The sequence below is a fragment of the Musca autumnalis genome, unplaced genomic scaffold (genome assembly GCF_047663935.1).
Source record: "Musca autumnalis isolate F117 unplaced genomic scaffold, ASM4766393v1 scaffold_4, whole genome shotgun sequence".
Classification (NCBI taxonomy): Eukaryota; Metazoa; Arthropoda; class Insecta; order Diptera; family Muscidae; genus Musca; species Musca autumnalis.
In genome coordinates, this window is record NW_027411977.1 from 55,647,339 (window position 1) to 55,719,427 (window position 72,089).

Consider the following 72,089-nt stretch of genomic DNA (forward strand, 5'->3'; position numbering starts at 1 on the left):
TCAGAGTTATTCGACGAAGACATTTTGTATACATCATAATTATTTAAGTTTTTCAATATAGACGTGTTAATACAATTTTCTTTCTTAATTTGGAGTAGTAATCAAAAATTATTTTTTTTTAATTTTCGTATTTTCTTTAATTGTAAAAATATTTGTTAAGAAAATCCCGCGATTGTGTTTAAAAATATTTTCGCCTGCGTCGCTATTTGCTTTTCAAAAAGTATTTGCTCATTTTTACAAAAACTTTTTTCTTAAATAGTGAAAATATTTTTGTAAAAAATCGCGGGATTTTTTCAAAAATATTTTCGCCTGCGGCTCTTTTGATTTTCCAGAAATTAATTTGAATATTTTTACAAAAACTTTTTATCTTCAAAAAAAATCGCGCGATTTTTTACAAAAATATTTTCGCCTGCGGCGCTTTTGATTTTCCAGAAAGTAATTTGAATAATTTTACAAAAACTTTTTTCTTAAATAGTGAAAATATTTTTGTAAAAATCGCACGATTTTGTCAAAAATATTTTCGACTGCGGCGCTTTTGATTTTCCAGAAAGTAATTTGAATATTTTTACAAAAACTTTTTATCTTCATAAATTGTGAAATATTTTTGTAAAAAATCGCGCGATTTTTTCAAAAATATTTTCGCCTGCGGCGCTTTTGATTTTCCAGAAAGTAATTTGAATATTTTTACAAAAACTTTTTATCTTCTTAAATTGTGAAAATATTTTTGTAAAAAATCGCGCGATTTTTTCAAAAATATTTTCGCCTGCGGTGCTTTTGGTTTTCCAAAAAGTAATTTGAATATTTTTACAAAAACTTTTTATCTTCTTAAATTGTGAAAATATTTTTGTAAAAAATCGCGCGATTTCTTCAAAAATATTTTCGAATGCACCGCCTGCGGTGCTTTTGTTTTTCCAAAAAAAAATTTAATATTTTTACAAAAATTTTTATCTTCTTAAATTGTGAAAATATTTTTGTAAAAATCGCGTGACTTTTTTAAAAATATTTTCGTCTGCGGCGCTTTTCGTTTTCCAGAAAGTATTTTGATCTTCATAAATTGTGAAAATATTTTTGTAAAAAATAGCGCCATTTTTTCAAAATATTTTCGCCTGCGGCGCTTTTGGTTTTCCAGAAAGTAATGTGAAAATTTTTACAAAAACTTTTTATGATCTTAAATTGTCAAAATATTTTTGTAAAAAATCGCGCGATTTTAAATTGTGAAATATTTTTGTAAAAAATCGCGCGATTTTTTCAAAAATATTTTCGCCTGCGGCGCTTTTGATTTTCCAGAAAGTAATTTGAATATTATTACAAAAACTTTTTATCTTCTTAAATTGTGAAAATATTTTTGTAAAAAATCGCGCGATTTTTTCAAAAATATTTTCGCCTGCGGTGCTTTTGGTTTTCCAAAAAGTAATTTGAATATTTTTACAAAAACTTTTTATCTTCTTAAATTGTGAAAATATTTTTGTAAAAAATCGCGCGATTTCTTCAAAAATATTTTCGAATGCGGTGCTTTTGTTTTTCCAAAAAAAAAATTTAATATTTTTACAAAAATTTTTATCTTCTTAAATTGTGAAAATATTTTTGTAAAAATCGCGTGACTTTTTTAAAAATATTTTCGTCTGCGGCGCTTTTCGTTTTCCAGAAAGTATTTTGATCTTCATAAATTGTGAAAATATTTTTGTAAAAAATAGCGCCATTTTTTCAAAATATTTTCGCCTGCGGCGCTTTTGGTTTTCCAGAAAGTAATGTGAAAATTTTTACAAAAACTTTTTATGATCTTAAATTGTCAAAATATTTTTGTAAAAAATCGCGCGATTTTTTCAAAAATATTTTCGACTGCGGTGCTTTTTGTTTTTCTGAAAGTATTTAAACAGTATTACAAAAACTTTTATTTTCTTAAATTGTGAAAAAATCGCTCGATTTTTTCAAAAATATTTTCGCCTGTGGCGCTTTTTGTTTTTCAGAAAGAATTTGCTAATTAAAAAAAAAAAAACTTTTTTATTTTCTTACTTTATATTTTCCTGCAGGCAGAATTTTTTATTTTAAATAGGTTTGAAGGCAAATTTTGAATATAGTTCGATTTGTATTGGCTAATACTTATTTTGTACTTAATTTTCCTAAAAAAACTAAATCAATTATAAATTATATTATGAAATGAAAAATAAAATAAATAAAAATCATTCAAATTTTAAAAACGGACATAACTCCCATTGGGACTTATGTCCGCTAAGGGGGGTAGGACATAGGTCCCAAAATCGTTTTGGGAGTTATGTCCGTTGGGAGTTATGTCAGGGCACCGATTTTGATATAAATCGCTTAATTTTTGATAAATAGCCTTCAAATTTAACATAGGATTCCTCAGGCCCCTGTTCAGTTTTACCGTTGACCTGGGTTGATGAATCTTTGCACAAGTACTTATGAGGGCATAGGCCTAAGAAAACATCCCATGTTAAATTTTGATGTTATTTTTCAAAAATTTACCGATCTATAGCAAAATCGGTGAAAGATATATATGGAGGCTATATCCAAATTTGTACCGATTTTTGCTAAATCAAATCAAAATCGGCAAAACTGAACAGGGGCCTGGGGAAACGTCCCATGTTAAATTTGAAGACTATTCATCAAAAGTTGAGCCAATTATAGCTAAATCGGGGAAAGATATATATAGGGGCTATATCCAAATCTGAGCCGATTTTTGCTAAAATCGGTGAAACTACTCAGGAGCCTGTGAAAATATCAAATATTAAATTTGAAGGCTATTCGATTAAAATTGACCGAGTTATAGCAAAATCGGTGAAAGATATATATGGGGGCTATATGCAAATCTGAACCGATTTTTGCGAAATCAAATCAAAATCGGTAAAACTGAAAGGGGGCCTGGGGAAACGTCCCATGTTAAATTTGAAGACTATTCATCAAAAATTGAGCGATTTATAGCAAAATCGGGGAAAGATATATGTATATTGGAGCTACATATATCCAAACTTGAACCGATTTTTACATAAATCATTGAAACTACTCAGGAGCCTAAGAAAATATCACATATTAAATTTGAAGGCTATTCTATTAAAATTGACAGAGTTATAGCTAAATGGGGAAAATATATATGTGGGGGCTATATAAAATCTGAAGCGATATATCTCAGAAGGTCGCAGGGATGGGCAGAATGTTTTTACACATTTTGATTTGGAAGAGATGTCCAATTAACGGAAAATAGGAGCCAAGGTGGCAATCAAAAGATCTGCTCTACTAAATATTAAGAATTTTGAATTTTTTTTATCAAATTTAATTTTTGATTTCTTGATAACGGTACATTGCCCGTGTGCAGTTAATGTCAACTTTTTGTACTAAAACGGTATATTTATAGCCCACGCATCAAATTCCTATCCAAAACTTTTAGTATTATCAACAAATTTTTCAGAAAATTTTATTTTAAATGTCGTCTAATTTTCATATGATTATCGCCTTAGATTACCTGGGAAACATTTTTCATATTTAAAGAGCTATAACTTCATTATGGATGCACATATCGACAAAATTCATTCAGATTCCTTGTATCGGATGTGTTTACTGTAAGAAAAATACATAAACATATGTAAAAGTTAACATCACATTTTTTGATTTTTGTCCACGCGGCAACACTGTGCGGTGCCGTTCTATGGGAGCTATATGAAGACGTTGACCTATCCCGACTAATTTCAGGTAGAAAGTTTTATACCCACAACTAAGACTACATATGTACCAAATTTTAGCCATTTCGATGTGATAATGGGGCTAAACCCTTCAAAATACCTGAAATTGGGATGTACCTTTCCATGGGTGTACATCAAAAAGTGAACCGATACCGATAAATTTCTGGGAGAAAGTTTTGCATCCCAAAGGAGGACGAAATATCAAATTTCAGCCATTTTTGTAGGATAATATAGCTAAAACCTTAAAAAAATACCGAAAATTGGGAGATATCGTACTATGGGGACTATATGAGGGCGTGGACCTATACCGACAAATTTCAAATGGAATGTTTTATACCCCAAATGAAAACTAAACACCAAATTTCAGACATTTCGGTGGAATATTAAGGCCACAACCTTCAAAATACCGAAAATCGGGAGTACCGTTCTATGGGTGCTATATGAAGGCGTGGACCTATACTGACAAATTTCATATGGAATGTTTTATACCACAAATGAAGACTAAGCACCAAATTTTAGCCATTTCGGTGGAATATTGAGGCCACAACCTTCAAAATACCCAAAATCGGGAGATATAGTCCTATGGGGGCTATACCAAAACGTGGAACTATGTAAACATTTTATGGTAGATATGTTTCTTAGCCACTTGAAACGAAAATGCAAAGTTACAACCGATTCTGTGGTCAAATGGGACTAATACATTCAAAATAGCTTAAAGTGACGCGTACTATATATGGGGCCTTATATGGGGGCTATTCCAAAACGTGGACCTATATAAACACAATTTGGTAGAAATATTTTTTAGCCTCTGGAAACACAAAATACCAAATTACAACCAATTCGGTGGTCAAATGGGACAAATATCTTAAAATTTCCTTAAAACGACGACGCGTCACTCGTCACTTTGTATGGGGGCTATACGAAAACGTGGACCTACATAGCCCGCTTTCAATACCAAAAGTCCTACATACATATACAAGATTTTACCGAAATTTCATCCACCTACTTCAATAAGTTCGGACGCTAGAGTGATTTCCACAGACGGACAGACGGACGGACATGGCTATATCGATGTAGAATTGCACGCTGATCAAGAATATATATAGTTTGTGGGGTCTACAATAATTATTTCGAGTAGTTACAAACGGTATGACAAACATAATGTACCGCTGACTGAACTGGGTTGTAACGTTAGTGTCAAATTTCATATGACATTTTATACATTTATTTCTATTTCGATGTACATTAGGGACATATATTTTTTGAGAAAAAATATATCATTCGGAAAAAAAACATTTCCCAGAAAGACTTCTTCATATCAATGATATGTAACTTCCTCCAAGTTCGAACGATAAGCCGCGCAGTAAAACCCCGCTTGTAGAGGCGATACAACGTTTGTTAATATGCGAGGTATTTTGTTAAAATTTAAAAAAATAAAGCCCTAATAAACATGTGCTTCTTTGATTTCTAAAGCAAAACATTGAAACAGCTTCTACTTTTTCTATGAATTTCCAGCGACCCCAAACTTTTCTGCAAGAATTCTACTTTCTGCGAGAATTTATGCATTTAGTGGAATGATGTGGAAACATAAAAATTGAAAATGTGACGAATTTTCATTCATGTTTTCCAAAATATTCAAACAAATGTGAAAAATTATTAGTTTTTTAAATTCCAATAATTTATAGACATTTCCTTGTTTTGTTTACAAATACAACTGGCAGTAACGTTACAAACAAAAACAAATTCCTTTGTGGTTGTTGTTCGAGTTGTATTTGTTGTAGTATTAACTTTACCTTATATTTGTTCTACCATGATTAGTAGTAGAATTCTATAACTCATTTTTCGAGTTACCGACAAATATCGGTAAAATTAATTTCGGTAATTAAGGAAATTTTTCGGTAAGTTAACAACCAAAATAAAGCTGTTGCTAAATCCTACCGATAGCAACAGTGCTGTCAACTTTTATTATTACTTTTCATTCAAAATTTTGCATTTCAATGTTACCGATTTGTGTCGGTAATTCAAAAAATAAGTTACAGAATTCCACTACAGATCAAAATTTAATGTCGCCAACCATTTTACTTGATTTAACCTCTCTATAACTTCCCCATTGTGAATACTTCTCCAAAACGATTTATTTAGACACAAGTAGATATTCTCTCCGTATAACGATTTTTTAAGAAAGAATTTTCCTTGAACTTAATGATAAACAAAATGCATCACTACTTCTCAGAAAATAAGAATTGCGGAAAAATATTATATTGTTGTTGTAGGCATAGTATATAGTCATTGACTTTGCCTAGTCAACAATGCTGTATTTTTGCAACACAAAAACAAAGAAAACGGTATTTTATGTGGAAAAATACATATAAGATGAAAATAATGTTTGCGGCAATCGGACTACTGACTAAAATATTTCATGACGTAAATATTTATTTATTGAATATAAGTATGATTCATGCGCCTGAGTATTAAGATGTTGACGATAACATGTTAAGTTGAAAGAAGCAGAAATACATACATATATGGTCGAAATATATGTCTAAAAAATTTGGTGTAGACATTTTATGACTTCTAGGAAAACTAAATGCCAATAACAGCCAATTAAAATAGAAAATGTAAATAAAAACGTCAAATTATTGTTATCGGGCGGTACCGCTAGTACCTTTATATGAGGACTATACCAAAACGTAGATCTATTTAGAATATCTATTTTTATGAAAAAAAAATACATTTTGTAATCTCTTTAAACATAAAACCCCAAATTATAATTAATTCGGCCGATACATATGTATGTATACGAGTATAAGCCAAAAACTCGTTTTATTGGAAACCAAAAATTCATCGGCTCCATCGAACAAGACAAAGTTTGGAAACTGGAAACCAATGTTTGTTTTTTATAATTTTATTTCATTAAAATTAATTAACAATTAAATTAAAATACTAAATTATGAAATATCAAAATGACAAGTTAAAAATTCGCTAAAGGTATTAAGGAGCCACACATGTAGGTATGTATGTGTGTACAGAATACAATTCCAACAAAAAATATGAGTATAAAAATTGTTTTGAAATAAAATGCAAAATAGCATTATATATGTACATAAATAGTATGTAAATTAGAAATACTTAAAAACTAAATTAAGCATCGAATCTGCTTTGCAGTTCATTTGCGACACTTCACAACGATACTCCCCAGCATGAAGAGGCGTGCCTTTTAAAACAAACTAACATGGCGTACAAATTCAACAAAACCAGCAAATGTCTCCTTGCAAATGTGTATGATATCACCGGAGGCAACTTGGAAGTTTTCGCCGGGCAATTCCAGAGTAAAGGACATGGGTATGCCCAAATTGCCATAAGCATAGTCATCAAGACCACCGGAAGCTTCATACAAAATATTTGCCGATGTACCGACAGTGTAAACGGTGCCACGATATTTGGCAATCTGGCTGCCGGCACGCAACGCCACCTGATGCAAGAAGTTACGTGTGGGAGCAAAGGCGTTTCTGGAACGAGAGGAAATAATGGTTTAATTGGCATTTTCCGGTTTTAAAATGGATCTGCCGCCGCCGCTACCTACCTGGCATAGCCGTAAGGATAGAAAATGAATTTGCCAAACGAATGGACATCCAAACTTAGCTTGACACGATGGCGATTATATTCCAAATAACGTGTAATTGCTGCTGTTTCCGGTTCCGAAGCAGGTGATGTACCCGAAAAGACTTCAGAGCAAAGCTGAAATAAAAGCAAAAACAAAATCCGAACGCAGATTAGTTCTGTTTTCCTTGCAATTCATTTATCTTTTTCAATTACATTTTGACTGGCACCACGAGCATTCCAATTATTAGCAAAATTACGATTAATATCAACACCAACACATGAACGACCGGGATAACGATGTCTGTTTTTGCGCCAGAATCGATCCTGAAAAAGGAAACAGTAAAATAATAATTATTTTTGTAGATTAAAAGTAAAAGTTAGTCAACATACCGTAGTAAATGAGTATTCATAACCATCAGGATTAGCCAAGGGCAGCAAATACAGCTCCACATCGCTGAGTACCTTTTGGAAGGCACGAATATTGGACAACATCTCATTGGCGAAATATAGCACCGACAATGGTGTAATCCATTCACGACCATGAACACCAGCCTGAATATAGGCAACACGACGTGGACGCACACGGCTGTTCAACGAAATGGACAAGGCAGCCAAGTGACGACCCTCAGAGGAACGGCCCAAAGATTCATAGCGACAATACTGGGGGTAACGAGCAGCCAAAGCATTCATAAAACTTAAAACCTATAAAGAAAAAGAAATAAAATAAATAAGTGTATTTCTCCTCAATTTTTATCAAGGTAAGATGCAGTGGAAATTTGAAATAAGAAGGGCAATTTGGAAATTGGGCCAAAATGGATACGAAAATTGCTGAAAGTACTCATAGCATGTCAATGTACAGTCGAAATCGCTTATAACGTCGTCGTTTATAACGTCATATCGGTTATAACGACGATATCCAAAAGTCCCTAATCTCTGGGGCCCTTAATAGCCCTATCGCTTATAGCGACAAATTCCGTCGGTCCCTTGACCGACGTTATAAGCGATTTCGACTGTAATTGGTTGAGCTAGAAAAATAAAATACGAAAATCCCGAAAAAAAAGGTCTTGCGCTCATTAACCAAGGAAGTAGACAGAATTTAATTGCCGGGGAGGCCCATCAGTTACTGTTGCTATTGTTGCCCATTGTTGAAGTAAATCATTCGCAAAAAAATCTATGCAATACTATCGTTTGTTATTGGTTAGATTTTAAAGGACAAAAACCGCATTTGGAGGCTTGGAAAACAAACGAAGAAAACTGTCGGTTATGCTATCATATTAATACCCTCAGCCCATGACTGCGATAAAAACAACAAGTAAGAACGGCGTTAAGTTCGGCCGGACCGAACTTGTTATGCCCTCCACCACAAGTTGTATTGAAGTAAAATGGAATAATTAGTTTCCTTTCGTGTATGAAGAAGACTTAATACTAAATTTCAGCAATTTCGGTAAAACAATGTGAGGCCCCATTCTATGGGGGCTATTTCAAAACGTCGATCTATACCGACAAATTTTTGACGGAAAGTTTTTAGGCTCAAAGAAGACTAAATACCAAACTTCCTATATTTCGGTAAGAGAATGTGGCTAAAACTAAAAAAATACCGAAAATCAAGAAGTAAGCTTCTATGGGGATATAGGAAGACGTGGACCTATACTGATAATACTCTTCTGGAATATTTTATAACTCTTGGAAGACGAAATAACGAATTTCAGCCATTTCGGTTGGATATTGACGTCACAATCTTCAGTATTACGAAAATCCGGAGGTACCGTTCTATGGGGGCTATATCGAAACGTGGACCTATACCGACGAATTTTAGTCAGAAATGGGGCAATATGAAAGCGTGGACCTGTACAGACATATTTCTGGCGAACAGTTTTATATCACATTAAAGACAAAATACCAAATTTCAGCCATTTTGGTGGAATATTGAAGATACAACCTTCAAAATACGAAAAATCGGGAGGTACTTTTCCATGGGGGCTATATGAAGGCGTGGACCGATACCGACAAAGTTCTGGGGGAAAGTTTTATACCACCAACGTAGACTAAGTACCAAATTTCAGCCATTGCGGTGTGAAAATGAAGCTAAAACCTTCAAAATACCGAAAATCGGGAGGTACCGTTCTATGGGGGCTATATGAAGGTGTGGACCGATACCGACAAAGTTGTGGGGGAAAGTTTTGTACCACCAACGTAGACTAAGTACCAAATTTCAGCCATTTCGGTGTGATAATGAAGCTAAAACCTACAAAATACCGAAAATCGGGAGGTACCGTTCTATGGGGGCTATATGAAGGTGTGGACCGATACCGACAAAATTCTGGGGGAAAGTTTTGTACCCCTAAAGAAGACTACGTACCAAATTTCAGCCATTTTGGTAGGATAATGAAGCTAAAACCTTAAAAATACCGAAAATCGGGAGGTACCGTTCTATGGGGGCTATATCAAAACGTGGACCGATATGTCCCATTTTCAATACCAACCTTCCTGCAAGTAATAAAAACTTCTGTACCAAATTTTGACTCTCTATCTTTAAAATTGCGAGCTGTATCTTGATTTCAACAGACAGACGGACGGACGGATAGACGGACATGGTCAAATCGACATAGAATTTTATGCTGATCAATAATATATATACTTTATAGGGTCTCCGACGAATATTTCGATGTGTTACAAACGGAATGACAAATTTAATTATACCCTCCATATGGTGGAGGGTATAAAAACAGAGGAGGCCGGATATTTGGAATTTTTGGGCCAAAGAAATATTACGATGTGCAAAGTTTGGAGCAAATCGGTTAGTCCATTCGATAGTTAACATGCGCACCAATTTAGTGAAAAAGTGTATTCATTTGTCGGGAAGGTAAACGATATCGCCTATCTTCGCACTTAAACTAAGGGAAAAAATCACAAGATCCAAAGTTGGGACCAAATCGGCTGAACCGTTCGAGAGTTGACATGTACTTCAACCACTACACATGGTGCCCATAGGGGTTTTTAACAGCTTTCGGGCCATTTTCTCGGAAAGCATGGGCTTGTTCCTGACAAATTTAAACCGGCGTAAAAGAGACAGGAGCGAGCATAACCTGCTGCAAAAAAATCAAAGCGATTTGAGAGCAGGTCTTTAGCTGGACATTTTCGGAAAATTTTGAAATGTTATATGGGAGGAACTCGAAGAAGTGGACTGATATAGTACATATTCTAACCTGATCTATACCTGACAGAAATATTACGACCTGCAAAGTATGGACCAGGTCGGTTACTCCTTTCGAGACTTATCTTGTGGATAATTTTAGCGAAAATTTTTGAACTTTTGTGAAAATGGTACCAAAAAGAGTGTACCGATATGGTCCACCTTTGAACATAAACTAAGTTTCGACCGAATGTTGCAAGACCTAAGTTTTGGACCACCGTTTGAGAGTTATCGTGCTCTTTATCTAGACAAACTGACTAACATAGGTAAAAGTACTTGCCTGAAACGGATATATGGATGAGACACATTTTGGTAGTATGAAACTGTATACACCCTCGTTAGCCTAAAGCCTAAGTAACAGCAGCACCTGTTACACAAGATAGATATCGAGAGAGATAGTAGTCTTCTTCAGAAAAAGACAAAACGGAAAATTGAGTCAGAATGTAGTCGAAAATTCAACCAAAGAATGGCGTTACGTTCGTCGAACTTGTTATAACCTCCACCATGAGATGTATCGATATAAAAGGCCTTTACCGACAAATTTCGGGTGGAAAGTTCTACATCCCTAACGAAGACTTAATACCAAATGTAAGCCATTTCAGTAGAATATTGAGGCCACAACCTTCAAAATACGGAAAATGTGGTGGTACCATTCTTAAGGGGGCTATATGAAGACGTGGACCAATGTATATCGACAAATTGCGGCTGGAAATTTTTATACCCCCAACAAAGACTAAATAACAAATTTCAGACATTTTGGTAAGATATTGAGACCACAATTTTCGAAATACTGAACATCGGGAGGGACCGTTCTGTTGGGGCTATATGAAGACGTGGAATTATACCGACAAATTTCAGGTGGAAAGTTGTATATCCCTAAAGAAGACAACGTACCAAATTTCAGCAATTACGGTGGGGTATTTAGGCCACAACCTTCAAAATACCGAAAATCGGGAGGTACCGTTCTATGGGGGCTATTTGAAGGCGTGGAGCTATACCGACAAATTTAGAAGGGAAAGGTGAATACCTCCAACTAAGCCCAAATATCAATATTCAGCCATTTCGGTGGGATATTGAGGCCACAACCTTCAAAATATCAAAAATCGGGAGGTACCGTCCTATCGAAGCTATACGAAGACTTGGACCTAAACGGACAAATTTCGAATACCCTCAGCAAAGTCTAAATACCAAATTTCAGCCATTTCCGGGAGATATGCGTTCTATGGGGGCTATAATAAGGCATGGACCGACAAATTTCTGGGGTAAAGTTTTATACCCCCAGCAAAGACTAAATACCAAATTGCAGCCATTTCGGTGGAATATTGAGGAATATTGAACCTTCAAAATACCGAAAATCGGGAGGTACTGTTCTATGGGGGTTATATGTAGACGTGGACATATACCGGAAAATTTCTGGGGGAATTTTATGCCCCCCAACGAATACTAAGTACCCAATTTCAGCCACTTCTGTGTGATAATGAAGCTAAAACGTTGACATTATCAAAAATCGGGGGTACCGTTCTATGGGGGCTATATCAAAACGTGGACCGGTATAGCCCATTTGCAACACCAATCATCCTAGGAGTAATATAAACTTCTATACCAAATTACAAAGCTCTATCTTAAAAATTGCGAGATGTATCTTTATTTCAACAGACGGACGGACAGATGGACTTGGTTATATCGACTTAGAATTTTATCCTGATCAAGAATATATATACTTCATAGGGTCTCCGATGAATATTTCGATGAGTTACAAACGAACAATGTATTTATACCCTCCATATCATTATAGAGGGCATAAAAAATTTCAGGAGAGAATGCTGAAGCTTCGCTTGGTGAAGCACTTCGAGGGGAAGTAACCTCAAATTAAGAAGCATTTGCAATCTACCAAACGAATTCCGTTCACTAGCCCCGATGTATTCACCAGTCCATTAACCTGGTCGAATCAAGTCCAGAAGCGGGTGGTTCCAAGCTTTCCGGCTGGGACAGCCATCGTGCCAAACCCACCTCCATCGGCCCCAACGACACGATCGGACTCCACTAAGGTGACTTTCGCTCCAAAGTCGAAGAAGCCGAGGGGCAACCGCAAACGAAACAGCCACACAAGGCCTCAGCTAGTGTGACAGCTTACCCTGCGGCTACCGCTAAAGTGGCTGGGGGAAACATGAGTTGAAAGGGTTATGGAACTACCAATTTGCTGAAATCACATAAACAGATCGATGCAAACTTGGCGGCACCAAAAAGTCCAGCCCTTCCGGGAAGAATGAAGCTATTTGAACTATGCGACGCACAGTCCATGAACCTCAAAGCAGGCTAATGCTCCGAAAACAGCCACTTAACAACAGACAGAGTGCGTTCTTTTGAGGATCTACAGCCAAGTGCTAAGATAACGGTGGAACGTTCGTCGGTCAATCACTCAACTACGTACGCAATAGTGGCCGCTCGTTATATATTTAAAGTAGTTCGACCTGGGAAGGTATGCTAAGGTTGGCCAGGGAAAAAACCCCAAAACCTTCTAGTAAGAAGCGATCTGCGATAATTATCACCCAACACTCATCTTGGTACGCGATGGTGGCCGCTCGTTAGATATGTAAAGGAGTTCGACCTGGGAAGGTCTGAAAAGGTTGCCTATAGAAAACTCCCCAAACATTCTGGTAAGAAGCCATCTGCGATAATTATCGCCACCAGAGGGCCTTCTAGTAGCAATAATAGACAAGTCTGATCGTAAAAACGGAATCTGTTAGCATCTTTGGTTGCCGGTGGAAATCGTCTGAAGAAGGTCATAACTTCTGACGACGTGGATGACAGGTTTCTAGGGTTTCAAAGTCAATAATTGTCAGGAGAAGGATCTAAAGATTTTCTTATCCAGATAAAAATTGCGCTTGCGCACAACGAGTATTGCCGAAATCCCTTGCAAAGCTGCAACCACAACATAGGTGTCACCTCTTAACTCGCATGTGACAGAGGTATAGAAACTGATCCACAAACAGAATAGAGGACTCCAGGTCGACCGCTATAAGTTAGTCAACTCATTCCAGAAAGAGGGTCCCATTTTGAAGTTCATGAGCAACAACGAGGGCATGAAATACATTGTGGCTAGGGTGGTTTCGGTTCCGCATCTCGGGGTCACCGAAAAGAATTAAAGAAACATGGTCTTTGCCTGGTGCAAATAAACCTTCATCACTGCAAAGTGGCGACAGCAAAACTTTTACTCTCCCTTACTAGAACTTTGGTTCAGAAAATATCTTTACACAAATACAAGTTTTCTGAACAAAACGATGGCCGTTGCTCCCTATTCACGTGTACAATGGGGACATGTGTTGTAGCTAAGAAAAGTCTAGATCTTATTCAACTCTATAATTACAGTGACAGTAGTGAGGCTGTAAGTAGGCTTTTAAAGTCTTGGTGCTTACTCCCGTCTACATGTCGTATGAAGTACCCGGCCACCAAATCAATTTGTGTGCAAAGGAGTGGACAAGACATCGGGCAGTTGCAGTATAGTAATGAACTGCGGTGCAAATGCTCACCACTTCACTTTATTTCAATTATTAATCAGCTAGAATGCAATAGTGAAATACGCCCACCTTCCAGAATAAGGTTAGGGAAGAGGAAATAGGCCTCACTCTTACAAACATGGAAAATACGTCTATACTGAACCGAAGAGAATAGCAGGAACGTTCCTTTTCGGATCACGGAGCGATACACTGCCAAAGCTCGCATAGAAGTAAAAAGTATCGGCCATACAGGAACCCCTGGAAGACCAACTGGGTGAAATTCAACTCTCTAGCTTCTTCAAGGCTTAAGTCTACAATCAAGTAGAAGCTTACCCATTAAGTTTGCTGAAATGATGAACTGGTCAACCTCGGGTAGGTCAGCAGGAGGGGTATTAACAAGGCTAGCAGATTGGGAGGTACCATGAGGAGGCAACCTGTTGCAGTTTACCGGGCGGCATTCTGGGTTGTTTAAATGTTTTTTTACTGCGAAGCATGGACCGGCTGTGGTAAGCTGCGCGATGCCATTGTGGTATGCAAATGTTAGTGTGTGAAAGAATATTCAATCCTGCCGGAATGCCGCCCAGAGGACTGAACAGGGTGCATCTTCATTATACCAGTCGACCGTCTCCATGAGGAGACGAAGATTTTACATAACAAGATGTTGCCTATGTTGTACATGCTTGGGTGTTACCGCCATGAACATGCCTGCCACGATCTAATCCACTGGCTTCAACCACCCAGGCACGTCAGGAGAGATCTTCATGACCTGGAGAGAGAGAGAGGTCCAAAGGTATAAACGAGAACCTCTAAATCAACGAGCATAGCAGGCAGGCTTAAATAACATTCCTACTGATGCAGTTGCGCAGGTAGCACAAAGGTACAATGTGAATGCCGCACGCGCATCCATCGCGGCAGAAGAACTCCAGCTGCCAAGACAAACACGGGTGGATTGGAATTGATGCCATGATATACAATACATGCCCTACATGTGGATGGGGACCACACGACATGCTGCATTTATTTAGAGCTCAGCTAACCCCACTGACCTGTCTCTCTCTCCTGTCTCTCTCCTGATTCTTTATGGTTGCAGAATTTTTGAATCTGGATACAGAGCAACGGATATATTTGCGTTGCTACAACAACAACCTAATCTACCCTCCGCCATAAGATGGATAATAACATTGTCATTCCGTTCGCAATATTTAATATAGAGATACATCTAGGATGTTTTGTATTTAACCCATTTTCAATGTAGGTCCACGTATTGATATAGCTCTATATTTTGAAGGATTTATTGCACACTACCGAGCCGGTACTACACCGAAATGGCATAACGTTTGGATATAGTCTTCACTAGGGTATACAACATTCATTCAGAGAATTGTATAGGTCCAGGATTTAATGTAGCAGGTCAAGTTCGAAGATGGGCTATATCGGTCCATGCTTTGGTATAGCTCCTATACAACGGTACCTCCCGATTTTCGGTATTTTTTTGAGGGTTTTAGCCAAATTACAGCTAGCATTTGGCATTTAGGGTTCTTGGGGGTCAGAACACTGCTCCACTAAAAACTGTTAACACAGGTCTATGTTTAGGTGTAGCCCCATATTACGGTCGATTTTCGGTATTTGAGGGTTTTAGCTACAATTTTTAACCGAACTAGCTGTAATTTGACATGCAAGGCTCCTAGGGGCCACAACTCCCCCAAAAACTGCTAACATAGGTCTATGGTTAGGTATAGCCCCCATAAAACGGTGCCTCGCGATATTCCGTATTTTGAGGGTTTTAGCAACAATTTATAACCGAACTAGCTGTAATTTGACATGAAAGGCTCCTAGGGGCCACAACACTTCTCCCCCAAAAACTGCTAACATAGGTCCATGGTTAGGTATAGCCCCCATATAACGTACCTCCTGATTTTCGTTATTTTGAGGGTTTTAGCTACAACTAGCTGTAATTTGACACTTAAGGTTCTTAGGGTTCACAACACTACTCCACAAAAAACTGTAAACATGGGTCAATGCGTAGGTATAGACCTTTGACATTTGAGGTCCTCAGTGGTCAAGAAAGTTCTCCATCAAAATTGTTAACATAGGTCCATGTTTAGGTATAGCCCCCATATAACGGTACCACCCGATTTTCGGTATTTTGAGGGTTTAAGCTACAATTTTTAAACAAACTAGCTGTAATTTGACATGAAAGGCTCCTAGGGGCCAGAACACTACTCCCTCAAAAACAGTTAACATAGGTCCATGCTAAGGTATAGCCCCATATAACCGTACCTCCCGATTTTCGGTATTTTGAGGGTTTTAGCCACAATTTTTAACGGAACTAGCTAAATTTGAAATTTAAGGTTCTTATGGTTCACAATACTACTCCACCAAAAACTGTCAACATAGGTCCATGTTTAGGTATAGCCCCCATATAACGTTACCTCCCGATTTCCGGTATTTTGAGGGTTTTTAGCTAAAATTTTTAAACAAACTAGCTGTAATTCGACATGAAAGGTTCCTAGGGGCCACAACACCACTCCACCAAAAACTATCAACATACTCGTATATTCATGTTTAGGTATAGGCCCCATATAACGGTACATCCCGATTTTCGTTATTTTAAGGTTCTTAGCTACAATTTATAACCGAACTAGCTGTAATTTGACATATAACCGCCACAATTTTATCGGAACTAGCTGTAATTTGACATTCAAGGTTCTTAGGGGTCACAACACCACTCCACCAAAAACTATCAACATAGGTCTATGGTTATGTATGGTTAGGGTTTTAGCCACATTTTTTAACGGAACTAGCTAAAATTTGAAATTTTAGGTTCATAGGGGTCACAACACCACTCCACCAAAAACTATGAACATAAGTCCATGTTTAGGTATAGGCCCCATATAACGGTACCTCCCGATTTTCTTTATACCGAGGTTTTTAGCTACAATTTATAACCGAACTAGCTGTAATTTGGCACTTAAGGTTCTTATGGTTCACAACACTACTCCACCAAAAACTGCCAACATTGGTCAATGTTTAGGTATAGGCCTCATATCACGGTACCTCCCGATTTACGGTATTTGGAGGGTTTTGGCTACAATTTGTTTACCGAACTAGCTGCAATTTGACATTTAAGGTTCTCAGTGTACAAGAAAGTTCTCCATCAAAAATTGTCAAAATAGAGCCATGTTTTGGTATAGCCCCCGTATAAAGATTCCTTCCGATTTTCGGTACTTTGTGGGTTTTAGCTACAATTTTTAAACAAACTAGCTGCAATTTGACATTTGAGGTTTCCAGTGGTCACGAACATTCTCCATCAAAAAACGTCAACATAGGAGCATGTTTTGGTGCAGCCCCCGTATAGAGGTTTCTTCCGAATTTCATTATTTCGAGGATTTAAACAACGATTTTTAACCGAACTAGCTGTAATTTGACAATTAAATGTCCCAGTGGCCACGAACCTTCTCTACCAAAAATCGTCAACATAGGTCCATGTTTTGGTATAGCCTCTATATAAAGGTACCTCCCGATTTTCGGTATTTTGAGGATTTATGCTACAATTTTTAACCAAGTGCTTATGAACTTCTCTATCAAAAATCGTCAACATAGTAGTCACGAAACCTCTCTACCAAAAATCAACATAGGTGCATGTTTCGGTATGGCCCCCATATAACTTTACCTCCCGATTTTCTGTATTTTGATGGTAGTCACAAAACGTTCTCACCAAAAATGTGTAATTTAGGTCCACTTTTTGGTATAGGCTCCACTTAACCTGCCGCTTTTAGGGTTTTGGCAACATTTTTTGCCGGAACTACCCGAAATTTGACATTTTTCAATTTTAATTAGGAATATTTTATGGTGGAGGTATTTTAAGAGCCGCTATAAAAGAACCACAAGATGAAATTTTTCAGCTTCAAAATGTTCTGCAAAAATGTCGCTCAGAAAATTTTAGGTACGGCTCTTATTGACAACTAATCGATTTTGTCGCGTTTCGTGGTCGTTTTGTTCAGAAAAAGACTATATATATTTTTTTTTGTATATTCGTTACAGAACATACAAAAACACAAAACATATTTTTTTCTGATCAAATTGGGGTAAATATCAAAAATGAATGAATGAAAACGCCACAAAATCGATTAGTTGTGAATGAGGGCCGTACCTACCTACCGAAGCTGAAAAACGCCATCTTGTGGTACTTTTATAGCGGCTCTTAAAATAAAGGACGAAAAGGACATTGAAGGAAGCGAGTTAGAAGGTCGAAGTGCTCTACGAAAATAATCCTCATTCGATTTAACTGAAGACATGTCATCTCAAAAATAAACTCAAACAACAAAGATATAACGCAAATTCCTATGGAATTCCGCCATAACGCGGAAGTTCGACTCACGGCGGATCTGTCGTTCGGGATTCTTAATATACTCACCAAGGCCTTTCTTTCCCAAGAGGAATTTTTTTCCCCAGACTTTCACCTCCATTTTGTTGCACAGTCTAATTGATACTTACCTCTGAGTATCTGGGAAAACGTGTAAAGAAACCACGTGCCTGCCTTCTTGTGCGGCTATGTTCACACTCACTGCCTTCGCAGGAGCTTAGAGTTTCATTTAAGGCTCTCATTTCCTCCATCAGCGGTTTAGCTTGATACGATACACCCAATTCGTTGAGTCGTTGTTCGAATATCGGTTGCATAACTGGACTAACCGACACAATGGACATATTTCGAGACAATAACCAGAAATCCAAATCAACATCTTGTGTCTGTAGCTCGACCATATATTGGAAAGCTCCATCCTTGTCATGGAATACTGTATATTTGTTATAGCTGAAAATGTAGAAAAAATAGAAAAAAATCAATTTTATGTCTTTTGGTGGATGTTATTCGACTCTTTGGTTATTTAATTCCTAAATACAATAAAACAATAAATTCTACCAACTTCGGACCTTGTCAACCAAAGACGAAATGACCGTTAAAAATAATATAAATATTTAACAACATTTAATCTGTAGAATTTAGTGGTGTACAATAAAATCTAAAACACCATACTAATTCTATAAATTCTATACGAATTTTGTAAATCCAAGGGCAGAGATATGCTAAAAAATGATGATATGATCCATAAATAATAGACTCAAAATAAATTAACATCACATCACACTGTATGCGTATTTATTTTGCAAATTAACACGTTAAATTCATTAATTAATGTATTGTTTAACACTTAGTTAACCTTAGATGTGACTAGAACGTCACAACCCTGAGAAATTCTTTCAAGAGCACATCCACCTATCTTTGGTCTATATACTACCCCAACCCACCAATAACAAGGTCCCTAATTAACGTATATTATAATAAAAATAAACAAAAAAAACGTGCATATCAATATCATATGGAATCAAATAATATGACTTAACTGTCATTTAAATGTCATTATAATAATGATGTAAACAATACACGGTTAGGGAGTACAACAAAAAAGATGTTCAATATTTTTTTCGGGTTCATTTTAAAACAACAACAAAAATAATAAACATCTTCATAGTCATTATCAGCAGGGCATTAGTCTGAAGCAAAAACCGAGATTGACTAGACAGACAGACATAAACCACAACAACAAATAACAATAATTTATTTATCATCATTTACGATATGCATGCGGTTTGTTTTTTGTGGTTGTTGGCCATTTACTGACTGTCATCAATGGCCATTACCAGAGTTATACATAAACTTATTAACATATTTGTTTTTATTTCATTTTGTTAAATATGTTAATGTTACTTTTTTGAAAAACAATAAACAATTATAAATCTTTGTAACACTTTCAAAAAATCATTAATCAATAATGCAATATAAACATCATTATTTTTGCATATACATATAAATATTTTCAACATATTGATCGGATTGGCAGTGTGGAGTGCATTTTCCGATAACAAGTGAAGTTTTACACCTTAATTTATGAAGTTAAATATTTTGAATACATTTTTAATGCTATTTAAAATAAGATTTGCTCAATAAATATTCATGGATTTTTTTTAATTTCTATAATGGGATGAATCATGTGATAACCTATGGTTCGTTCAAATGAATCTTAATATCAATCTTTGTTTCAACATAATAAATAATGCTGCAGTCTTCGGTATGTTTTTAGGTATGCATAATAAAAATGGAAATTAGTTACAAAGTTTTTATTATAGCCTCCACCATAAGATGAAGGAATGTATGCTAACTTTGTCATCCCGTTTGTAGCACATCAAAATATTTGTGGGAGACCCGCTTTGTCAATGTCGGTATAAAGATATCCGTATGTCTGTTGAAATCAAGATAGAGCTCGCAATATTTAACAAGTAAAAAGCCGTTAATTTCGGCCGGGCCGAACTTTTTATACCCTCCACCATAAAATAGTCTTAAATAAAATGGAATAATTAGGGTCCTTTCACAATTTAAGGTGGAACAACTTTTCGACAATGGATAGAATCCTACTGCCTCCCACTATTGCTTAACTTACACTGTGAAGACAAATGTTGGGGCAGAGATAATTCCCTTGGTGACAGAAAAACCCCGAAGGACAGATGCGCCGTGAGTTGAACTTCCGAGTTATGGCGTTATGAAGTTTTTGCAAGAGACCCTGTAAGCCATCATGAATTAGCATTATATCTTTGTTTGTTGTTTTTGTAGAGCACTTAAGCAACAGTGAACAAAGATATAACGCTAATTCCTGATAGCCCACAGGGACTATAACAAAAATTTCATCACGCCATAACGCGGCAGTTCGACTCACGGCGGATCTGTCGTTCGGGGTTCATAATATACTCACCAAGGTCTTTTTTCCCCAAGAGGAATTGTCCGTGCCCCAGACTTTCTCCTCCATTTTGTTGCACAGTGTTATCTAATCTAATCTAAAAAAATGTGTTCAGCTAGGTGAAAGGTACCACCAACGGGGCTATATCAAAGAGTCAACCTATCTTTAAATTTTTTGGCGGAAATTTTTATAGCTGCGGGGAACTTCAAGAGTAAAATTGAGGGTAGTTTCATCAAAACAATGTAGAGCCTCAAAAATGGACCCATGTTGTGAAGAAATTTCGTGACCACTGAAAATTCCCGAAAATCGGGAGGTACTGTTATGTGGGGGATATACCAAAACATGGCTCTGTATTGCAATTATTTTTTGAATAGACAAAATTGTAGCTAAAATTCTCAAAATACCGATTACAGCTAGTACGGTTAAAAATTGCAGCTTAAATTCTCAAAATACCGAAAATCGGGAGATACAGTTATATGGCGGCTATACCAAAACATGGACCTATGTGGACAATGTTCCTTTTGAGATGTTTTATGACCACTGAGAACTTTAAATGTCAAATTACAGCTAGTTCGGTTAAAAATTGCAGCTGAAATTCTCAAAATACCGAAAATCGGGAGGTACTGTTATATGGGGGCTATACCAAAACATGGACCTATGTTTACGATGTTTGGTGGAGATGTTTGACGACCACTGAGAACCTCAAATGGCAAATTACAGCTAGTTCGGTTAAAAATGGTAGCTAAAATTCTCAAAATACCGAAAATCGGGAGGTACCGATATATGGGGCCTATACCAAAACATGGACCTATGTAACCGATGTTTCGTGGAGATGTTTCATGACCACTGAGAACCTCAAATGTCAAATTACAGCTAATTCGGTTACAAATTGTAACTAAAATGATTAAAATACCGAAAATCGGGAGGTACGGTTATAAGGGGGCCATACCAAAACATAGACCTATGTTGACGATGTTTAGTGGAGATGTTTCATGACCACTGAGAACCTCAAGTGTCAAATTGCAGATAGTTCGGTCACAAAATGTGGCTAAAATTCTCGAAATACCGAAAATCGGGAGGTACCGTTATATGGGGGCTATACAAAAACATGGGCCTATGTTGACGATGTTTGGTGGAGATATTATGCGACCACTGAGAACCTCAAATGGCAAATTACAGCTAGTTCGGTTAAAAATTGTAGCTAAAATTCTCAAAATACCGAAAATCGGGAGGTACCGATATATGCGGGCTATACCAAAACATGGGCCTATGCCCATATCCTTTGGGATATACGTTTGTTGACCACTAGGAACCCTTAGTGCCAAATTATAGCTAATTAGGTCTGCAAATGTGGCGAAGAACGTCAAAATACCTCAAATCCGGAGGTACCGTTATATGGGGGCTATACCAAAGAGTGGACCGATATAGCCCATCTTCGAACTTGACCTGCCTCGGGTGCAAAATTTCAGCACTCTATCTTAATTATTGCGGACGCTAGAGTTATTACAACAGACGGACAGACGGACATAACTAGATCGTCTTAGAATTTTATCCTGATCAAGAATATATATACTTTATAGGGTCGCAAATGATTAGTTCGATGTGTTACAAACGGAATGACAAACTTAATATACCCTCCATACTATGGTGGAGGGTATAAAAAAGGTCATATAACTCCGTACAAAAGTACATATTACACCTAGGATGTTTGTTATTGAAAAGGGATCATTCCACGTTTTGGTGTAGCCCCATAAACCTATACAACCCGATTTTTCCAATTTTTTACGATTCTAGCCACATTATCCAAGCGAGATGCCCGACAATGAGATTCATTTCGTCTTTGCTAGAGTTGTAAAACATTTAGGCAGAGAATTGTCGCTATAGGTTCACGATTTAATAGAACCCCCATATAACAGTATCGCACAACTTTGAAATGACTGAAATTTAGTATTTAATGTTGTTGTCTTAGCTGGGGATAAAAACAATTCTTACACGTACAAAACATTTCTTGCAGAAAAACTGGCAGTATAGATCCACGTTCTGGTGTAGCCTCCATACACATAAGGATTCCACCCGATTTAAGCTTTTTTTAAGATTTCAGTTGCCAAATGGAATTTAATGTTCGTGAGAAGAAAGAGATAGGGTGACGTAGGGAATGGAAGATACCAAGGAACGGTCCTGACCGGTTGTAACATAGCAAAGCCCAGGGTTTATCTTGGTCCCTCTTTCATCTCAAGTGGACACTGACCTCCTCGTGGTGTCACCTGGGGAACTACCTTTAACACCCGTTAAAGGTAGTGAGCTAAAATGTGCCGCGCGTTCACCCATAAGAACGTTAAAAACTTGGGTTTGGGCGTCGGGTTAGTAACCTTCCCCTAGAAAAAACAGCCCACCATGAAAAAACAAAAGAAAAGAAAAACAAACCCCTCTAAAGTTGACGAACCCCGCAAACGTTTTAAGGACCATGATCTGCGAATCTGCACATGGAATGTTCGCACTCTTTATAGAGAAGGTGCAGTCTTCGCATTGGCAGACGTACTTGAAAAGTACAAGGCCGATATTACTGCCATACAGGAAATACGATGGATTGGGAAAGGCGTCACAACAACACCTAAAGGTGACGTACTGTAGTATAGCTGCCATGACGTAAAGCATGAGTTTGGTTGCGGATTCGTAGTTAGTCGGAGACTAAAACATCTGGTATCCAGATTCACCCCAGTGAATGAAAGACTTGCTGCAATTCGAATAAAAGCTAAATTCTTCAACATCAGCTTTTCTTTGCGCTCATGCTCCCACTGAAGAAAAGGACGAACAGACCAAAGATATATTTTACGAGCGCTTAGAAGAAACATATAACCGTTGCCCTGCCCATGACATTAAAATCATTCTAGGCGATTTTAATGCCAAAATTGGAAAGGAGAATATCTTTGGCCCAACAGTCGGGAAATTCAGTCTCCACAGTGAAACATCTGACAATGATATGAGGCTGATAGACTTTGCAGCTGCAAAAAAACATGGTAGTTAGCAGTACCAGATTTAATCATCTCGATATTCATAAGGGCACCTGGCTGTCTCCAGATCAAAGAACAAGTAATCAAATTGATCATGTTGTGATAGATGGAAGACATTCATCCAGCGTGTTGGATGTACGATCGTTCCGAGGCGCAAACATTGATTCGGACCACTACCTTGTTGCAGCAAAGATACGCACCCGCTTAAGCGTAGCAAACAAAGTACGAACAGACACAACACGAAAGTTAGACATCAGTAAGCTGCAATCACAACAGATAGCCACAGCATATTCCACTCAACTAGCCCAATTGCTTAATCAAAGCACTCCTCATCCCGATAACATATCAGCGCAATGGCAAATCATTGCCCACTCCATGCATACAGCCGCAAAATCCATACTTGGATACCAGAGACCTCCGCCAAGGAATCAATGGTATGATCAGGAGTGTAGTGCTGCCACCGAAGAGAAAAATGCGGCATATAGGGCTACTTTACAATCCGTAGCAACGCGTAGCGCACGAGAGATATACAGGGAGAAAAGGAGAGAGGAGAAACGTCTTTTCCGCAGGAAAAAGAGAGATGGAAAACCGGGAGTGTGAAAAAATCGAGATGTACAGGAGCCAGAATGAAGTCAGAAAATTCTACCATCCTCCTGTAGAGACCAGCAAGTTAATTTGGTAACTGATACAGATAGTGTACTCAGGATATGGAAAGAGCATTTTTCAAACCTGTTGGTATCCAGCGAAGACGACGAAGATACCACAGATCCAATCCCAGAAGATGGTATTGAATGTATACCGCCCAGCCAAGATGAGGTAAAGACAGCAATAAATCGGCTGAAGAATAATAAGGCAGCAGGAGCCGATGGCTTACCAGCCGAGCTGTTCAAAACCGGAGGCGACACGCTGATAAGGTGTATTCATCAGCTAGTTAGAACCATCTGGCTGGAAGAACGAGTACCCGACAATTGGAACCTGAGTATCCTGTGCCCCGTCCATAAGAAAGGAGATAAGACTGTATGATCTAACTATAGGGGCATAAGTCTACTCCCGATAGCCTACAAGATCGTGTCAGGGATATTGTGCGAACGACTAAAGCCTATGGTCAACGAGATAATTGGGCCCTACCAATGCGGCTTAAGACCTGGCAAGTCCACCATTGACCAGATATTTACCCTGCGGCAAATCCTGGAGAAGACCCAAGTGATGCATATCGACACCTACCACCTTTTTGTCGATTATAAAGCAGCCTTCGACAGCTTACTACGTTCAAAGGTATCCCAGGCCATGTCTGAATTTGGTATCCCCGCAAAGCTCATTCGGCTTTGTAAAATGACTTTGACTGATACGAGATCCTCAGTTAAAAAGGGAAAGAACCTCTCCAAAAAATTTTGTACCTAAAGAGGTATCAGGCAAGGAGACAGCCTCTCGTGTGATCTCTTCAACATCCTGCTGGAAAAGGTTATTCGAGAGGCAAACGTCAAAAGAAGTGGCACAATGTACACCAATAGCCACATGTTGCTTGAATATGCTGATGATATAGACATCATGGGACGATCAGTAAAAGAAGTAACAGATACCTTTATGAAGGTCGAAGGAGAATCTGCTAAAGTGGGTCTGGCGGTAAACGGCGGGAAGACTAAGTTGATGGTGTCGATGCACAATGCGTCCATAGAGATCGGGCCAACTGTTGACGTTGGTTCCTATAATTTTGAGGTAGTAAAAGACTTCGTCTACGTCGGCACCGCCGTAAACACAACTAACGACATTAGTTGTGAAATAAAAAGAAGAATTGTTTTGGCTAACATATGCTACTTCGGCTTAAGTAAGCAGTTTAAAAACAAAGCCACATCTCGTCAAACAAAAATAACGCTTTACAAAGCACTGATACTACCCGTGCTGATGTGTGGTTATCTGCGCAAGCAGATAAGGCAGTGCTTGGCGTGTTTAAGAGAAAAATTCTTCGAAAGATCTACGAACCAATCTGCGTTGACGGTGAATATGGACGTCGCATGAACCACGAGCTGTATCTGCTACACAACGACATCAATATAGTTAAACGTATCGAGATGGAACGATTGCTTTGGCTAGGCCGTATCATAAGAATGAGCGATAAGGAACCCGCGAAAAAGGCGTATAAATATGAGCCGCTTGGCGGTGCACGCGGAATTGGCAGGCCAAAGAATAGATGGCGCAAACAAGTGGATGAAGAGATGACAAGGCGCGGTATTCCAGAAAGAGAAGCAATAGACAGAGAGAAATGGACATCTTTTCTTAGTTCGGCCTGTAGAACAAATGTTCTGTAATGGGCCATTTAAGTAAGTCTTCCATGGGATTATAAAATATTCCAGAAGAGAATTATCTGTATAGGACCGCGGGTTCCTATATCCCCCATAGAAGCGTACATTTAGATTTTCGGTATTTTGAAGGTTTTACCGAATTATGGGAAATTTGGTATTTAGTCTTCTTTGAGTCTAAAAACTCTTCGCCAGAAATGTTTAGGTATAGCTCGACGTTTTGATATAGCCCCCATAGAATGGTGCCTTCCGAATTTCGATATTTTGAAGGTTAGCCACATTGTTTTACCGAACTTGTTGAAATTTGGTATTTAGAAAGGAAACTAATTGTTCCATTTTAATTCAATAAATGCGTTTTAGAAGTTTTGTAAGTAGTTACTACTTCGAAAAAGTACTCTTAAAACCCATTATTTAGTAATGTTTTTTTATACCCTCAGCCTTTAGGCTATGAAGGGTATATACACTTTCATACGGGCAAAATGTGCCTCATCGAAATAATGGTTTTAGACCCCAAGTATGTTTGTTATACCCTCAGCCTTTAGGCTATGAAGGGTATATACACTTTCATACGGGCAAAATGTGCCTCATCGAAATAATGGTTTTAGACCCCAAGTATGTTTGGACGAAATGTGTTTCAGACAATTTGGAGTCGATTGAGCAATGTCCGTCCGTCTGTCTGTCTGTCTGGCTGGCTGGAGCGCACGATAACTCTCGAACGGATAAACCGATTCGGTTCAAATTTTGGCTTTCGTAATATTTTACCCAAACTTAGTTTAAGTTCGAAGATGGGCTATATCGGTCCACTCCTTCCGGTACCTCCCCCACAAAAGTTCGAAAATGTTCGGAAAATTTGTGCGCACGATAACTCTTGAAGGGAGTAACCGATTTGGTGCATACTTTGCCCATCGTGGAGCGTGTACCAGACTTAGATAAGGTTTCAATATGGACTCAATCGGTCTACTCCTTGGGGTACCTCCCACACAAAATTTCGGAAAAGTTCAGTTTAGGGCCAGCTCTCGAATCGCTTTGACTTTTGTTTTAGCAGCTTGTATTCACTGCCCTCCATACGACGGTACAAGCTTCAGCAGGGGCAAAACCATACTTCCCGAGAGAATAGCCTGAAAGTTGCAAAAAAACCCTATGACACCGTGTGAGGTGGTTGAAGCTCAAGATAACTCTCGAACGGAACTGCCGATTCGGTCCAAAATTTGGCCTTAGTAATATTTTGTCCAAACATAGTTTAAGTTTGAAGATAAGCCATATCGGTCCACAACAGGTACCTCCCCCACAACAGTTCAAAAATGTTCGGAAAAATTGTTCGTACGGTAACTCTTGAAGGTAGTTGCCAAATTGGTCTATACTTTACACATCCTAATACATCTACCAGATATAGATCAGGTTCAAATATGGACTATATTTGTCCACTCCATCCCGTACCTCCCACACAAAATTTCGGATAAGTTCACTTTAAGACCTGCTATGGAATCACTTTGATTTTTGTTGAGACAACTTGCATTCGTTGCCTCAATTACGATGGTAAAAGTTTTTTTAGGGGCAAGTCCATACTTCTTGAGCAAACAGCCTGAAGAGTGTAAAAACATCCTAAGGCACCATATGTTGTGGCTGGAGATCCACTTCCATAACGGTCAATGTCGATCCATTCCTTTTAGTATCTCCTCCGCAAAACTTTTGAACTTTAATCCTAATCAAGATTGTTGTCAGTTCAAATATCCAAAATTTTTAAAACCCCCTAAATACATACGTATTTTGGGAAAATTTTTTTTCAATATACACAGGCTGAGGGTATATCTCTGTCGGCAAAGCCTACTGATACTTTTTTACTTGTTTTTTTTTTTTTTTTTGATGGAGTTATTACGAGTTTCAAACAAGAGGAAAACATACGATTACTTACGAGTTTATTCCCTTTATAATATGGTCATCACCGATTTGACAAATTATATTCGATTCTGGAAAATTGAAATCCATTTTGCAAAATATTTTCAGCATAGCTCACATAATTTCGAAGTATTCGATTTTTTGGATTGCAAAGTATAAAACGCCAATCATAGTATTTTCGACTGGAGTGTATTTGGAATAAAATACCCCACACAAACAAAGAAGACATCACGTGAGAAAAAAAACTACAAACTCATCATCGACACAATGGATGGGGGCTAACAAAACGGCACCTGTTTCTTTGTCTAAAACGAATGACAAACTTCTTTTATAAAAATAGTTTTTTTTTTCTTTTTTTTATAAATGGAATTTTATTGTTCCGAAATTCCAACACCATTGATAACAACAGAAGTTGTCGAACATGATTTGTCTTTTGTTTGTTTTATTAAAAATCAACAATATCTATGTTTTTTTTCTTATAATAAATAATACCTATTCACATTGTGTTCGGGGAGGTATTCTCGGTTAACTGACCTTACCCTTCATTTTGGATTTTATATTCCAATATGTATTTCATTGAGAAGAGCGTCAGAAGAAGAAAAACGACGACGCCGTTATTGGAAAGGCGGAAGATTTGTAAATGCTCTTTGATTGGTGGTTTATTTTAATTTATGCACAAATTTTAACATCGACACTGTTATAAATCATTTGAAAAATTAGTAAATAAAAACAATGCTTGATTAATTTATCAACTATAATTACACATCAACAGGTATGTATTAATACATTAGTGCAGATGTACAGACATACGTGTTTAAATATGTTTGTATTTAAATAATGAAGTAATAATTATCAAATTTGTGTTGTGTATTTTTTTTATTTCTCTTAATTAGTTTTTTCATTATTTTTAATGAATTGGAATCTTATGTAGTTATATTAGTTATGTTAAATGATTAATGTGTATTTATGTCGGTCAGTGTAACATTATTTTTAACATATACTCAATAATAACCCATAAAACCGATAATTAAGAAAGAAAAGCCTCAAGCCATAAATAAATATACATACATATGTGTGTGTTTTGCAGTTGATATTCCCAAATAGTTCACTATGCTTCAACATTTAAATGTTTATACCATCCACCGTAGTATGGAGGGTATAAGCTTGATTTTTCCGTTTGTTAAGCATTGAAATATACATTTGCGCCCAATAAATTATATATGCTTTACTTCCTCAACCTCGTATCTTAAAAAAATGCGATTTTGACTTGTTTATATCATACGATTGCTATTTTTGAATTTCATGACTGCAACTACTTATTATCTCAATATGTTGATACGGTTATCTAAAAATAAACAAAACATATTCTCGTACGTCATTCACTCCTATTTGCATAACTGTCTTAAACTTGTATCTAAACACCTGAGCAATGATGTCTGACTGAAAATCAGTTTCGAGGCAAAACGGCGGAAGTTAGGATCTTGAAAATTTGGGAGAGGTTTAGTTTTGGGGCGTACGTTGTCGATTTGGCTGGGTTTTTGAAAACTCGTAGGAGAAGAGTTACGAAAAATACTTAAATGCACTAAAATTTGTACCATTTGAGTGACTTATTGGTAATCAACGTCGATTCGAAAAGGTCAAATATAGAATTTTCAAATTCTGAGTGAGGGTTCCTATTAAAGTCTAGGTGTGTTCGTAAGAGAAAAGTACTAAAAAGCCCAAAAAAAATTGTACATTTAGTATTAGGCCAAAGAGTAGAGCTAGAATTCTGAGCGAAAAATTGGGACACGGACGGAGTGCAAGATAGTTGTATTCAAGGGTTTTGGAAACTAAAACAATAAGTAGTAGTAGTAAACACTGAAAGTGTACCATTGTTATGCTAATTAGATATTAGACGAAAATGCCGAAGAACTCAAACATTTTTTTCTCCAACTTTTCCTATAAAACCATAAAAAAAATAAAATTAGAATAACATGATTTTTATTTTTTTCGTCATATTTTCTTTGTATTTTTATACCCTCAGCCTTTAGGCTAAGGAGGGTATATACACTTTGATACGATGAAAATGTGCCTCATCGAAATAATGGTTTTAGACCCCAAGTATATTTGGACAAAATGTGTTTAAGACAATTTGGAGTCGATCTGGCCATGTCCGTCCGTCTGTCTGTCTGTCCTGCTGGCTGGAGCGCACGATAACTCTCGAACGGATGAACCGATTTGGTCCAAAATTTGGCTTTCGTAATATTTTGCGCAAACTTAGTTTAAGTTCGAAGATGAGCTACATCGGTCCACTCCTTCCGGTACCTCCCCCACAAAAGTTCGAAAATATTCGGAAAGTTTGTGCGCACGATAACTCTTGAAGGGAGTGACCGATTGGTTCCATACTTTGTATAGCATAAACTTTCTACCAGAGTTGTACGAGGTTCCAATATGGTCTCTTCCATACTTTGTATAGCATAAACTTTCTACCAGAGTTGTACGAGGTTCCAATATGGTCTCAATAGGTCCACTCCCTCGGGTACATCCCACACAAAATTTCGGAAAAGTTCAGTTTAGGGCCATCTCTCGAATCGCTTTGATTTTTGTTTCAGCAACTTGTATTCACTGCCCTCCATACGACGGTACAAGTTCCATCAGGGGCAAGTCCATACTTCCAGAGAAAATAGCCTGAAAGTTGCAAAAAACCCCTATGACACCGTGTCAGGTGGTTGGTGCGCAAGATAACTCTAGAACGGACCTGCCGATTCGGTAAAACATTTGGCCTTAGTAATATTTTGTCCAAACATAGTTTAAATTCGAAGATAAGCCATATAGGTCCACTCCTTCAGGTACCTCCCCCACAAAAGTTCAAAAATGTTCGGAAAAATTGTTCGTACGGTAACTCTTAAAGCAAGTGGCCGAATTGGTCTATACTTTACGCATCCTAATATTTCTACCAGATATAGATCAGGTTCATATATTGACTATATATGTCCACTCCATCCGGTACCTCCCACACAAAAATTTCGGGTAAGTTCACTTTAAGGCCTGATATCGAATCACTTTGATTTTTGTTGAAGCAACTTGCATTCGCTGCCCCAATTACGATGCTGCAATTTTTTCAGGGGCAAGTCCATACTTCTTGAGCAAACAGCCCGAAGGGTGTAAAAACCGCATAGGCACCATATGTAGTGGCTGGAGATCCACTTCCATAATGATCAATTTCGACCCATTCCTTTTAGTATCTCCTCCGCAAATCTTTTGATCTTTAATCATAATCAAAATTTTTGTCGGTTCAAACATCTAACATTTTTAAACCCCCCTAAATACATACGTTTTTTGGGAAATAATTGTTTCAATATACACAGGCTGAGGGTATAACTCTGATACTTTTTTACTTGTTGCAAATAACATGAACACTACTTAGGTTTCACGACTTAGGTTTCATTTTATTCCTCACAATGTCTGGATGCTGCTATAATTGTTATATATATATATATACATATATATATATATATATATATATAAGCGCTATTGTTTCATAAATATGTTTGTAAATACGTGAAATTATTTAACAAATTTAATTTTTCGCAAATCTATTGAAACTTTTCGATTTTTTATTTTTTTTTATTTTTTGCATCATCGCAAAGGGTGCGAATTCAGTTAACGATAATAGGATATAACAGCTTACGATATTAAGCCGTGATTTTTTTAGATTTTTTTTCTAATTAGCATAATTAAAACGGTCATATCTTTTGCTGGCAGCGATCAAAGTTGGTAACGAAAACAGATTTGAAATGACGATTTTTTCTTAATCTATGTACCAAAAATCATAGATGTAGTCTCAAAATTTTTTTTTGGATTTTTTTGAAATGGAAAAGACGATTTTCGACATTTTTCCTGATATACTTTGATACGATAAAAATATGCCTCCTCGAAATAATGGTTTAAGATCACAAGTATTTTTGGACGAAATTCATTTCAGACAATTTAGACTCTATTCAACCCAATCCGTCCGTTTGTCTGGCTGGTTGGAGCACACGATAACTATCGAAAGGAATTACTGATTGGTTCATAATTTTGTGCTCCCAATATTTTCATTTTCAATTAGTTTAATTTCAAGTATGGGCCATATCAGCCCACTCATTCGGGTACCTCCCCACAAAAGTTACTCAAAGGGAGTAGCCTATTTTATTCCAAAATTTGCACATCGTACATCGGATGTTGTTGCTTGCGATTCAAGCAGCCGCTTTTAGTACTTTGTTTTTTTTTTATACCCTCCCCCACTGTATGTAACATCTCGAACTAATCATTTGCGACCATATAATGTATCTCTCTATATTCCTGATCAGGATAAAATTCTAAGACGATCTAACCATGTCCGTCCATCTGTGATCACTCTATTGTCTGCAATTATTGTGATAGAACGCTAAAATTTTGCTCCCGAGTGTCTTTTTGCCATAGGTAGGTCAGACTTGAAAATGGGCTATATAGATCCACGTTTTGGTATAGCTTCGGTACGGTACCTTCCAATTTAAGGTATCTTGAGGATTTTAGCTGCACTTTTCGCCCAAATTGGCTCCAATTTGGAACTTGGAGTTTCAAGAATTCAAAAAAAGTCTGCGACAAATATGGTGGAGAAAGGGCCACGGTCTGGTATAGGTACCATATAGCGGTACCTCCCGATTTAAAGTATTTTGAAAATTTGAGGTTCCCAATGACCAAAAAACTTCTCTACAAAAAATGATGAAGATAGGTCCACGGTGTAGTATAGCCCCCATATAACAGTACCACCCGATGTAAGGTATTTTGAGGATTTAGGCTAAGTTTGTTGACCCAAAACTTCTCCACCAAAACTCTTTAGCTTTGTTCATTTACTTTTTTAATGGTAAGGGTGGTAAAAGAGAAAAGTGTCAAAATTGCTCAAAATTGTTCTCTCATGAACATTTTTACAAGAAAAGTAAAGGAACGGAAAAATGGTAGATCTGGCAGCAATGTCAAAAAGAAATATAAAAAAAATTTTCGTCTTTTATTTCACAGCTTTTAATTTAGTTTTGGCAGCATTCGACTTTTTCTTCTGTTTTTCGTCCAGTTTCGTAGTTAATCGTCAAACAAAAGTCGTAAAATCAGTTCTGCCATTTTTTACCGTGGTAGAAGAGAAAGCCATTTTGGCTCTCTCGCCACTCTCACTCTCTTAAAAATTGGTCCATGTTTTGGTATAGTCCCATATAACGGTACCCCCGATTTTCGATATTTTGAGGATTTTAGCTACAATTTTTAACCGAACTAGCTGTAGTTTGACACCTGAGGTTTTCTTTGGTCAGGAAACTTGTCCACCAAAAATCGGTAACATAGGTCCATATTTTGGTATAGCCCCCATAAAACGTTACGTTACCGACTTTCGGTGTTTTGAGGATTTTAGCTGCAATTTTTAACCGAACACTTCAGATCTTCAGCGGTTATGAAACTACTCCACGAAAAATCGTTCCCATAGGGCCATTTTTTGATATATCCCTTATATAAAGACACACTTTTGACCAAATTCAGGCATTTGGAATATCCGTGGTTGAACAATGTTCTGTTGTTCTGTTGACATCTGCATGTAAGTTTAAAGATGACGGTTGTCAAAGTTAATATTCGTTGAAATTACTCATACTATAATAGACGAGAATGAGGGGATTTAAACTAATATGTCCCTATGCAATTCATAGTGTAGAATTAATTCATAGAGTCACACGGTGCGCCTTAACTAATTGTAAATGGAAGGTGCTTACACCTGGGAAGTTTTTGCAGATTCTAAAACTACAATGCTCATAGATAAGAAAAAAACAATAAAAAACCGCCGGAGGAATTTTCAAATAAATCGTGATTTATGTTCACAATTTTAGGGGTTCTTTAGGTTTTCACGATTTTGCTTGGAAATCGCGAGCCCTATGTAAATGGCCCACCACGTAGTGGACGTCCAAAAACAGCAACAACAACAGAAATTGTAGCCAAAGTGCATGATATGGTATTAAATGATCGACGAATAAAAGTGCGTGAAATTGCTAATATCATGGGCATCTCAAATGATCGAGTCCATTTAGTTTAGCATGAAGAACTACCCTCGAAAAAGCTTTCTGCAAGATGGGTGCCGCATTTGTTAACAGTCGATCAAAAACGCATAAGAATTAACATTTCTCAAACTTGTTTGGATCGTTTTAAGCGAAATAAAATGGATTTTAAGCGTCGTTTCACAGCTGTTGATGAGACATGGATCCACCACTATACTCCAGAGACAAAAGAACAATCCAAACAATGGACTGAAGCTGGAGGAAGTGCCCCAAAGAAGGCAAAAACAATTCAATCGGCTGGTAAGGTTATGACACCGGTTTTTTGGGACATCGAAGGTATTTTATTGATTGACTATCTGCAAAAGGGTAAAACAATAAATTTAGAGTACTATTGCAACCTTTTGGATCAATTAAATGTACAAATGCGAGAAAAGCGTCCTGGCTTACAAAAAAAAAAAATTTCATCAAGACAACGCACCAGCGCACAAGAGTGCTTTAACAATGGCCAAAAACCAACGAATTAAAGTACGAGTTGCTTGACCACCCACCTTATTCTCCTGATTTAGCTCCCAGTGACTTTTACTTGTTCCCAAATCTAAAAAAATTCTTGCTGGCAAGCGTTTTACCTCAAATGAAGATGCAATTACAGTTGTAAACCACAATTTTGAAGACCTTGAGGAAAACTATTTTAATCAAGGGATAGAATTGCTAGAAAAACGTTGGACTACGTGTATTGAAGTTTCAGGAGATTATATTGAAAAATAAAAATATTTTTGAAAAACTAACTATTCTCTTTCATTGATAGGCTAAGAAGTTTCCGAACCGCCCTCGTATGTCCCACACAAAATTTCCTATTACTAAGGTACAGTTTTTTGTCGGTGGGAAGTCCATACTTCCTGAGATAATGGACCGCTGTCAGCGCCAATTAAAATGATTGATGAGCAAAATAATTTACGGAATAAGAATACGATTTGACCGAAAGTTTTCATATCATAAAATTTCTTTCAAATAAACGTCAATCTCTCAAAGGGTCTATATTGGGCAACATCTTCGGATACCGCCCTCACAAAGTTCAACATTTCACTTAAGTGCAGTTTAAGGGTTTAAATTTTTAACGAAGGTACTCCTGGTGATCCTGTGCTCAGCAATATTATGTTTTTCGTATTTTCCATCCGTCTTGACAATTGAAAGGGAATAATTCGCAAACTAAGATCTACTTTCAATATGGACTATGTTGGCCCGTTCTTAGGAAATTAGCAAGGTCAGATATTTTCTTGACAAGGTGAAAATTACAAGCATTGGGTCTAAATTGGATTGCACCTTTTTTGGGGGTCCTGCTCTTGTAAAAAGAATCAGTGAATATGCAAAATAAGATGACAGCCCAAATCACATATACAGAATATATGGCGTCGAAGATTATCCTACGATATGTTCCGAATATTTTGGGTGACGTAGGGGATGGATGATACCAAGCAACGGTCCTGACCGGTTTTAACATGGCAAACCCCAGGATTTATCTTGGTCCCTCTTTCATCTCAAGTGGACACTGACCTCCCCGTGGTGTCACCTGGGGAACTGCCTTTAACACCCGTTAAAGGTAGTGAGCTAACATGTGCCGCGCGTTCTCCCATAAGAACGTTAAAAACTTGGGTTTGGGCGTCGGGCTAGTAACCCTCCCCTAGAAAAAACAGCATACTATGAAAAAACGAAAGAAAAGAAAAACAACCCCCTCTAAAGTTGACGAACCCCGCAAACGTTTTAAGGATCATGATCTGCGAATCTGCACCTGGAATGTTCGCACTCTCTATAGAGAAGGTGCAGTCTTCGCATTGGCAGACGTACTTGAAAAGTACAAGGCGGATATTACTGCCATACAGGAAATACGATGGATTGGGAAAGGCGTCACAACAACACCTAAAGGTGACGCACTGTATTATAGCTGCCATGACGTAAAACATGAGTTTGGTTGCGGATTCGTAGTTAGTCGGAGACTAAAACATCTGGTATCCAGCTTCACTCCAGTGAATGAAAGACTTGCTACAATTCGAATAAAAGCTAAATTCTTCAACATCAGCTTTATTTGCGCTCATGTTCCCACTGAAGAAAAGGACGAACAGACCAAAGATATATTTTACGAGCGCTTAGAAGAAACATATGACCGTTACCCTGCCCATGACATTAAAATCATTCTAATGCCAAAATTGGAAAGGGGAATATTTTTGGCCCAACAGTCGGGAAATTCAGCCTCCACAGTGAAACATCTGACAATGGTATGAGGCTGTTAGACTTTGCAGCTGCAAAAAACATGGTAGTTAGCAGTACCAGATTTAATCATCTCGATATTCATAAGGGCACCTGGCTGTCTTAAGATCAGAAAACAAGAAATTAAATTGATCATCTTGTGATAGATGGAAGACATTCATCGAGCGTGTTGGATGTACGATCGTTCCGAGGCGCAAACATTGATTCGGACCACTACCTTGTTGCAGCAATGGTACGTACCCGTCTAAACGTTGCAAATAAAACACGAACAGACTCAACGCGGAAGTTGGACATCGATAGGCTGCAAACACAACAGATAGCCACAGCATATTCCACTCAACTAGCCCAATTGCTTAATCAAAGCACTCCTCATCCCGATAACATATCAGCGCAATGGCAAAGCATTGCCCACTCCATGCAAACAGCCGCAAAATCCATACTTGGATACCAGAGGCCTCCACCAAGGAATCCATGGTATGATCAGGAGTGTCGTGCTGCCACCGAATGGCTTTGGTATAGGCACCTCCTCCTGTAGAGACCAGCAAGGTAATTTGGTAACTGATACAGATAGTGTACTCAGGATATGGAAAGAACATTTTTCAAATCTGTTGGTATCCAATAGCAGCGAAGACGACGAAGATACCACAGTCCCAATCCCAGAAGATGGTATTGAATGTATACCGCCCAGCCAAGATGAGGTAAAGACAGCAATAAATCGGCTGAAGAATAATAAGGCAGCAGGGGCCGATGGCTTACCAGCCGAGCTGTTCAAAACCGGAGGCGACACGCTGATATGGTGTATTCATCAGCTAGTTAGAACCATGTGGCAGGAAGAACGGGTACCCGACGATTGGAACCTGAGTATCCTGTGCCCCGTCCACAAGAAGGGAGATAAGACTGTATGCTCTAACTATAGGGGCATAAGTCTACTCCCTATTGCCTACAAGATCGTGTCAGGGATATTGTGCGAACGACTAAAGCCTATGGTGAACGAGATAATTGGAGAATACCAATGTGGCTTTAGACCTGGCAAGTCCACCATTGACCAGATATTTACCCTGCGGCAAATCCTGGAGAAGACCCAAGAGATGCAGATAGACACCTACCACCTTTTTGTCGATTATAAAGCAGCCTTCGACAGCCCGCTGCGTTCAAAGGTATTCCAAGCCATGTCTGAATTTGGTATTCCCGCAAAGCTCATCCGGCTTTGTAAAATGTCTTTAACTGACACGAGGTCCTCAGTTAAAATAGGAAAGAACCTCTCCGAAGAGTTTGGTACCAAAAGAGGTATCAGACAAGGAGACAGCCTTTCGTGTGACCTCTTCAACATCCTGCTAGAAAAGGTTATACGAGAAGCAAACGTCAAAAGAAGTGGCACAATCTACACCAATAGTCACATGTTACTTGCTTATGCTGATGATATAGACATCATGGGCCGATCAGTAAAAGAAGTAACTGATACCTTTATAAAGGTCGAAGGAGAATCTGCTAAAGTGGGTCTGGCGGTAAACGGTGAGAAGACCAAGTTGATGGTGTCGACCCGAAAAACGTCCATTGAGCTCGGACCGACTGTGGAAGTTGGTTCCTATAATATTGAGGTAGTAAACGACTTCGTCTACCTCGGCACCTCCGTAAACACAACAAACGACATCAGTTGTGAAATAAAAAGAAGAATTGTATTGGCCAACAGATGCTACTTTGGTTTAAGTAAGCAGTTTAAAAACCAAGCCACATCTCGTCAAACAAAAATAACACTATACAAAACGCTGATACTACCCGTGCTAATGTATGGCTCCGAAGCATGGGTACTTGCGCAAGCAGACATGGCAGTGCTTGGTGTGTTTGAGAGAAAAATTCTTCGAAAGATCTACGGGCCGATTTGCGTTGACGGTGAATATCGACGTCGTATGAACCACGAGCTATATAAGCTATACATAGACATGAATATAGTTAAACGTATCGAGATGCAACGATTGCGTTGGCTAGGCCATATCATAAGAATGAGCGATGATGACCCCGCTAAAAAGGTGTATAAACACAGACCGCTTGGCGGTGCACGCACAATTGGCAGGCCAAGGAATAGATGGCGCAAACAAGTGGATGATGAGATGAAAAGGCGCGGTATTCCAAAAAGCGAAGCAACACATAGAGAGAATTGGAGATCTTTTCTTAGTTCGGCCTATAGAACAAATGTTTTGTAATGGGCCAGCTAAGTAGTAAGTAAGTATGTTCAGAATATTATACATATGTATGTATGTGCGAGTATATCATCAGTGTATTTGAATGTGCTATTGAACATATATTATATCCCCGCTAAAGACTCTATTTGTTTGTTTCCAAAAATATAGATAAAAATGTGGGTTAATGTTTTTCATTTACAGTAGCCAAAAAAAACACAGCCATGAACTGTTAACTAGTGTAAACAAAAATAAGTGCAAATTATTATTGACCTCTACCAACATTTTCCCATCCGCTTATCTTTCGCTTAACCATAATTATGACACAGTTTATCAAGATACCTGTCGAATAAAGAAGATTTAATGTTGATTTTAAATGCAATCTTTTAATGAGTGTGTGCATGTTAAAATTTTGTGTTCATACAATGTTTGTAGGTATGCAGGTACATTGTACATATGTATGTATGTATGTCTCCTCATTTCTCTATAATTTAAATTTAATTAACAAGAAAATTTAATTGGACAATTTTTTGCTGTTGTTTCACGTTTTTTACAACAATAACGTTGATGAAGATGAATTGATCTTTAATTATTTATAGGTTTGCAAAGATAAACACAGTTAATGTTAAATACTCATCATATTCTTGGCGTTGACAAGTGAATATTTTTATAATTTTATTAATTCGACAATTGTAATTTTTACAAAAAAGAATGTGCATGATTTATGTCTTTTAAATAATAATATTTTTTTATTTTTAGACTGTAATGAGTCTACAATAGGCCGTGGCGAGTTGTATGGAAGGAATACACCTTACTGGGCCCTTTCTGATTCCTGGGATTGTACTGGGCAAAAAAGTCCACTAGACCACATGTACTTACTTACTTACTTAGCTGGCCTTTTACAGAACATTTCTTCCATAAGCCGAACTAAGAAAAAATCTCCAATCCTCCCTGTTTGCTGCTGTATTTTCCCAATATGGGATATGTAGCTTACTGATATCTCGTTTCACTTGTTCGCTCCAACGAAGCTTTGGCCTTCCAGATCTGCGAGAACCTCCATGCGGCCCGTATTTATACGCCTTTTTAGCGGGTTCATCATCACTCATTCTTATAACATGGCCTAGCCATCGCAATCGTTGTATCTCGATTTGTTCAACTACATTGATGTCATTGTATAGTTGGTACAGCTCGTTGTTCATACGATGCCGATATTCGCCGTCAACACAGATTGGCCCGTAGATCTTTCGAAGAATTTTTCTCTCGAACACACCAAGCACTGCCTTATCTGCTTGAGCAAGTACCCATGCTTCAGAACCATACATTAGCACGGGTAGTATCAGTGTTTTGTAAAGTGTTACTTTTGTTTGACGAGAGGTGGCTTTATTCCTAAACTGCTTACTCAGCCCAAAGTAGCATCTGTTAGCCAACATTATTCTTCTTCGTATTTCACAACTGATGTTATTTGTTGTGTTTATGGCGGTGCCGAGGTAGACGAAGTCCTTTACTACCTCAAAATTATAGGTACCAACATTCACAAATGGAACGGGGTTTGAGGTAATATTACGCGTTTTTTCGCCGTTTACTGCCAGACCAACTTTAGCAGATTCTCTTTCGACTTTTGTAAAGGTGTCAGTTACTTCCTTTACCGATCGACCCATGATGTCAATGTCGTCGGCATAAGCCAGTAACATATGGCTGTTCGTGTATATCGTTCCATTTCTTTTGACCTTCGCGTCTCGTATGACCTTTTCCAGCAGGCTGTTGAATAGATCACACGACAGACCGTCTCCTTGTCTGAAACCTCTTTTGGTAATAAACTCTTCGGAGAGGTTCTTTCCTATTTTAACTGAGGATCTTGTCTCAGTTAATGTCATTCTACAAAGCCGAATGAGCTTTGCAGGAATACCAAAATCAGACATGGCTTGGAACACCTTTGAACGTATAGGGCTGTCGAATGCTGCTTTATAATCGACGAAAAGATGGAAGGTGTCGATCTGCATTTCTTGGGTCTTTTCCAGGATTTGTCTCAAGGTAAATATCTGGTCAATGGTGGATTTGCCAGGTCTAAAGCCGCACTGATAGGGTCCAATAATTTCATTGACCATAGGCTTTAGTCTCTCACACAATATGCCAGATACTATCTTATATGCAAAGGGAGCAGACTTATGCCCCTGTAATTGGAGCACACAGTCTTATCACCCTTCTTGTGGGCTGGACATAGGATGCTCACGTTCCAATCGTCGGGTACGCGTTCTTCCTGCCAGATGGTGCTAACTACCTGATGCATACACCTTATCAGCGTGTTGCCTCCGGTTTTGAACAGCTCGGCTGGTAGGCCATCTGCTCCTGCCGCCTTATTATTCTTTAGCCGGTTTATTGCTGTCCTTACCTCATCTTGGCTGGGCGGTATACATTCAATACCATCTTCTGGGATTGGATCTGTGGTATCTTCGCCGTCTTCACTGCTATCGGATACCAACAGTTTGGAAAAATGTTCTTTCCATATCCTGAGCACACTATCTGTATCAGTTACCAAATTACCTTGTTGGTCTCTACAGGAGGATATGCCTGTACCAAAGCCATCAGTTTGATGCTTCACTCTTTGGTAGAATTTTCGGACTTCGTTCTGGCTCCTGTACATCTCTATTTGAAAAGACGTTTCTCCTCTCTCCTTTTTTCCCGATACCTCTCGCGTGCGCTACGCGTTGCTACTGATTGTAAAGTAGCCATATATGCCGCTTTTTTTTCTTCGGTAGCAGCACGGCACTCCTGGTCATACCATGGATTCTTTGGTGGAGGTCTCTGGTATCCAAGTACTGATTTTGCGGCAGTTTGCATGGAGTGGGCAATATTTTGCCATTGTGCTGATATGTTATCGGGACGAGAAGCGCTTTCATTAAGCAATTGGGTCAGTTGAGTGGAATATGCTGTGGCTATCTGTTGTTTTTGCAGCTTAGCGATGTCCAACTTTCGTGTTGTGTCTGTCCGTGCTTTATTTGCAACGTTAAGACGGGTACGTACCTTTGCTGCAACGAGGTATGTTTGCTCCTCGGAACTATCGTACATCCAACACGCTCGATGAATGTCTTCCATCTATCACAACGTGATCAATTTGATTTATTGATCTTTGATCTGGAGACAGCCAAGTGCCCTTATGAATATCGAGATGCTTAAATCTGGTACTGCTAACTACCATGTTTTTTGCCGCTGCGAAGTCTATCAGCCTCATTCCATTGTCTGATGTTTCACTATGTAGACTGAATTTCCCGACTGTTTGTCCAAAGATATTCTCCTTTCCAATTTTGGCATTAAAATCGCCTAGAACAATTTTAATGTCATGGGCAGGACAACGGTCATATGTCTCTTCTAAGCGCTCGTAGAATATATCTTTGGTCTGTTCGTCCTTGTCTTCAGTTGGAGCATGAGCGCATATAAAGCTGATGTTGAAGAATTTTGCTTTTAATCGAATTGTAGCAAGTCTTTCATTCACTGGGGTGAAGCTGGAGACCAGATGTTTTAACCTCTGACCAACTACAAAACCGCAACCAAACTCATGCTTTGTGTCATGGCAGCTATAATACAGTGCGTCACCTTTAGGTGTTTTTGTGACATATTTCCCAGTCCATCGTATTTCCTGTACGGCAGTAATGTCGGCCTTGTACTTTTCAAGTACATCTGCCAGCGCGTAAACTGCACCTTCTCTATAAAGAGTGCGAACATTCCAGGTGCAGATTCGCAGATCATGGTCCTTAAAACGTTTGCTGGGGTCGTCAACTTTAGAGGGGTTTGTTTTTCTTTTCTTTTGTTTTTTCATAGGAGGCTGTTTTTTTCTAGGGTGGGGGGGGGTTACTAGCCCGACGCCCAAAGCCAAGTTTTTAACGTTCTTATGGGTGAACGCGCGGCACATGTTAGCTCACTACCTTTAACGGGTGTTAAAGGCAGTTCCCCAGGTGACACCACGGGGAGGTCAGTGTCCACTTGGGATGAAAGAGGGACCAAGATAAATCCTGGGCTTTGCCATGTTAAAACCGGTCGGAACCGTTGCTTGGTATCTTCCATCCCCTACCTCACCCACATGTATACGGTGAAAATCAAGCCTTCCGATTTTGAAGTTTTTTTCCACGAAATTTTGGATATTTTAGCATATGACAGCTAAACCATTGAGATTTTCCATCCAACACTAAGACACAAATTGTAGCCAAGACAATAATTAAGAACTCCCTAGCATTAGAACGCTTCTTAGGCAGTTTTCGCCTTGTGCATAAAAAACTTCAAGTCAAAATCAGGGGGCTCAATTTTCATCGTTGACACAGGGTCTAGTGGTATTTTTTGCTCAGTACAATCCCAATCAAGTCGCCTCACCATAGTATAATAATACATACACTACACCCCACATAATAATATATTTTATAGGGTGACTATTTTAGAAGTTTAGAGCCATTGTTTTAAACATTTTTGGTGAATATTTAAAAAAATATCAAATTGACTTAAGCATGACATTTGTATGCAGTATAATCTTCCTTTAAACGATATTTATTGGTATTAAAAAGTATTATTTTTTTAATAAATTACAATTAAAACGGGATTTAATATTTATATCTAATAAAATAGCATGGTAGACCGCATGTCTGTGTACACTTGAAATCCAATAAAAACTAAATGATTATCGCTTAAACAGGTCTTCTAAGAATATTTCTAATACATTCGGTTTTTTGTTATAAAATGTGTTTTCAAATTCCTGTATAGACAGCTTGAAGTCCAATTCTTAGGAAGATCTATAAAACGACATAATTTAAAAACAATTAAAGAGCTTTATATTTCTTCATTGGCTATAGTTGAATAGTCAACATTTAAACACATGGTAACAACTAAAACAAATTTGACAATTAAAAGTATGTATATATTTGTGACCAAATTAACTAAACTATTTTAGTTAAATGTGGATAGGAGGGTTGACGTTTTTATTTGGGTTGACGACTTCTATTTTGCTTTTCAAAACAGTCTGGCTTAATCCCATAGTCTTTGTTTTAGTATTTTATTAAAATATCTTTAATTTATTAGTGGATAGTGGCGATATTTACCAGGCAGGGAAGACTATAGTTTCGAATCTCGCCACAGATCCTCATCAGTTCCATTGTTTCTTGTTTTTCAACTAGAAACTTTTTATACCCAACTGTCAATTGCTCGCTCAAATAGATACGTGTCTAAAGAATCACTCTGATCGAGAATTTCTTTGGCACTACTTAAACTCGAACAACTTCACTTACAAACAAAACCAAATCTTTCCCACTGCTATGCATTCGTTGAATCTCAACGAAAAACATATAAACAATTTGTTGGCATTGCTTATGACAGCAACAAATCACACTTTCGACAGTGCCAGGTCTCACAATTGGGAGGGTTGGCGTTAGTGGACCTTATTTTGGAAGTCGTTAGTGGACCTTATTTTGGAAGTCGTATCTTTTTGATAGATATCGCGCCCACTACATTGTCATTTCAGTGGGTCATCGTATCCACGGAAAACATAATAATTTCCAAAGGATCTCCGAACAGATCTTAAACTGCACTTAGACACAAATGTTCAACTTTTGTGGGGGAGGTACCCTATGGTAACTCCATTTTAGAAGTTAAAGTAAATTTGAACAAAATATTAGGAGATCCAAAGTTGGACCAAATTTTTTCATGAGATATTCGGGGGAAGTTGTGGACCGGTCTTGCCTATCTTCGAACCGAAACTATGACACAATATGACGAAGGCCAAAATTGTGGACCAAATTGGTTGATCAGTTCGAGAGTTATCGTGCTCTCCAGCCACTACATATACTGCCATAGGGATTTTTTACAGCTTTAGGGCTGTTGGCTTGCCCATGAAAAAAACTTTTACCATCGTAACTGAGGCAACTGCTTCAACAACAAGTAAAAAAGTGCCAGTCGGCTTTGCCGACAGAGGTATCCCCTCAGCCAATGTGAATTGAAAATTTTATCTACGGACAGATAGAATGTATTTAGCGTCTCTTCAGAATTTTGAGGCCCTTTTTATACCCTCCACCATAGTATGGAGGGTATATTAAGTTTGTCATTCTGTTTGTAACACATCGAACTAATCATTTGCGACCCTATAAAGTATATATATTCTTGATCAGGATAAAATTCTAAGACGATCTAGCCATGTCCGTCTGTCCGTCTGTCCGTCTGTCTGTCCGTCTGTCCGTCTGTTGTAATCACTCTAGCGTCCGCAATAATTGAGATAGAGTGCTGAAATTTGGCACGCGAGGATCTTTTTTCCATAGGCAGGTCAAGTTCGAAGATGGGCTATATCGGTCCACTCCTTGGTATAGCCCCCATATAACGGTACCTCCGAATTTGAGGTATTTTGACGTTCTTCGCCACATTTGCAGACCGAATTAGCTATAATTTGGCACTTAGGGTTCCTAGTGGTCAACAAACTTATATCCCAAAGGATATGGGCATAGGTCCATGTTTTGGTATAGTCCCCATATAACGGTACCTCCCGATTTTCGGTATTTTGAGAATTTTAGCCACAATTTTTTAACCGAACTATCTGCAATTTGACATTTGAGGTTCTCAGTGGTCATGAAACATCTCCACGAAACATCGTCAATATAGGTCCATTTTTTGGTATAGCCCCCATATATCGGTACCTCCCGATTTTCGGTATTTTGATAATTTTAGCTAAAATTTTTAACCGAACTAGCTGTAATTTGCCATTTGAGGTTCTCAGTGGTCATGAAATATCTCCACCAAGCATCGTCAACATAGGTCCATGTTTTGGTATAGCCCCCATATAACGGTACCTCCCGATTTTCGGTATTTTGAGAATTTTAGCCACAATTTGTAACCGAACTATCTGCAATTTGACATTTGAGGTTGTCAGTGGTCATGAAATATCTCCACCAATCATCGTCAACATAGGTCCATGTTTTGGTATAGCCCCCATATAACGGTACCTCCCGATTTTCGGTATTTTGAGCATTTTAGTTAAAATTTTTAACCGAACTAGCTGTAATTTGCCATTTAAGATTCTCAGTGGTCATGAAACATCCCCACCGAACATCGTCAACATAGGTCCATGTTTTGGTATAGCCCCCATATAACGGTACCTCCCGATTTTCGGTATTTTAAGAATTTTAGCCACAATTTGTAACCGAACTATCTGCAATTTGCCATTTGAGGTTCTCAGTGGTCATGAAATATCTCCACCAAGCATCGTCAACATAGGTCCATGTTTTGGTGTAGCCCCCATATAACGGTACCTCCCAATTTTCGGCATTTTGAGAATTTTTGCCAAAATTTGTAACCGAACTATCTGCAATTTGCCATTTGAGGTTCTCAGTGGTCATGAAACATCCCCCCCGAACATCATCAACATAGGTCCATGTTTTGGTATAGTCCCCATACAACGGTACCTCCCAATTTTCGGTATTTTGAGAATATTAGCTACAGTTTTTAACCGAAATATCTGTAATTTGACATTTGAAGTTCTCAGCGGTCATAAAACATCTCCAACAAAGCAACGTTAAGATAGGTCCATGTTTTGCTATAGCCCCCATATTTTCGGTATTTTGAGAATTTTAGCTGCAATTTTTAACCGAACCAGCTGTAATGATCGGTATTTTGCGAATTTTAGCAACAATTTTGTCTATTCAAAAATAATCGTCAATAAAGTTCCATGTTTTGGTATATCCCCCCATATAACTGTACCTCCCGATTTTCGGGAATTTTCAGTGGTCACGAAATTTCTTCACTAAAATTCGTCAACATGGCTCCATTTTTGAGGGTCTACATTGTTTTGATGAAACTACCCTCAATTTGACTCTTGAAGTTCCCTGCAGCTATAAAACTTTTCCGCCAAAAAATTTTAAGATAGGTTGACTCTTTGATTTAGCCCCGTAGGTGGTACCTTTCACCTACCTTTCTTGGGGAAGAAAGGCCTTGGTGAGTATATTATGAACCCCGAAGGACAGATCCGCCGTGAGTCGAACTTCCGCGTTATGGCGTGATGAAATTTTTGTTAGAGACCCTGTGGGCCATCAGGAATTAGCGTTATATCTTTGTTCACTGTTACTTAAGCGCTCAACAAAAACAACAAAAAAGATATAATGCTAATTCATGATGGCTTACAGGGTCTCTTGCAAAAACTTCATCACGCCATAACGCGGAAGTTCGCCTCACGGCGCATCTGTCCTTCGGGGTTTTTAATATACACACACCAAGGGCTTTCATCTCCAAAAGGAATTATCTCTGCCCCAACATTTGTGTTCACAGTGTAATTTAAGCAATAGTGGGAAGCAGTAGGAATCTATCCATTGTCGAGAAGTTGTTCCACCTAAAATTGTGAAAGGACCCTAATTATTCCATTTTAATCAAGACTATTTTATGGTGGAGGGTATAAAAAGTTCGGCCCGGCCGAACTTAACGACTTTTTACTTGTTCAACATTTGAACTTGCCGACAAAAATGTGGATTAGGAATTAACACAAAATGTTGAACTTTTGTGGGGAGGACCGATAAGGGCCATTTTAGAAGTTAAACTAAGTTTTGGAGATCCAAATCCGAAATTTTGTGTGGGAGTGCACAAATATAGTCCATATTCGAAGCTGATCTATATCTGGTAGATATATTAGGATGTGCAGAGTAAGGATTACATCAGTCACTCCCTTCAAGAGTTATCGTGCGCACAATTTTTCCGAACATTTTTGAATTTTTGTGAGGGAGGTACCTGAAGGAGTGGACCGACATGGTATATCTTCGAACTTAAACTATGTTTGGACAAAATATTACGAAGGCCAAATTTTGAACCAAATTGGCAGATCCGTTCGAGATTTATCTTGCGCTCCAACCACTACACACGGTGTCATAGGGGTTTTTTTTGCACCTTCCAGACTATTTTCTCAAGATTTATTGACTTGCCCCTTATGAAACTTGTACCGTTGTATGGGGGACAGTGGATACAAGTTGCTTCCACAAAAATCAAAGCGATTCGAGAGCAGGTCCTAAACTGAACTTTTCCGAAATTTTGTGTGGGAGGTACCCGAAGGAGTGGACCGATTAAGTCCATATTTAAACTTCATCTAAAAGTATGGGCCAAATCGGTTACTCCCTTCAAGAGTTGTCGTGCGCACAAATTTTCCGAACATTTTCAAACTTTTGTGGGGGAGGTACCGCAAGGTGTGGACCGATATAACCCATCTTCGAACTTAAAATAAGTTTAGGCAAAATATTACGAAAGGCAAAATTTGAACCGAATCGGTTGCTCCGTTCGAGAGTAATCGTGCGCACCAGTCAGCCAGACAGACGGACAGACAGACGGACGGACCGACGGACGGACATGGCTAAATCAACTCCAAATTGTCTGAAACACATTTCGTCCAAACATACTTGGGGTCTAAAACCATTATTTCGATGAGGCACATTTTGCCCGTATGAAAGTGTATATACCCTCGTTAGCATCAATGCTGAGGGTATAAAAATCAAAATGATTCGAGAGCACGTCTTAAAGTGAACTTATCCGAACTTTTGTGTGATAGGTACCCGAAGGAGTGGACAAATATAGTCCATATTCAAACCAGATCTATATCTGGTAGATATATTATTATGTGTATAGTATGGACCAAATCGGTCATCCTCTTCAAGAATTATCGTGCGTATAATTTTCCCGAACATTTTTAAACTTTTGAGGGGGAGATACCTGAAAGAGTGGACCGAAATTGCTAATCTTCGAACTTGCACTAAGTTTATACAAAAAATATTACGAAGGCCAAATTTAGGACCGAATCGGCAGATCCGCTCTAGAGTTATCTTGAGCTCCCACCACTGCACACAGTGTCATATGATTTTTTTTGTACCTTTCAGGCTATTTTCTCAGAAAGTATGATGATACTTGTACCGTCGTATGGGGGGCAGTGAATACAAGTTGGCACAACAAAAATCAAAGCGATTCGAGAGCAGTCCCCAAACTGAACTTTTCCAAAATTTTGTGTGGGAGGTACCCGAAGGAGTGAACCGATTGAGTTCCTATTGGAACCTCATCTAAGTCTGGTAGGAATTTCACGATGTACAAAATAAGGACCAAATCGGTTACTCCCTTCAAGAGTTATCGTGCACACAAATTTCCGAACTTTTGTGTGGGAGGTACCGGAAGGAGTGGACCGATATAATCCATCTTCGAACATAAACTAATTTTGGACAAAACATTACGAAAGCCAAATTTTGGACCAAATCGGTTCATCCGTGCGAGAGTTATCGTACGCACCAGCCAGACAGACGGACGGACATGGCTAAATCGACTCAAAATTGTCTGAAACGGATTTCGTCCGAACATACTTGGGTTCTAAAACCATTTTTTCGATGAGGCACATTTTTTTTAGACCCCAAGTATGTTTGGACGAAATGTGTTTCAGAAAATTTGGAGTTGATTTAGCCATGACCGTCCGTCTGGGTTTTGTGCAATTTTCAGGCTATTTTCTCAGGAAGTGTGGACTTGCCCCTGATAAAACTTGTACCGTCGTAAGGATGGCAGTGAATTCGAGAGATGACCCTAAATTGAACTTTTCCGAAATTTTGTGTGGAAGGTACCCGAAGGAGTATACCGATTGAGTCTATATTGAAACCTTATCTAAATCTGGTGAACATTTCAGGATGGGCAAAGTATGGACCAATTCGATTGCTCCCTTCAAGAGTTATCGTGCGCACAAATTTTCCGAACATTTTCGAACTTTTGTGGGGGAGGTACCGGAAGGAATGGACCGATATAGCCCATCTTCGAACTTAAACTAAGTTTGGGCAAAATATTACGAAAGCCAAAACTTAAACCCACTCGGTTCATCTGTTCGAGAGTTATCGTGAGCTCCAGCCAGACAGACGGACGGACGGACATTGCTCAATCGACTCCCAATTGTCTGAAACACATTTCGTCCAAACATACTTGGAAAGTACCCTCGTTAGCATAAATGCTGAGGGTATAAAAATTATAGGACGAAAATGTTCACCAGAAAATTCCTTTTGTTTTTTTGCAAAGTGATTTTTTGAAGTCACTGTAAACAACATAAAACATGGTCGTATGTCAAACTGTCCTGAGCACGCTAAGGCTAAAAACATTCAAACTTTCCAAATAAATGTCAAATGATGCCTGGCAAGTGTTGCCTAGGCCAGAAGTCTGTTTTAGTGCCCCTCGATAACAATTTGATCAAAAATGTGCCTCGCCGTAGTAATGATTTTATACCCCAAGTATGTTTCAGACAACTTGTAGCCGATTAAGACCTGTCCGCCCGTCTGACTGGTGCGGACGATAAATCTCAAACGAGTCAACCGGTTTAGTTTAGAGAATTTTCGGTACATATCTGCTATTTGATATAGCGCTATAGAACAGTACCACCCGATTTACCGCATTGCTAAAGTGTTATCCAAATGAAACAGCTGATGAAATTTTATTTAAATATAATTTATGGTGGAGGATATGAAGATTATTTGTGCCAGCAGGTAGTGCAGCAGACATCGACACTGGAAAGGTCAGACGACGATCTTCACGATTTTTATACCTTCCACCATATGGAGGGTATAATTAAATTTGTCATTCCGTTTGTAACACATCGAACTAATCATTTGCGACCCTATAAAGTATATATATTCTTGATCAGGATAAAATTCTAAGACGATCTAGCCATGTCCGTCTCTCCGTCCGTCCGTCCGTCTGTCCGTCTGTTGTAATCACTCTAGCGTCCGCAGTGGTCACGAAACATCTCCACCAAACATCGTCAACATAGGTCCATGTTTTGGTACAGCCCCCATATATCGGTACCTCCCGATTTTCGGTATTTTGAGAATTTTAGCTACAATTTTTAACCGAACTAGCTGTAATTTGCCATTTGAGGTTCTCAGTGGTCATAAAATATCTCCACCAAACATCGTCAACATAGGTCCATGTTTTGGTATAGCCCCCATATAACGGTACCTCCCGATTTTCGGTATTTTGAGAATTTTAGCCACAATTTGTAACCGAACTATCTGCAATTTGACATTTGAGGTTCTCAGTGGCCATGAAACATCTCCACTAAACATCGTCAACATAGGTCCATGTTTTGGTATGGCCCCCTTATAACCGCACCTCCCGATTTTCGGTATTTTGAGCATTTTTAACCGAACTAGCTGTAATATGACATTTAGGGTTCTCAGTGGTCATAAAACATCACCACGAAACTTCGTCAACATAGGTCCATGTTTTGGTATATCCCCCATATATCGGTACCTCCCGATTTTCGTATTTTGAGAATTTTAGCCACAATTTGTAACCGAACTATCTGCAATTTGACATTTGAGGTTCTCAATGGTCATGAAACATCTTCACCAAACATCGTCAACATAGGTCCATGTTTTGGTATGGCCCCCTTATAACCGTACCTCCCGATTTTCGGTATTTTGAGCATTTTGGTTACAATTTTTAACCGAACTAGCTGTAATTTGACATTTAGGGTTCTCAGTGGTCATGAAACATCACCACGAAACATCGTCAACATAGGTCCATGTTTTGGTATAGCCACCATATATCGGTACCTCCCGATTTTCGGTATTTTGAGAATTTTAGCTACAATTTTTAGCCGAACTAGCTGTAATTTGCCATTTGAGGTTCTCAGTGGTCATAAAACATCTCCAACGAAACATCGTCAACATAGGTCCATGTTTTGGTATAGCCCCCATATAACGGTACCTCCCGATTTTTGGTATTTTGAGAATTTTAGCTACAGTTTTTAACCGAAATAGCTGTAATTTGACATTTGAAGTTCTCAGTGGTCACAAAACATCTCCAACGAAACATCGTCAACATAGGTCCATGTTTTGGTATAGCCCTCATATAACGGTATCTCCCGATTTTCGGTATTTTGAGTATTTTAGCTGCAATTTTTAATCGAACTATCTGCAATTTGACATTTAGGGTTCTCAGTGGTCATGAAACATCTCCACCAAACATCGTCAACATAGGTCCATGTTTTGGTATAGCCCCCATATAACGGTACCTCCCGATTTTCGGTATTTTGAGAATTTTAGCCACAATTTGTAACCGAACTATGTGCAATTTGACATTTGAGGTTCTCAGTGGTCATGAAATATCTCCACTAAACATCGTCAACATAGGTCCATGTTTTGGTATGGCCACCTTATAACCGCACCTCCCGATTTTCGGTATTTTGAGCATTTTAGTTACCATTTTTAACCGAACTAGCTGTAATATGACATTTAGGGTTCTCAGTGGTCATAAAACATCACCACGAAACTTCGTCAACATAGGTCCATGTTTTAGTATATCCCCCATATATCGGTACCTCCCGATTTTCGGTATTTTGAGAATTTTAGCCACAATTTGTAACCGAACTATCTGCAATTTGACATTTGAGGTTCTCAGTGGTCATGAAACATCTCCACCAAACATCGTCAACATAGGTCAATGTTTTGGTATTTCCCCCTTATAACCGTACCTCCCGATTTTCGGTATTTTGAGCATTTTGGTTACAATTTTTAACCGAACTAGCTGTAATTTGACATTTAGGGTTCTCAGTGGTCATGAAACATCACCACGAAACATCGTCAACATAGGTCCATGTTTTGGTATAGCCACCATATATCGGTACCTCCCGATTTTCGGTATTTTGAGAATTTTAGCTACAATTTTTAGCCGAACTAGCTGTAATTTGCCATTTGAGGTTCTCAGTGGTCACAAAACATCTCCAACGAAACATCGTCAACATAGGTCCATGTTTTGGTATAGCCCTCATATAACGGTATCTCCCGATTTTCGGTATTTTGAGTATTTTAGCTGCAATTTTTAATCGAACTAGCTGTAATGATCGGTATTTTGAGAATTTTAGCTACAATTTTGTCTATTTAAAAATAATCGTCAATATAGGTCCATGTTTTGGTATATCCCCCCATATAACTTTACCTCCCGATTTTCGGGAATTTTCAGTGGTCACGAAATTTCTTCACTAAAGTTCGTCAACATGGGCCCATTTTTGAGAGTCTACATTGTTTTGATGAAACTACCCTCAATTTGACTCTTGAAGTTCCCTGCAGCTATAAAACTTTTCCGCCAAAAAATGTAAAGATAGGTTGACTCTTTGATATAGCCCCGTAGGTGGTACCTTTCACCTAGCTGAACACATTTTTTAAATTAGATTAGATAACACTGTGCAACAAAATGGAGGTGATAGTTTGTGGCACGCAAAATTCCTCTTGGGAAAGAAAGGCCTTGGTGGGTATATTATGAACCCCGAAGGACAGATCCACCGTGAGTCGAACTTCCGCGTTATGGCGTGATGAAATTTTTGTTAGAGACCCTGTGGGCCATCAGGAATTAGCGTTATATCTTTGTTCACTGTTGCTTAAGTGCTCTACAAAAACAACAAACAAATATATAATGCTAATTCATGATGGCTTACAGGGTCTCTTGCAAAAACTTCATCACGCCATAACGCGGAAGTTCGACTCACGGCGCATCTGTCCTTCGGGGTTTTTAATATACTCACCATTGTCGAAAAGTTGTTACACATTAAATTGTAAAAGGATCCTAATAATTCCTTAACGACTTTTTACTTGTTAGACCTTAAAAGCGAACAGTGAACTAATCGACCAAATGGAAAATCCTGTCTCAAAACATGGCATTCAAAATTGGAGAGTCAACATAAAATAAATCTCGCTTATAGAAAACATGTGTAGTTAGCAACAACAACAACCTCATATTGAGTGTCTCACCCATAAGGAATAAGTAATTATCAAAAAAATCTCCAACTTACCCTTCATATCCTGCCAAATTACTGGCAACAGCTGTACCCATTACAGCCATGGCAATGGCCAGAATTAATTGTAACCGCATTTTGAATTTATTGCTATTGGTGGCAATGAGCATGTGTTAACTGGCTAGATCGATGGTTGGTTGGGTGGGTGGCTGGATTTAATTACAGCGTGTTTATATTAAATATATAATTTACACAAACTATAATTGTACTATAATAGTAATAGTAATAATTTATTTATTTGTTTAATTGGTGACTTTTGTTTATATTTTGTTTGTGTTTTTTTATGCAACTCGTGATTTACACTGACTATGTTTAAATGTTTGTTTTTAACACTTTTTTGCCAACCGCATGCATAATTCAATACAACAACAACAACCATCAAGGTAGATGATAGCTACAACATCAACAGCACTGCTGGATATCTGGAACTGGGCAGATTAACGCAGTTAACATTTGATATAATCAAAAAGTTAGATGTTCAGTTGATGGAAGAGAGTGAGAGTAAAGGTAGTGACAGAGCTAGAGAGGGGGAACTAGCAAATAATGATTAACTATTTATAAACACTGCACTTAAGATGAGTTAATGTTTCTTCTTTGCCAAATGCTGCGATGCATTGGCGGTTTAGTTAATTTATGTAATTTCGTTTTGTTTTAAAGTTTCGTTTCAAAGCTTTTTCCATGTGCTGTTGCTTTTTTCCTTAATTACACAATATTTTTTTTTAATTTTATTTATTCAATTTGTTTTAAAACGTTTTTGAAACACCAGATTTGTTTGGTGCTGATGATTGATTTTCTTTCTTAGATTTAAAAGGTTTTTTTAGGTTTTGTGTTTTAGCGATTAACGTCCGATACGCTTAGATTAACGCGACAGACTGACAATCATGCAAAACTCAAACTTAGAAGGAAGACGTTACCGAAATATCTGCAAGATTTAAAATAATAATGAGATGAGAAACGCCACACAACAACAGCAAATAAATCGTATCAAATAAATTCCAACAAAAATAAACCGTAATTCATATACAAAATTTTGTTTTGCTTTTCTAAGCGTGTTTTTTTTTTCAAAGTATGATTTGTCGTTTTTTTTATTTTTTCAAACTAGACAATTTAGTGCGTGTGTATTGGTTTTCTAACTGACAGACTGACTTGTATTGAAGGTACACTGTCTTTGAGTGGATATTAAGTGGTGAGTGTCAAGGTTAAGAGAGACCAAATGAGACGACATCAGAGCTTCCAGTGTGAAACATTAGACCATCAAACAACCAACAATCATCGATCCGACTGATTTACTACCGAGACTAGACTACTCAACGCAACATCACAGCCAATAAAACGCCATCAGCCACAGACAACAAACAATTTACACAAGTGTAAAACAAGACAACAACACGACGTCTAATGGTTTTCGTCGAATGTTTCAAATTTCAAATTATCAATGACCGTTAAGCAAAATATTGCTAAAAAAATTTTATGGCTCCACTGTTTAACGTCACCACAAACGTTGGCCAATGTATTTGTGTGTGAGTGTTTGAATTTGATTAGGTTTAGAACAAAACATATCAAATTTATATTGATTTATATTGAAAAGATAACACGGAACTACAGTTGTGCTGAAGAAAATAGTAACAATTATGTATTCATAACACCGTCAACCTATAGTTGCTGAAAGGTTTGTTTGACCGTAATGTCCTTAAAACAGACTCCTAATTTTAAATATAAATAACATTTTCATAGGTGGCAAAAGAATGATTGGAAATTGTCAGCGTAAATATGATCCAATAAGAATAAGATTCAATAAAAATAAAATACAAAAAGTATTAGACTATAAAGTCAACTAAAACGTTGTCAATCCCACGGAGGCTGGTTCTATGCATCGAATTGACTTGGAGGAATCTTCCATCAGGGGCCGTCACCTCAACAATTACGTGTTTGTGTTCGTGTATTTTTTCCACCTTGAGAGCGGCAATCTATTCCAGAATGCCTGCTCCGAGCTTTTTTAATCGGTGCCCAGATAGAGATGAACCCCGGGCCAGTATGGATCTGTTCTCTTTGCCAGATCCGCATCCAGCACATGTCAGCAATGTAATGGATGTAGAGAATGGGCGGAGGTGGAGAATTTGCCTTCCTAATACGCCAGTCTATTTAATACCGACCTATCTCGCTTGACTTTGACTCTAGTGACCCATACATGGAATGTGTTAGGGTAGCAGTAAAGTGCTGTACGGACATTATCAGCAGCCTCTCGCTATATGCCTGTTGGTCGAATACCCGAAATTCTGAACACCCAAGACTTGGAGAACTTACTCTTGAAGTCAACAGAGTAGTAGGTGAACATAAGCTGAAAAAGAGGTGCGTTCGAGGATATAGAGAAGACCAATCTCCAGTCGTATTTGAAACTTTCTGCTGCGATGGATGGGGGGTGTGGAATTCAGAAACAAGAAGTCTAAACCTCTTAGTGTGAGACACGAAGTTTCCCACGGCGGGGTGACTTCATCGGAACTGTTTAATCTCTAACTTTCTGAAATTCCACACCCTTCAGACGGCATACGATCTTGGCGTCGGGTCCTATCGTCGTTGACATATGTGATAGGTTAAATGTCCACATAGCTGACCTAGCGCAGTTTTTCTCCTGACGAATATGAAAAAATCCGCCGCTAAATCCACTGCCACACTGTTCATCACTTGGACGGCTCCCAATGAACATATTGGTAAAACTGCCAGAATACCGCCCTGGGGACTACAACAAGGTGTCTCCTCATGACACCAGTGTCCCAAGGTATAAACGAGACAGGCTTGAAAAAGTACAGAGATAGAGTGTGAATGGCATACTTGGGGAGCAGAAGAACGTCAGCTGTCAAGGCAAACACGAGTGGTTTTGGTTTTTGGAACCATAAACTGGAACCATAAACTGATAACTGAAATAATATACGAAATAACATATTTGCGTTGCTACAACACAAGGGCTAACATCGATGAAAATGAAGTTCGAACCTTTGTGAGGGATGCACCGGAATTAGTTTCCCGATAGACTTCAACTTCGAACGTTATTTAACCCTTTGTGGCCCGATGTTGGCTGTGGGAAATTTTGCATGTTTGCGTATGCGTATTTCCCACACCGTTTGAGATATTCATATATACAAATTTCCATCAATGTTTTAGTATGTGTGTATGTATGGGTGAAGAAAACCACAACCACATGATGTTTATTGTTTGTTTTCATTCACTTACACTGTAAGTGAGAGAGCGAAGCAAATGCAAAAACAACTCAGTGGGCGCTCTCACTATACTTCTTTGCAAAGAAGCCCGTAACTGCGGTAGGTTGAGTTCAGAAGAATAACAAGTAAAAAAGTATCAGTCGGCTTTGCCGACAGAGATATACCCTCAGCCTATGTGAATTGAAACTTTCATCTACGGCCAGATCGAAAGTATTTATGGTATTTTCAATATTTTGTGGCCTTTTTTGGACATTTTTGCCGACGAAAATATGGATTAGGATTAAAGTTCAAAAGTGTTGCACAGGAGGTACTTAAAGGAATGGACCGACATAGTTCATTATGGAAGTGGATCTTATTTTGGGATATATCGCCCACTAGTCATTTCAGTGGGTCATCGTATAACTTATGGACCAATACGCCAGGAAGTACGGACTTGTCCACGGAAAACATAATACCGTTGTAAGCAGGACAACAACGAACAGCATTTTAGAAGTTCAACTAAATTTGGACAAAATATTATGAGATCCAAACTTTTTTAAGTGAAAATTTCAAATATTCGGGGGAACTACCGGAAGTTGTAGACCGGTATTGCCTATCTTCGAACTGAAAGTATGACAAAATATCAGGAAGGCAAAATTTTGGACCAAATCGGTTACTTCAAGAGTTATCGTGCTCTCCAGCCACTACACATGGTGTCATAGGGTTTTTTTACACCTTTCTGGCTGTTTTCTCAAGAAGTATGGACTTGCCCCTGAAAAAACTTTTACCGTCGTAATTGAGGTAGCGAATGCAAGTTGCATCAACAAAAATCAAAGTGATTTGAGAGCAGGTCTTAAAGTGAACTTATCCGTAATTTTGTATGATAGGTACCCGAATGAGTGGACAAACATAGTTCATATTCGAACCTGATCTATATCTGGTAGACATATTAGGATGTGTAAAGTATGGACTAAATCGGTCACTCCCTTCAAGAGTTCAATTCAATTTTTCCGAACGTTTTTGAACTTGTGTGGGGGAGGTACCTGAAGGAGTGAACCGATATGGCTTATGATCGAACTTAAACTATGTTTGGAAAAAATATTACGAAGGCCAAATTTTGGACTGAATCGACAGATCCGTTCGAGAGTTGTCTTGCGCTCCAACCACTACACACGGTGTCATAAGGGTTTTTGCATCTTTCAGGCTATTTTCTCAGGAAGTATGGACTTGCCCCTAATGCGACATGTACCGTGTAAGCCGGGCAGAGAATACAAGTTGCTAACACAAAAATCAAAGAGATTCGAGAACGGGTCCTAAACTGAACTTTTCCGAAATGGAAACTTGAGGTCTTACTTACTTACTTAGCTGGCCCATTACAGAACATTTGTTCTATAGGCCGAACTAAGAAGAGATCTCCATTCCTCTCTATTTGTTGCTTTGCACTCTGGAATACCGCGCCTTTTCATCTCATCATCCACTTGTTTGCGCCATCTATTCCTTGGCATGCCAATTCTGCGTGCACCGCCATGTGGCATGTATTCATACGCCTTTTTAGCGGGTTCATCATCGCTCATTCTTATGATATGGCCTAGCCAACGCAATCGCTGCATCTCGATACGTTTAACAATATTGATGTCGTTGTATAGCAGATACAGCTCGTGGTTCATGCGACGTCGATATTCACCGTCAACGCAGATTGGTCCGTAGATCTTTCGAAGAATTTTTCTCTCAAACACACCAAGCACTGCCATGTCTGCTTGCGCAAGTACCCAGGCTTCGGAGCCATACATCAGCACGGGTAGTATCTGTGTTTTGTAGAGCGTTATTTTTGTTTGACGAGATGTGGCCTTGTTTTTAAACTGCTTACTTAATCCAAAGTAGCATCTGTTGGCCAATACAATTCTTCTTTATACCCTCAGCCTTTAGGCTAGGGAGGGTATATACACTTTGATACGCTGAAAATGTGCCTCATCGAAATAATGGTTTTAGACCCCAAGTATGTTTTGACGAAATGTGTTTCAGACAATTTGGAGTCGATCTAGCCATGTCCGTCCGTCTGTCTGTCGGTCTGTCTGTCTGTCCTGCTGGCTGGAGCGCACGATAACTCTCGAACGGATGAACCGATTCGGTTCAAATTTTGGCTTTCGTAATATTTTGCCCAAACTTAGTTTAAGTTCGAAGATGGGCTATATCGGTCCAGTCCTTCCGGTACCTCCCCCACAAAAGTTCGAAAATGTTCGGAAAATTTGTGCGCACGATAACTCTTAAAGGGGATAACCGATGTGGTTCATACTTTGCCCATCGTGAAATATGTACCAGACTTAGATGTGGTTCCAATATGGACTCAATCGGTCCACTCCTTCTGGTACCTTCCACACAAAATTTCGGATAAGTTCAGTTTAGGACCATCTCTCGAATCGCTTTGATTTTTGTTTTAGCAACTTGTATTCACCACCCCCTACACGACGGTAAAAGTTTCATCAGGGGCACGTCCATACTTCCTGAGAAAATAGCCTGAAAGTTGCAAAAAACCCCTATGACTCGGTGTGAGGTGGTTGGAGCGCAAGATAACTCTCGAACGGATCTCCCGATTCGGTCCAAAATTTAGTCTTAGTACTATTTTGTCCAAACATAGTTTGAGTTCGAAGATAAGACATATCGGTCCACACCTTCAGGTACCTCCACCACAAAATTCCAAAAATATTCGGAAAAATTGTTCGTACGGTAACTTTTGAAGAGAGTGGCCGAATTGGTCCATACTTTACACATCCTAATATATCTACCAGATAGACATCAGGTTCAAATATTGACTATACTAGTCCACTTCATGCAGTACCTCCCAAACAAAATTTCGGATGAGTTCACTTTAAGACTTGCTACTGCATTGCATTCGCTGTCTCACTTACGATGGTAAAAGTTTTTTTCAGGGGCAAATCCACACTTCTTAAGCAAACAGCCCGAAGGGAGTAAAACCCCCTACGGCACCATATGTAGTGGCTGGAGATCGACTTCCATAATGGTCAATGTTGATCCATTCCTTTAAGTATTTCCTCTGCACTTTAATCTAATAATCATTTTTGTCGGTTTATACGTCCACAATTTTTAAAACCCTCTAAATACATACGTTTTTTTTGGAAAAAAATAGTTTCAATATATCATTGAGCTAATATGAATCGGGGTGCACTTATTGATATGAGAGAAGTCTCCCCTTGTCCTGTATGGGATGTTTGTGTTTGTGGAACAATTATAGTTTCAATATACACATGCTGAGGGTATATCTCTGTCGGCCAAGCCGACTGATACTTTTTTTACTTGTTTTATTTCACAACTGATGTCGTTTGTTGTGTTGACGGAGGTGCCGAGGTAGACGAAGTCTTTTACTACCTCAATATTATAGGAACCAACTTCCACAGTCGGTCCGAGCTCAATGGACGCATTGCGCGTCGACACCATCAACTTGGTCTTCTCACCGTTTACCGCCAGACCCACTTTAGCAGATTCTCCTTCGACCTTTATAAAGGTATCAGTTACTTCTTTTACTGATCGACCCATGATGTCTATATCATCAGCATAAGCAAGTAACATGTGACTATTGGTGTAGATTGTGCCACTTCTTTTGACGTTTGCCTCTCGTATAACCTTTTCTAGCAGGATGTTGAAGAGGTCACACGAAAGGCTGTCTCCTTGTCTGAAACCTCTTTTGGTACCAAACTCTTCGGAGAGTTTCTTTCCTATTTTAACTGAGGACCTCGTGTCAGTTAAAGTCATTTTACAAAGCCGGATGAGCTTTGCGGGAATACCAAATTCAGACATGGCTTGGAATACATTTGAGCGCAGCGGACTGTCGAAGGCTACTTTATAATCGACAAAAAGGTGGTAGGTGTCGATCTGCATCTCTTGGGTCTTCTCCAGGATTTGCCGCAGGGTAAATATCTGGTCAATGGTGGACTTGCCAGGTCTAAAGCCGCATTGGTATGGTCCAATAATCTCGTTGACCATTGGCTTTAGTCGTTCGCACAATATCCCTGACACGATCTTGTAGGCAATAGGGAGTAGACTTATGCCCCTATAGTTAGAGCATACAGTCTTATCTCCCTTTTTGTGGACGGGGCACAGGATACTCAGGTTCCAATCGTCGGGTACTCGTTCTTCCTGCCAGATGGTGCTAACTAGCTGATGAATACACCTTATCAGCGTGTCGCCTCCGGTTTTGAACAGCTCGGCTGGTAAGCCATCGGCCCCTGCTGCCTTATTATTCTTCAGCCGATTTATTGCTGTCTTTACCTCATCTTGGCTGGGCGGTATAGATTCAATACCATCTTCTGGGATTGGGACTGTGGTATCTTCGTCGTCTTCGCTGCTATTGGATACCAACAGATTTGAAAAATGTTCTTTCCATATCCTGAGTACACTATCTGTATCAGTTACCAAATTACCTTGCTGGTCTCTACAGGAGGATGTGCCTGTACCAAAGCCATCAGTTTGATGCTTGACTCTTTGGTAGAATTTTCGGACTTCATTCTGGCTCCTGTACATCTCGATTTTTTCACACTCCCGCTTTTCCATCTCTCTCTTTTTCCTGCGGAAAAGACGTTTCTCCTCTCTCCTTTTCTCCCTGTATCTCTCTCGTGCGCTACGCGTTGCTACGGATTGTAAAGTAGCCTTATATGCCGCATTTTTCTCTTCGGTGGCAGCACGACACTCCTCATCATACCATGGATTCCTTGGTGGAGGTCTCTGGTATCCAAGTATGGATTTTGTGGCTGTTTGCATGGAGTGGGCAATGCTTTGCCATTGCGCTGATATGTTATCGGAATGAGGAGGGCTTTGAATAAGCAATTGGGCTAGTTGAGTGGAATATGCTGTGACTATCTGTTGTGATTGCAGCTTACCGATGTCTAACTTTCGTGTTGTGTCTGTTCGTACTTTGTTTGCTACGTTTAAGCGGGTGCGTACCTTTGCTGCAACAAGGTAGTGGTACGAATCAATGTTTGCGCCTCGGAACGATCGTACATCCAACACGCTCGATGAATGTCTTCCATCTATCACAACATGATCAATTTGGTTTCTTGTTTTTTGATCTGGAGACAGCCAGGTGCCCTTATGAATATCGAGATGATTAAATCTGGTACTGCTAACTACCATGTTTTTTGCAGCTGCAAGGTCTATCAGCCTCATACCATTGTCAGATGTTTCACTGTGGAGACTGAATTTCCCGACTGTTGGGCAAAGATATTCTCCTTTCCAATTTTGGCATTAAAATCGCCTAGAATGATTTTAATGTCATGGGCAGGGCAACGGTCATATGTTTCTTCTAAGCGCTCGTAAAATATATCTTTGGTCTGTTCGTCATTTTCTTCAGTGGGAGCATGAGCGCAAATAAAGCTGATGTTGAAGAATTTAGCTTTTATTAGAATTGCAGCAATTCTTTCATTCACTGGAGTGAAGCTGGATACAAGATGTTTTAGTCTCCGACTAACTACGAATCCACAACCAAACTCATGCTTTACGTCATGGCAGCTATAATACAGTGCGTCACCTTTAGGTGTTGTTGTGACGCCTTTTCCAATCCATCGTATTTCCTGTATGGCAGTAATATCGGTCTTGTACTTTTCAAGTACGTCTGCCAATGCGAAGACTGCACCTTCTCTATAAAGAGTGCGAACATTCCAGGTGCAGATTCGCAGATCATGGTCCTTAAAACGTTTGCGGGGTTCGTCAACTTTAGAGGGGTTTGTTTTTCTTTTCTTTCGTTTTTTCATAGTAGGCTGTTTTTTCTAGGGGAGGGTTACTAACCCGACGCCCAAACCCAAGTTTTTAACGTTCTTATGGGTGAACGCGCGGCACATGTTAGCTCACTACCTTTAACGGGTGTTAAAGGCAGTTCCCCAGGTGACAGGAAACTTGAGGTCTAAAACCATTATTTCGATGAGGCACATTTTTCCCGTATGAAAGTGTATATACACTCGTTAGCATAAATGTTGAGGGTATAAAAATGATCTTCGCCTAAAAAGGCAAAATTTTCAAATAAACATTCCATTTTAAATTCGAAACATTTTATTTTTAATTCGTCTAGACCGTAGCTCCTCTAGAATAACAGTTCCCGATAACATACATCCGAATGCTGAAGACATCGTTTTCTCGAACATTTAATGCAGAAAGCCAAGCCAAAAATGCCGAATATTGGCCGATACCGATTTATGGGGACAACATCAAAGGGGGGACCTACATTAATCGACAATTTTCTGGGGGTAACCTACCTCCAGAATAGATTAAGTAGGATTTCGGCCATTTCGAATTAATAACTTATATAAAACCTTCTAAATTCCGAAAATCGGGCGGTACCGTTATATGGGGATCCAATCAAAACGTGGACCCAATTCAAAAATTTTTTGCAAGAAGGTTTTCTAACACTAGGGAATACAAATAGCCAAAGTGTAGCCAATTTCATAGGAAGATTTGACCACATCTCCCAAAATGCCAGAAATCAGGGGGCCATACCTAAAGTTGGACCTATGTTGATTTTTTTTTTTTTTGCTTCTTTTTATTTGTGTTGCTAAAATAGCCTTTACTGAAATTTTCGTATTGATATCTGCTCGACCACAGTGCAGCAGTGGAATTCTGTAACAAATTTTTCGAGTTACCGACAAAAACGGGAAAAATTAAATGCTTATAATTTCGGTAATTAAACAAATTTATTCGTACATTCGCAACAAAAATAAAGTTGACGCTAAGTTCTACCCATTGGGTTTTAATGTTACCGATAACTCAAAAAATGAGTTCCAGAATTCCTCTACAGGTGACAGATAATGTTCAAAGCACCAGATTCCCGATAGTCTACAAATCGTCATAGAAGCATCATGTTCCAGATTATCTACAAACCATTCAGCAACCACTTAATTTCCCGAGCCATCAGAGCAAGCATATCCGTCGATGAATCTTCTAGAATATAACCCGCCGACTCTACCTAAATTCCCCAGCTCTCAAACCCCCACAGCAATGGGAGAATACTAGACTTTCCATTCCTTAATGTTTACTGGGTCCTCATGGACACCAGACGACAACAAAGACCCGTTACCCACAATAGGATTTTTTAGAAAAAATGTAAGTCGTAAAAAAGTCCGCGAGAACAACTAACTGCACAAAATTTCAAAACGACCAGAGACATCTCCTTATACTTCGATTTTGCGAAAAAAATTTCGAACATACCCAACAAATAATTTTGGGGGTGTTTGTGTTTTACCTTGCGAAAATAATGTGTTAGTGGATTGATTTAATGTAAATCTTCTATTGAAGTTAATGGAAAGGATATTGAAATTAAAACACAATTAAATTCTACAAATATCAGCAAATCTCAGCCCGTTTGCATCAAGCACAAGCGTTACATAAATAAGCACGTTGAGAAGAATATGGGAAAATGCTAATTTTACTTTTGCGCTCTTTAATCCATAGAGAAGGCTTTTAATAATGTACATAACACTCTCAACAGCCCAGGGTTCCCTCAATACTTATTGATGAGATGTGGAAATGCAGGATCATTAATTCGCACATAGAGTTCTATGAGGAAAACTGTTAGCGGAGTTAGACAGATAGGAGAATTTTCTCGTCCACATGCTGCCTTGTAATAAACTAAATTTTTTTTGCGCTTCGACAATCTGAAAACTATCGTGGTGGCTTATGCCGATGATACTATAGTACTGATAAATGGATATTTACCAACATTGTCCGACCTGATGCAAAGTACTTAACTACAACTATGAAGCTGGTCCCATGACAATCAACTTGAAGTGAACCCGGACATACGTGTTTGGAAGAATATCGCATACACACCACCGAACCAAAAACAAGTTTTTTTCATCCTCCCGTCGTCGCTTCTACCTTTTCTCTTGCACCATACACACAGCTCCTTATTATGAAATATGTTCTAACATAAAAAATATGTTGGTACCCATACAAATAAAATTGAGATATGTTACAAAATGTTGCAAACATATATTTCTTTGGACCCAAACATAATATGTTTGGATCGAAACATATATTTGTTTACAACCAGTCCAAAACATATATTTGTTTGGATCCAAACATATTTCTAACATTTAATTTTCTGCATGTAGGAAAGAACAACCATGAAGTGGATTTAACTGGGTATTTTTGGACTCTCAATGGGTAGAAAACCTCCACATAAGCCTAAACGTGGAGGAAGAACTTAGTACTATCAACAACAAGGGGAAATTAATTGTTCGTGGTGTAGGGTATAAAAAGTTCGACCCGGTCCAGGTCGGCATAACTTAAAGTCGTTCGTAATTTTCCATACAAGATCACAAGAGGTCTTCCGTCTGATATGCGAGTTAATCACTTATTACTCTATTCTAAAAAATGTAGATCCCTTTAACAGATGTCGTAATGCTTTACATTTGCACAGTCATGTAAAGCAAACATAATTCTACATTTTGAATTAAATTCCGGTTGTCACCCGATTATTGAACTTTAAATGTTGGGCGGCAGTCGATATTTCTGCCTGTCAACACTTTCCATTAATGACCAACATATTTTTGTTATACTCACGACACGATTTTGGCATTTCTTCTACATATCTATTCCAATCCAACAATTCAGAAAAGAACACGCTCTCTATCTCTCCATTTTGTTTGGTACGTGGCTAATGACTGTCTTGCTGATGCTGCTGACGTTGGTGGGATTTTCGAAACTTGTTTATGTTTAATTAAAAACACAAAAAAACCTATTATTGCCGAATATCAATTTTCAAGAATTTTTGCTTTCGAATACATTAAGCGGACCAAACCAAACGAAAAAAATAATAACAACAAATTTACATTTCAAATCGCATCCGCCTGTCATAGATCCAGCCGAAAGGTGTATCAAAATAATAACAGAAACAAAAAACTTGTTCTGAAATCGATACTTGAAGTATTTTTTGGCTAAAGATTCTTTCGTTTTGGATTATTAATTGGAGGGACATTTTAAAGTGGATTGGTTATTTAACCAGCCAAAAAAAACAGAACGTAGACAATTTCTAGTCTATTAAATGATAATATTCAATTTTGGATTCGGGTACCCTACATTGTGATGTGGAAGTTTAATACGTTGCACCTGCCATTTGTAACACTTTAAAAACTCTGTAAAAAATTTAGTTGTACTTTTCTCCACCTTACAGATTTTATCGGCTATTATGGCCTATGTTTTATGCCCTCCATCATAATATTTACTTATATTTGTCATTCCGTTTGTAACACATCGAAATATTCGTCGGAGACCCACTAAAGTAAATATGAACATTATAGGGTCACAAAAAAATGGAATACCTATCCCCCAAATTGTTTCCATATATATGAAATATTGTGGCGATCGGTTAAGGTTAACCCGTGCAAACTAGCGACGATCTTGTTTCCATAAACATTTGCATGGGGCCAAAGGTGTTTTTTTTCACGAAAATTCTCAAAATGCCACAATTATGGTCCGATCGATGAAAAAACTTTAGCAGTCCATCATTGTGGCTCAAAAACGATTTCTACAAAAAATGTTGAAAATTGAATCGGATTTTGTCTATATAGGGCCAAATATGCATATTGAGTGTATATCGAAATCTTAACCCATTTTCAAAATTTGTTGTGGTTGTCAGCTCTCTGAGTTTTGCAGCATTCAGCAGATCAGTTTCATCGGTATAACCTGTCCAGTCCATGATCGGACCATAATTATGGCATTTTGAGAAGTTTCGTGAAAACGCACCTTTGGCCCCATACCAATTACTATGCAAACAAACATCGCTAGGTTGGCACGGGTAAACCTTAACCGATCGTCATATAGTTTCATATATAAGTTTTTTGGATCAAATGGAAAAAAATATTTTTTTTTGTACTGCACAATGTACTTGACCAAAAACGCATATTACGTTTAAGTCAGGAGTATATTTGAAAAATAATATAAAAATAAATTTTCGAGAAGAATTTGTAAGTAAAAACCAAAGGTTAAGTAATAAAGTTGACTTACGCCCTGTCGTCAATGTAGAATGTAAGAAGTTAATAATGTATAGCGATCAATGTGGTGGCCAAAACCGTAACATAAGAATGAACACTATTTGCACATACTTACTTACTTACTTAGTTGGCCCATTACAGAATATTTGTTCCATAGACCGAACTAAGAAAAGATCTCCATTCCTCTCTGTTTTTCGCTTGACTTTTTGGAATTCCGCGCCTTTCCATTTCTTCATCCACTTGTTTGCTCCATCGAAGCTTAGGCCTGCCGATTCAGCATGCACCGCCCAGGGGCCATGTATTCATACGCCTTTTTAGCGGGTTCATCATCGTCCATTCTCATGATACGGCCTAGCCAACGCAATCGTTGCATCTCGATACGTTTAACTACTAAAGGGTGTTTTTTTAAGCCCGATAGAACTTGAATTTGTAAAAAATAACACAAAAAATTAAATTGTAATCAAAATTTTTTTTATTCGAAAGATCAATACTTAACATTAACATTTGAAAATGATTTCGGGCATATGGGCACCGCGGCTGTTCTTGACGAAGTGGATTCTGGACGTCCAATTTTTGGCCACTTTTTCGAGCACTGCTGGCCGTATGTCACGAATAACACGAACAATGCTGGCCTCCAAGGCATCAATTGTTGCTGGTTTATCAGCATAAACCAGTGACTTCACGTAGCCCCACAGGAAATAATCGAGAGGTGTCAAATCGCACGACCTTGGAGGCCAATTGACAGGTCCACTTCTCGAAATCAACTTATCGCCAAATTTTGATTTCAATAAGTCGATGGTTGCGTTCGCCGTATGGCACGTAGCGCCATCCTGTTGAAACCACATCTCCTCCGGATCAATGTCATCCATATTTTGAAACAAAAAATCATTGATCATGGTGCGGTAACGATCTCCATTGACCGTAACGCGAGCTCCGGCCTCATTTTTGAAGAAATAAGGTCCGATGATGCCACCAGCGTGAAAACCGCCCCATACGGTGCATTTTTCTGGATGTAATGGATTATGTAGGGTCTCTTGTGGATTGGTCTCACTCCATATGCGGCAATTTTGCTTATTAACAAACCCGTTAAGCCAAAAATGCGCCTCATCGCTGAACGCCATACAAATGACGAAGTCGTCTATAAGTTGCGCGAATCGACGACTGATTTTCAAAGTAAATTTGGATAATTTCGTAGCGTTGTTCAAGCGTGAGTCTATTCATGATGATTTGTAAGAGTATACTGAAACAAATAAAAACAAGTAAAAAGTCGTTAAATTAAAATGGAATAATTAGGGTCCTTTCACAATTTTAGGTGGAACAACTTTTCGACAATGGATAGACTCCTACTGCCTCCCATTATTGCTTAAATTACACTGTGAACACAAATGTTGGGGCAGAGATAATTCGTTTTGGAGATGAAAGCCCTTGGTGTGTGTATATTAAAAACCCCGAAGGACAGATGCGGCGTGAGTCGAACTTCCGCGTTATCGCGTGATTAAGTTTTTGCAAGAGACCTTGTAAGCCATCATGAATTAGCATTATATCTTTGTTTGTTGTTTTTGTACACGCAGAGAAAAAATATTTTTCGGTTTTGTTGGAACAAAAATATTTATTTTGGTTCCAAGAATGTGTTTGTTTTATACAAACATTGCAATCCAAATCCAAAAATACCATCTTTTGTTCCGAACATAGAAAACAAAAACAATTTTCGAATTTCCGCAATATTGTAAAAATCGTTAACAATACCGATTGTAGGAACAATCATAATCTAAATTTTTTACAAAACATATTGTCAGCCCTGAAAACCAGATACTACATTTTTTGATTTGAGTGTATATACTTCTCATATACACTTTCCACACAACTTTGATATAAATATCGCGTATAATATTACGAGCATTGATGAACGCAATACATGGTTTGCTACTTCAGCTGACAACAAAGACAAACAAAAAGCCACAAGCAGCCACCACAACATAAGGAATAATTAAACACCATAACAAACATGAAAAGGAAAGAAGAATGAAATAAAGAAGAAGAATGAAACAAAATAGAAACAAATAAAAACAAGAGTTGGTATACATACACACAAAAACAAAGATAAAGGCAGCATGTCATACACACACACCACAACTCACCAAAAAACATTTTTTCAACACGGCATCGAATAACGAGAGAAGAGAAAAAATTGTCGAAGAAAAGAGAGAAATATTGTTCAGTTGACACAAACTATTTTTGGATTTAACAAAAACGATTGTTGGATTCACAATACTACATAAGGAATCCAACAATATGTTAACAATACATATTTTGCTCTTGGAATATTGTTGGATCAAACATATTTTTTTCTCTGCGTGTAGAGCACTTAAGCAACAGTGAACAAAGATATAACGCTAATTCCTGATGGCCACAGGGTCTCTAACAAAAATTTCATCACGCCATAACGCGGAAGTTCGACTCACGGCGGATCTGTCCTTCGGGGTTCATAACATATTCACCAAGGCCTTTCTTCCCCAAGAGGAATTTTCCGTGCCCCAGACATTCAACTCCATTTTGTTGCACAGTGTTATCTAATCTAATCTAAAAAAATGTGTTCAGCTAGGTGAAAGGTACCACCTACCAAAGAGTCAACATATCATTAAATTTTTTGGCGGAAAAGTTTTATAGCTGCAGGTAACTTCACGAGTCAAATTGAGGGTAGTTTCATCAAAACAATGTAGACCCTCAAAAATGAACCCATGTTGACGAATTTTAGTGAAGAAATTGACGATTATATTTGAATAGACAAAATTGTAGCTAAAAATCTCAAAATACCGATCATTACAGCTAGTTCGGTTAAAAATTGCAGCTAACATTCTCAAAATACCGAAATTGGGAGATGCCGTTATATGGGGGCTATACCAAAACATGGACCTATGTTGACGATGTTTCGCTGGAGATGTTTTATGACCACTGAGAACTTCAAATGTCAAATTATAGCTAGTTCGGTTAAAAATTGTAGCTAAAATTCTAAAAATACCAAAAATCGGGAGGTACTGATATATGGGGGCTATACTAAAACATGGACCTATGTTGACGATGTTTGGTGGAGATATTTCATGACCACTGAGAACCTCAAATGTCAAATTACAGCTAGTTCGGTTAAAAATTGTAACTAAAATGCTCAAAATACCGAAAATCGGGAGGTACGGTTATAAGGGGGGCATACCAAAACTGGACCTATGTTGACGATGTTTGGTGGAGATGTTTCTTGACCACTGAGAACCTCAAATGTCACATTGCAGATAGTTCGATTACAAATTGTGGCTAAAATTCTCAAAATACCGAAAATCGGGGGCTATACCAAAACATAGGCCAATGTTGACGATGTTTGGTGGAAATATTTCATGACCACTGAGAACCTCAAATGGCAAATTACAGCTAGTTCGGTTAAAAATTGTAGATAAAATTCAAAATTTCAAAATCAAAATTTAATTTTTTGTGTTACTTTTTACAATTTTAAGTTCTATCTAGCTTAAAAAAACACCCTTTATTTGCACATACATGGTCACAAATTCGACCTTCGCAGTGGAACGGATAGACTACAAATTTTTAGTGTCTGCGATCAAGATTTTGGGGAAGGAAAAACATATTATAAGGGCATTTTTACGCCTGATGGGGATCGTGTTATCCTCAGTTTAATGGCTTAAGATTCAGTGCCTTCGATTCCAAAATGCGAAGTCATTTATAATTCAATACAAATATTCAATTGACATACAGTGAGTGTCAAAAATGTTCGGTTTTCAATTTCACCAATAATAACACCTCAGTATTTTAGAACCCCATACCCAATATTCAAAAAACCAAATACGTAAAAAATTTTGGTCCTGTGGCAATTAAAAGATGTATGTAACATGGATCCATGGCAACCCTATAAGCGAGAATAACAAACACGAAGTTGTTGACCCTATTTTCTATGCATCAAACATATTCGGTTTTTGTAACTTTTGTTAAATATTTTGGCAAAAAACCGTTCAATATCGAAATTTTTATGCAATATGAGTATAAATTGCAATAATTGCGAACAGAATCTTTGTTCCTGTGTGCAAAAATATTATATATCATAGCAAATTATTAAAATTTAGGGCTAAGGAAAAACGCTATACTAGAAAAGAGAAAACTGTTTATATTTCTTTATAAAAACGGCAGAAATAAAGGGAATTTTTGCTTATTATACCCTCCACCATATGGAGGGTAAAATTAAATTTGTCATTCCGTTTGTAACACATCGAAATATTCGTCGGAGACCTATAAAGTATATATATTATTGATCAGCATAAAATTCTATGTCGATTTGACCATGTCCGTCTGTCCGTCCGTCCGTCTGTCTGTTGAAATCAAGATACAGCTCGCAATTTTAAAGATAGGGAGTCAAAATTTGGTACAGAAGTTTTTATTACTTGCAGGATGGTTGGTATTGAAAATGGGATATATCGGTCCACGTTTTGATATAGCCCCCATAGAACGGTACCTCCCGATTTTCGGTATTTTTAAGGTTTTTGCTTCATTATCCTACCAAAATGGCTGAAATTTGGTACGTAGTCTTCTTTAGGGGTATAAAACTTTCCCCCAGAATTTTGTCGGTATCGGTCCACACCTTCATATAGCCCCCATAGAACGGTACCTCCCAATTTTCGGTATTTTTAAGGTTTTAGCTTCATTATCCTACCAAAATGGCTGAAATTTGGTACGTAGTCTTCTTCAGGGGTGCAAAACTTTCCCTCAGAATTTTGTCGGTGTCGGTCCACAGCTTCATATAGCCCCCATGGAACGGTACCTCCCGATTTTCGGTATTTTGAAGGTTTTTGCTTCATTATCACACCAAAATGGCTGAAATTTGGTGCTAAGTCTACGTTGGTGGTATAAAACTTTCCCCCAGAACTTTGTCGGTATCGGTCCATGCATTCATATAGCCCCCATAGAACGGTACTTCCCGATTTTCGGTATTTTGAACGTTGTGGCCTCAATATTCCACCGAAATGGCTGAAATTTGGTATTTAGACTTCGTTGGGGGTACTCAAACTTCCCCTTTAAATTTGTCGGTATAGGTCCACGCCTTCATATAGCGCCCGTGGAAAAGTACCTCCCAATTTTTCGTATTTTGAAGGTTGTGTCTTCAATATTCCACCAAAATGGCTGAAATTTGGTATTTAGTCTTCAATGTGATATAAAAACTGTTCGCCAGAAATATGCCTGTATAGGTCCACGCTTTCATATTGCCCCATTTCTGACTAAAATTCGTCGGTATAGGTCCACGTTTCGATATAGCCCCCATAGAACGGTACCTCCGGATTTTCGTAATACTGAAGATTGTGACGTCAATATCCAACCGAAATGGAGTTCCAAGAGTTATAAAATATTCCAGAAGAGTATTATCAGTATAGGTCCACGTCTTCCTATATCCCCATAGAAGCTTACTTATTAATTTTCGGTATTTTTTTAGTTTTAGCCAAATTCTCTTACCGAAATATAGGAAATTCGGTATTTAGTCTTTTTTGAGCCTAAAAACTTTCCGTCAGAAATTTGTCGGTATAGATCGACATTTTGAAATAGCCCCCATAGAATGGTGCCTCACATTGTTTTACCGAAATTGCTGAAATT

The 72,089-nt window shown here is 38.3% G+C and overlaps 1 protein-coding gene across 1 annotated transcript; it reads right to left on the bottom strand.

The window, feature by feature from the left end:
* Positions 1–6,584: 6,584 nt before the first annotated feature.
* LOC141401054 (carboxypeptidase B) lies at positions 6,585–54,657 on the bottom strand. The gene is made up of 6 exons (XM_073980874.1): positions 53,258–54,657; positions 18,486–18,801; positions 7,689–8,000; positions 7,512–7,622; positions 7,279–7,433; positions 6,585–7,204 (listed from the first exon to the last, which is right to left on the bottom strand). Exons 1-6 carry the CDS (start codon positions 53,368–53,370, stop codon positions 6,913–6,915), a joined length of 1,299 nt encoding a protein of 432 aa, XP_073836975.1. The 5' UTR covers positions 53,371–54,657; the 3' UTR covers positions 6,585–6,912.
* Positions 54,658–72,089: the final 17,432 nt, after the last annotated feature.

Coding starts and splice junctions, on each gene's coding strand:
- LOC141401054 (XM_073980874.1), bottom strand. CDS start 53,370: ATGCTCATTGCCACCAATAGCAATAAATTCAAAATGCGGTTACAATTA. Junction 8,001..18,485: donor GTTTTCCCAGATACTCAGAG/GTAAGTATCAAT, acceptor TTTTCTTTATAG/GTTTTAAGTTTTATGAATGC. Junction 7,434..7,511: donor CTCGTGGTGCCAGTCAAAAT/GTAATTGAAAAA, acceptor CTTTTATTTCAG/CTTTGCTCTGAAGTCTTTTC.